Genomic DNA, 72,089 nt, shown 5'->3' with positions numbered 1-72,089 from the left:
AGAGCTCTAGTAGCTTAAGCAAAGAGTGAACAAACAATGTGAAAAATGTTGCGAAATCCAAATCTTGACTCCAGAGATCAAAGAAAATACAAAACTCTAGACAAAACTTCAAGAAATTTTAAAGACACAACACAAGAAAATTAAAATTAGAAAATAATAGGACTACCAAAGAGATTTAAAGGAGACAACACGGAGACTCTAAGAGAAAGACTGATTGCAAGTAGATACCAATAAACAACAAATAAAATTGCAACAAAAACTTGTGTTGAACTCCCCTTTTTTTTGGATCCTTTTTTTTAATATATATTTGTTTCCTTTTGACTTTGATCCACAATTTTTTTTGTTTTTTTTTTTTGCAGTTTAACACAAAAACAAACTAAACAATTTATCATTCAAACCCTCATACTCATGTAAATCAAAGTAAGTGCACTTGCAAATCCCAAACAAAAAAAATCCACGAATCAAATGTAGAAATACACAATTTAAACAGAGAACAGAAAAGAAAAAAAATACGCAAAATAAAAAAAAATTCAACCAAATTGGAAACAATCTTAGGGGTTTTACTCCATACAAATAAACAAACAAAATTTAAAATAAAACACAAAACAAGCAGACATTGAAAAATTGTAGTTTTTTTTTTCATATGACAGAAAAATAACATAGAAGAGGAAATCCAAACCAGAACCTTGCTTTAGATACCAGATGATACGATCTTATCCATGAAAGAGTGATCGTTTCTGAATTTGAATCCTCAAGAGGCACAACACGAATAAATAAGAGAAGAACGCATAATAAGACAGAGATGGAGGATGCCACAATATAGCATATTGACAAGTCAAGTGAAGATTCACCACAAATATGTTAATCTTTGATAAGAACCAGAGGCCTAAGCCAAGAACAAAAAAATCTTCTCTTTAATGAAATTAAATTCAATATATGACTAAAAAGTGTCTACATTGTTTTTGGTACCTCTATATATAGACATATAAGTTTAAGAAAACCTGAGAACCCTAAAAGAAGGCCCAAACCCAAAACATAAAAACATAAATTAATTTATAAAAGAAAGCCCAAAGCCCAAAAACATATAACATAACTAATTTCTAAGAGGAAACCCAAAGTCTAAAAACATAAACTATTTTTTCTAAAAACTATCTTTCAAATGTGCTTCAAGATCTTCATATTCTTTGAATTTCATACTGATTGTAGCATCAGGAGCCTTGAATAGTTTTGATCTTTCCAATCTCTTGCTCCTTGCCCTTGTCATAAGTCCTTTAAATTGTAAAGGTTCATCTTCAAGTTCTTCTTCTGTGGAATATTGGGATAGTCCTCTATCATTCCCTCATTTTTGAAGAGAATTTGTCCTCAAATTTGTACCACTTGAAGTTTAGGATATAGTCTTCTATCATACCCTTCTTATTAACATGAATTTGTTCTCAGATTCGTTTCACTTGAAGATTCTTTATCACTTTCTAAATATACCATGTGTGTGACTATTAATCTAATTATTTATATTATTTTCTTTCCATGAAGTGCTAAGCCTCTAGGGTGATTTTGCTTTCCTAATAGAGTTTTGAGGTTAGATGTAATAATTTTTTTTGTTTTTTTATTATTGTTGTGATTCATTTTTATTTATGTATTCTATCTTTTAATCAAGTAAAAATAATAATTTTTATATTGCAGCAAGTTAGCAAGGTGTTAACTATATGTAACATAACTATCATACACATAAAAGGGTTTACAACATTAAATCTACATAACATAAAATTCAACTAAACTCGTTCAAATTACTCTTTCGGACTAAACATCTAAAAGAAATCTCTACAACAATTTTGGCTTGAAGACGTAGACGTAGATTAAAGACTACCAATAACAACACTTTGTAAAATATTAATACTTTATAGTTCATTTTAAGTGTTGACTTTAAAGTGGTGGGCTAAACAATAAAAACATTGCCTATAGTAATATATAGTCATAAGAACATTGCTTAAAAATTTTGTTTAGATAAATAATTTTTTTTCAACTGAAAAGTTTTAAGAGTGAAAAGGTAGTACTTTTCATTTAAAATGACAATATAAAATGGATCATTTAGAAACAAACAAATAAATAAAAAATCGTTGCGCTCTATCTCAGTCCCATGTACACCCTCACCTTTTCTTTTCTTTGCATTCAAAAGAAGAAACAAACAAATTTCTTTGTGGAGAGACTTCTCCATCATGTACTATATTCACGTTTCAATTATGAAGATATAGATAGATTTCTTTATGGAAGGACTTCTTTCTTCCTTTTTTTTTTGTTTTTATTATTTGTTTTTGTTTTTGTTATTGTTTTATTTTATTTTATCTTTTTTACTCTTTCTTCAAAATGAAATTCCACAATTTTCATCAAAAATATTTTTGATAAACTTAATTAAAATTAAAGAAAAGAAGAAAAATAATTAATCACCTATTCTTCAAGCATTTTTTTAAAATCAAAATTTATCTTCCTCGAATGAAATTTGGTGTTCACAACAACCCTGAAGATATTGGGCCTTGGGGCCTTTGATTGGGGTTATTTGGGCCTAGTTTTACGATTCCTCTATTATGCATGTGAATTTCATCATTCGTGCTAAAAACATAATCATTGCAGAGAAATTTCACTACAAATTATGGAGATGGAATGTCAAATCCAGTATGTCTCAACCTGCGAGATAACACTAAATGGAAATACACTAGACTAAGCATGATGGTGAGATTTTGTTTCAAGAGGGATGGAAGGAATTTGCAACACGCTATTCTCTTGGTCACTTGTTGTTTGAATATGTGGGAGTTTCTCGTTTTGATGTCCACATATTTGATGAAATTGCTCTTGAAATAGACTATCATTCTCACTTCACTCGTGACAACCTTGATGATTTTGGAACTTAAAGGCCTTTTATTCTACCAAGGATTTTTTTTGTTTGAAGTTTACTTAGATTTGTCTAGGATAGAAAAAAGGTTATATATTATTCTTCACTTGTTTTTCTCTTTAAATACGCTAGCACCATAATTTTTATTAAATAAAAACTATATAATCATGTTACACTTTACGTATTTTGAGAATAAACCCAAATTTTAAAAAATTCTCACCCAAAAGCTACCCTGAAAATTATTTACAACATAAATTTTTTCTCCGGCACATTCCTCAACTTCAATGTTGAAATCCTTTGCATTTGTTTGCGTCTGTCCGGTCGGAAATAGGTTTTCCGCAGCCAAAGATCTTTCGACTTCAACTTCAAAGCCTTCGGACAAGCTATAAAACAAATGGGAGAGTAACAAATCAAAGGATGTTCCCCATATCTATCCTTAACAAAGCTTCCAATGGTGAAGAAGAAACCGTGGCAAACGTACTCTTCATGCTTCTTTCAATATCAGTTGTCTATACTATGTATCTATCTCGATTGCAGGTTTAAGAATAAACAAATATCATCATATATACAATCATATTTCAAATAATATATTGCAATATTATATATAATACAAAAAAAAAAAAAACCTTGTTGAGAAAATAATATATATATATATGGTTAGAAAAAGAATATATTTGGAGCATACGCTAAAGAAATAGGTAGGACATTAATAATATTTTTGCGTTGGTATACCAACTAACTAACTAAATAAGCCTATAAAACAAACTGATCCCCGGTTTCTAATTTTAGCGAGTGGGTGGATGCCTGGTCTCCATTCCATCAGGTCCTAAGCTTCTGAGCCATAGAAATGAGTCAAATTGATAAAAGAAAAATGTGCTTCCCGAGACCCCAAATATATCTTCCTCAAAATTGGTTTGTTTTGGGAATATTTGTTTGCTGAAGATGAGTCGGAGGGCGTGAAAAAAGATATTAATTTTTGGCATTCATGAGTTTGAGCTTAGGAAGAGAAATCTTACAATAGAATAGAATAGAAGAGAAGAGAATCGGAGGGTAATGGAAGGATTGGATGGTTTGATAGAGAGGCTTTTGGAAGTAAGGAAGAACAGGGGGAAACGGATTCAACTGGTGGAGTCAGAAATTCGGAACCTTTGCAGCACCGCTAAAGATCTGTTCCTAAGCCAGCCGAACCTTCTGGAATTGGAGGCTCCCATAAACGTGTGTGGTGAGTTAATAATAATTCATTCATGCATTCATGTTCATATCATTCACAAACTCATTGATTGTTTCTTCAGGGGACATACACGGGCAGTATCCAGACCTGTTGCGACTGTTCGAGTACGGTGGTTTTCCGCCGGATTCCAATTATCTATTCCTGGGAGACTACGTGGACAGAGGAAAGCAGAGCGTGGAGACCATATGTCTGCTCCTGGCCTACAAGATCAAATTCCCAGAGAACTTCTTCCTTCTCCGAGGAAACCACGAGTGTGCCTCCATTAACAGAATCTACGGCTTCTACGACGAGTGCAAGCGCAGATTCAGCGTTCGTCTCTGGAAGATATTCACAGACTGCTTCAACTGTCTCCCCGTCGCCGCAGTCATCGACGACAAGATCCTCTGCATGCACGGCGGCCTTTCCCCGGACATGGACAGCCTCGACCAAATCAAAGCCATAGAAAGGCCTGTGGACGTCCCCGACCAGGGTCTCTTGTGTGACCTCCTCTGGGCCGATCCTGACTCCGACATCCGAGGCTGGGGCGAGAACGACAGGGGCGTCTCTTACACCTTCGGCCCCGACAAGGTTGCCGAGTTCTTGAAAAAACACGATCTCGACCTCATTTGCAGGGCCCACCAGGTGGTCGAAGACGGCTACCAATTCTTCGCCGACAGGCAGCTCGTCACCATCTTCTCAGCCCCCAACTATTGCGGCGAGTTCAACAACGCCGGCGCCCTCATGTGCGTCGACGAAACTTTACTCTGTTCCTTTCAGATCATCAAACCCTTGGGCTTGCGAGGAAAATTCACATGACAACACAACTTCATTATCCCACCACACTTTCTCTACCCATTCATCGCTTCAAACAACCCACACACCAATTTTTTATTTTTCACCCTTCAAAACACTGTATATATCCCTCTATCTAGGCACCACATCACCCATCTCTCCCTTATATATCGCGCTTTCGTTCTCTTATCCACGCAACTTTATTAGGATTAGTGCTTTTACGTTGAAGTAATCCTCTTCGAGTAATCTGTACCAGTAGTGGTAGATAGTAGTATCGTTTCATTTTCTTATTTATGGACTTCTATATATCCTTTTCTGAAACTTGTATAGAAGATTTTCTATTAACAGTGCACTTTCCACTGCTTTAGGTGCACTCTACTTCTTGTATATCATCTGCATGACTCCCATTACTAAGCTATTTTCTTTCAAACTTATTTTCTTTATTTGTATTTGGGGGCTTTTGGATAAATGAACGATCAAATAATACCATTGCAGTGCTTTTATATACTGTCAATCCCAATCCTTTCTTTTCACTTCAACCCGATACCTTTATCATAATAATATATGTCAATAGATATTAAATCCGAAAAGGAGAATGAGTTTTTCACTTGACAAAATTTTCTATAAATATAATTAAAATAGATTAATTTTTTTTTTTTAATTAAAATAAAATAATAAAGAAGTACTTTTTTTTTACTTAAATAAGTAATTTATCAAACTTTTGTTAAGAAAAACTTGTTAAAATATCGGAAAAAATTACAAACAAAATTTCTTTAAGAGTTTTGTCACAATGATGGAGAAGCTTATCAAGATGCAACTCAAAATTCATAAAAGAACATCTCTCTCCCAAATAACCCTTTTCCTCTTTATCATATAAATTTGTTGTATGGAGTACCTAATATTTAAGAATTTAATTACAAATTAAGTAAAGATAACACAAGCTGCATATGTTGATTCTGTTTCTAACTGAATTACCTGCGTGGCTTTTGAAAGGAATGTAGGGATTTTTCACGTTTTGGAGAGAAGAGGAAGGATAAATGGTACAGTTTTACATGAGAGAAGACACTAGAATAACTCTTTACCTGATCAGAAAATTCTATCCTTTACCCGAACTTTACTGTTCTTAATATGGCAAAAAAATGGAAATTCTGCTATCTTCAGGTTAGCAGCTCTATGAAAACAATAAAATAAAAACTTAAATTAAAACAGTAATCAATAACATGCACACAACCTTTGTTTTAAATAACAAAACCTTCTGGTTATCTAACAAGTCAAATTTGCAGATGTTATATCCAATAATAATATCAGGCCCAGTTCCTCGATGAAATTCTGTGAGAAAAAGAACACTTTCAATCAAAATATAAGGGTGTAATAGAGTAAGGGTTATAATTCATTCAACAGTTAGTTACATGATATCAAATTCGCTCATGATATACAAGTTTAAGAAACAAAGGATATGTAATAACATTGATCATTGACGCAAGGTAACTGAATATGCAAGAAAGTAAAATCCAAACATGATGTTGGGCTATACAAAATATATTCAGCACATGTTTGTCAAAAGCATCCAAAGTGTTCACATCTTTATATACAAATATATATAATCTAGCCATCACAAAGGAGCCGAACGTATCAAATGCGAAAATTCAATTATAGCAGAAATAGGCACTTCGTCCAACAAGCTTACAAAAAATAAATAAAGAAGCGAGTGTACAAGTTTGTAAAACTTTACAAAGTATCTCTTCAAAGCTAAAAACTAATCTAATTGTCCTCCAAATCATGATCTCATTTCCTATGCTTCATGGAGCATCAAAAGCTTCCAAGAAATTTGTTCTTCGGTGCTTTTGGCCCTTTACTTGTCATGCAGAAATTTTAATGCCTCATAATGCAATCTGGTTTTAGATTCTTTTTGATTACTTGTTTCATCTTTTGTTCTCTTAATCCTCCCTGAAGCTCCCTAGTAGTATTAATTTTAACTATAAAAGATAAATTCAAATGACTAGTTTAGATGACTGTATAGCTTGAAAATGGTTAGAGTATTAGTTGAAGTGATTGCAATACCAGCAGTTACTGGAAGCATCTTACGTAAGCTTTGAATATTTACAATAGCACGTGTTTAATCATTGTATATAATTTTTTTACTGTATGTCCCATCGGCCCATCGGCAACGCACAGTCCTCCGGTCCATCCTCCGGTCCATCAAACAAGACTGGGAGGGTTTGCCTGTAAAACAGGATTATCGGTCGAACGACCCCACAGATGAACTATAAAGTACCATCAGTCGATCGGCCACACAAATCAATCACGCTACCCTAAAAGGGACCCTCGGTCGATCGGTCCCACAGACGAACCACGCGTTACCATGTAAGGGACCATCGGTCGATCGGTCCCACAGACGATTCACGCGTTACCTCGTAAAGGACTATCGGTCGATCAGTCCCATAGACAAACCACGCGTGATTCGTAAAGGATCATCGGTTGATCGGTCCCCAGGTCGATCATGCATCAGCCCATGGAGATCCATCGGTCGATCAGTCTCATAGGTGATTCGCGTAGTGCCTTACGTATGGTCATCAGTCGATCGACCATATAGATTAATTATTCACTTAAGGTTATTAAACTCAGAAGATAACCAGCCTAGTCAAGCGGTCATCGGTCGATCGGCCAAACGAGGCCAGCTAGCTGGATTAATTAACATTAAACAAGTCAGTAATTTTCATTAAAGGATCATTGGGTCGTGATTAAGGAACCCTAATCACAGGCCCACACCGGAAACTATAATTAGGGCCCAAAGTAGGTTGTTGAGCATCTTTAATTCGCATTTATTACTGTAGTTATACCTATACACTGATCGGTCCATCAACTGACTTAAGCATCAGAGCCTTTTAGACAGGTACCTCGATCGTCTGTTCAACCGATCGAGCGAGGAGGAAGATTTCTTGGTGAGAAAGCTATCGCAGGTTGTGAAGAGAGGAGACTTAGAGAAGAAAGAAGTAAAATTGAAGTGGTTCTTAATAGGCGCTTGGTCCCTACATCCGAAACAAATTTCATTATTGTGATCTTATGTGATGAAAATTAAACACATATCGGTTGTTTTTGCCGATGTTATGGAAATTTTTGGATCTAGCCTTTTATTGTGAATAATTTTTTGTTTCGGTTAATCAATTAAGCATAGCGTTATTGTGAAAGACAAAATTTCTTGGTAAAAATATGTCTAGTTCTAGCAATTCATCTATAATTCCATTGTTTAAAGGTGATAACTAACTACACATTCGGCCAAGAACATGAAACTATTTGTATTGATGTTAACCATTCTTAGAATGTTGTATCTAAAGTCATTAATTGATAAACTAAATGGTTATGTTGACAGTGAGTGAAAAACAAGTATTTAGCAAAGAGCGAGTTTAGGAAGAGGATGTCGCCAATCTTGATCTTTGATAAAACTCTGTCGCTGATGGTGCCTTCTTCAAATATACTGTCACCAATGCATTAAAAGACCTCTTTTTCTTATATTATAAGATATTGAGAATTTTAAACAAGAATATATATAATTTGTGTTTAAGGATAAAAATATATTATTATGTAACTAAAATTTTAACTTTTTAAAAATAATTAAATTTATTAAACTTTTTTAATACTTCTATTTTGACAATTAATTTTATTTAGATGACTTTATATAATGATTGTTAATCAAATTTAATTATTATTTTTTTATGATTTTAAAGTTTTTAACTTCTCAATTTAAATAATTGTTAAGTTTAAATTTACTTTTTTACTATTTTTGCTGCATGTAATTTTTACAAAACACTACATAATGAAATATTATAATTTTTTAATTTGAAGTATATAAAAATTAAAAACCCATATTCTTGATTCTTTTTTTTCGTTTTCCTTATCAACGTTTAAATATATGTTTTTTTTTTCTTGACTAAACATATGTTTCGGTTCTCCTTCTTCATTTTCTCTTTTTTTTTTCCGGTGTTCCTCTTTCAAATCAAATACCTCCACTCAGTCCCTCAATCGTAATGGAATATTTTACTTTTATTGTTTCTCCTACAAACTTTTGCATAGTTTCATCTTCTCTGATCTATTGTTACGTGTTCCCTTGATGTTTCACCACCTGCATTCTTTATCATGTCCTGTCACCATTATTATACTACAAAAAAAATTGAAATTAGCGACGGAATTTTACCGACGGATATACTTCTGTCGGTAAATTTGAATTACCGACCGATTTTACCGATGGATTCTCAAATTTTAATTATCGACGGAAAAATTCGTTGGTAAAAAAAATTTCATTTACCGACAGAAAAATCTGTCGGTAAAATCCGTCAATAATTCAAATTTTTTTTACCGACAAAATTACCGACGGATTTTTCCGTCGGTAAAAGAAGCGGGAAATTTCCCGCCCAAATTTGAATTACCGACGGAAAAATCCGTCGATAAAAGAAGCGGGAAATTTCTTGCTCAAATTGAATTACCGACGGATTTTTCCGTCGATAAATTCATCGATACTTACATAACTCAAAATCTGTCGGTAAAATCCGTCGATAATTTATTTTTTTTATCGACGAAATTACCAACGGATTTATCCGTCGATAAAAGAAGCGGGAATTTTCCCGCCCAAATCTGACCTTATAAGAAGACGAGGAGAAGGAGAAAAGAAGAAAAAGAAGGAGAAGAAGAAGAAGAAGAAGAAGAAGAAGAAGAGAAGAAGGAGAAGAAGAAGAAAAAGAAGGAGAAAGAGAAGAAGAAGGAGAAGAAAAGAAGGAGAAGAAGAAGAAGAGAGGAAGAAGGAGAAGAAGAAGAGGAAGAAGGAGAAGATGAAGGAGAAGAAGGAGAAGAAGAAGAAGAAAGAGGAAGAAGAAGACGACGGCGGCAGCGGCGACGACGGCATCGGCGAGGCGGCGGCGACGGTGGCGGCTACGATGGTGGCAGTGGCGACGGCGATGGTGACGGCGACGACGACGGCGACGAGGACGGCGACCACCAAAAAAAAACGAAAAAAAAATTGAAAGAGGGAGGAGGAAGAAGATGAATAGTGTAACAAATTTATCGACGGATTTTTGATAATTACCGACGGATATTTCGGCCTGTAATTAACGACGGATTTGTCCGTCGGTAATTACCGACAGATTTACCAATGGATTTTTTTGTCGATAATTATCGCAAATTTATCGACGGATTTATCCGTCGGTAATTACCGACGGAACATGATTTCCGTCGGTAAAATTTTACAGACAAGCATTTTATTGACGAATTTTTGACCGTCGATGATCCGTCGGTAATGTTGATTTAGCGATGGATTTTGGCCATTACCGACGGATTTTGACCGTCGGTAATAATGGTTTTTCTTGTAGTGTTACTGTCATAGACACCACCATCGGAGAAGATCGTGAATAAGGTTGAAGAAGAAAACCATTATTGCGGAGGAAGTAGATGAAGAAAGTATAACAGAGACTGTTGCTAGCGACACCAACGATGTCTCCAATCGTGGGTGCAAGAGGCGATCAATAATGCCTCGTCGGATGCAAGAGATTGGCATCAGAGATGGAAAATAAAGAAGATGCTCTCCCTTAAACAATAAAAGATATCTAAAAAAAAGTTTTCAAAATTAAAGAAAAAAAACAAATCAAATCAACGTTCGAAGAACTTTCTTCTTTATTAAGAACATTGAATCCTATATTTTTCATCATGAATAGAAATACGGAGGACAAATGTAAATTTTTGTCAGATTCTAAAGGAAATTTTTTAAATAATTTCCTATAGCAATGTAATTTATTTTCCATAGTAAATTGAATTTGTTATGGTCAAAAGGTAAAGTACCCCTAAACCGAAGACAAAAGAAGGAAATACTTTAACCCTAGCTAATGACTTGCTTAGATCAAAAATATTTCGTCATTTGACTGTGGGAGTGACATTTTTATTTATAGTTTAAGTGGGTACAATTTTTGTAGATTTACCTAATCAAATATCCTCACATTATCTAATCAAAAGATAATCAGTAAATAATAACAATAATATTTCCTAATCTAGTTTATATTCACCAAATATGAATAAGATTTTCCATCAAGATTCCCTCCGTTCTCGAATATTCTTCCATTTATAGCGGTTCTTGACTTTTTACAGAGGCGTCGATCCTAAGAAGACATCCTCGCACATCTTGAATCACCATTTAGCATTCTACATGGGTGTCGGTCCTACAAAATTTGTTGCGAAATGTGTTTTATACAAAATATTTTGTAAAAAAATTAACAACAATTTCCTACAAATTTTTTTTCATAACAAAATTTATAAGTATTTCCTACGAAAAAAAATTTAAAACGAAATTGACAAGAAATATGAGTTTTTTTAGTAGTGAGAGGTGTGACATCATTGCACATCTTGAATCACCATCTAGCATTCTGCAGGGGTGTCGATCCTAGGGAGACATTCTCGGATAATAGTTTTTTGCCAACCTCAAAAACTAACAACCTCCTTGGTCAAGGAAGGTACATAAATATTTAGGAGTTAGGTCAATCCTTGTTAACCTTAAAAAAATTTAAAAACATTTTTTATTTCTTTTAAATAGTCTTTTTTTCTTATTTTCAGGAAAAATAAACATTTAAGAGTATCACATTTCTTCGAACAGATATTATAGGATGTTAATACCTTTCTTACACTCTCAAATCCTAAATCTGATTTTGTAGATCACACACTTATCTTTATACTTAATTTAAACGAGTAGTTGCTTTGGACTTTGAAAATGAAACAAATTCTTTAGCTATTTAATGCAAGTGCTTTGAATTTAGTTCATTATCTTTTTGTTTTATCTTTGAAGCTCACAATATTTTCTTTTGCATTCAAGAGCTTCATTGCATTAGCTCTATCCTTGGACTAACCCGAGTTAATCCTTATACTACATTAGTAAAGGGGTTAACACTATTTTGTTTGAGACAGTTTAAGCGACAAATTTATCCCCCAATGAAGAAGATGCATGCAGATGAAGAAAATAAGTGTGAGGAAGGAAATGGTTGTGGAGGAAAAAGACCGAGTGTGAGGACATTTATACAAAAAGTGATGAGATCGTCGTCACGGAGATTCGTCGAAATGACGATTCAATCGGTGGAAAACATTCGTGAAGCTCCAAATCATCGATCTATCGGTGAAGATTAATGAATCTCGCAGCGGAAGACTTAGAAACTCTCTCTTGTTGAAATGGATGAACCTCTCAAAATCTCACTACTTTGTAAACTCTAAGGAGGCGAATACCTCTAAGAGATGAACTAGACGAAAAATGGGCAATAATAACCACTATCATATATTCATTAAGCTTACATTATAGTGGTGGCTATGCCTCTTCACAAAGATAGAGGCAAGTACATAAAATATGAACCAAAAAAACATGGTTGTCTCGATGACCCTAACTAAGGAAGGGATACTCGTGAGGGAAGGAAACCTTAGCATAGGGTGGAAAATTTGGGCTGATACGTTTCAGGCCCAATCGTAGAAGCTAGTAGGTGTGTTGGAAGCACCAAAATGTTACTAACGTTAGAGGAGTCGGGCGACAGCAATTAGATGGCCCAAAATGGGATGCACGTTGGATGAAGTGTTGGAGACGTTGATGCTAAACGCGTAGGCTAAAGAAGAAGGGGGGCTTCTCGCTGCACCCACAAGGTTTCTCCTATACCCCCAAAAAAGACCTTTTTGACCCTATTTAAGTTTTATCTGCCTGGGTGGTTGAAAGCATTGAAATCTAAATTTATTGCATCACCGGTTGTGTTCTTTTTATCTTTGGAAACGTTGCACCCCCAAAACATTTCGTCGTTTTGTTGGCTCTGTTTTCTTCTCTCTGTTTCTTCCACAATATTTTCTGCTCTGTGAAATGTGGTACATGTGGTGGTCCCTATCTCTGTTTCAAGGTCCACCAGTGGTCCCTGCACGTGCTGCACCAAGCTGTCAAGCTATCATACGTGATTGAAGTTGTTTGTCACCTTTCTCACCAGTAGTAGTGCTCTTTCATGACCTCTCAGCTCTTCTCAGTCTTCTCTTCCAGGTATTCATTCCATTTTAATCATAGATTGTTGGAATGTTGTTTGTTTGTTTGTTTCCATTTATATATCTGCTATTTTAGTTTGTGACCATTGCGAATGTTGCATCCAATTCAGAAAAATGTGAAACGGATGTCCACATCCGCTTCGTTTATTTTTTTGGTTATTTTTGTGAAACAGATGTCGAGATCCGTTTCGTTAAATTGTGAAACAGATGTCGACTTCCGTTTCTATAATTTTTTTTGTTATTTTTGTGAAACGGATGTCGACATCCGTTTCTATAATTTTTTTGGTTATTTTTTTGAAATGGATATTGAGATCCATTTCGTTAAATTATGAAACGGATGTCGACATCCATTTTAATAATTTTGTTGATTATTTTGGTGAAATAGATGTCGAGATCCGTTTCATTAAATTGTGAAACGGATGTCGACATCCGTTTTTATAATTTTTTTGGTTATTTTTGTGAAACGAATGTTGAGATCCATTTCGTTAAATTGTGAAACGGATGTCAACGTCCAGCACCACGACCTGTCTTTGGTTCTTGATGACCCTGCACGCCATAACCCTGTTGTTTATAATCCTCTAGATCCTCAAAAACCCAAATGGATTTGGACATCCGCAATTAAAATTTGTGAAGCGGATGTCGACATCCACAAAGGGAATTTTTGGGGATGCAGCATTGCAGGGGTAGGGGGTACATAGGATTTTACTATTTTTTCTCTTTCTTCATTACCTTTTTTACTGTGGCCAAAGTTGGAAATATATAAAGTTTTGGGGGTATAGGAGAAAGGGTTGGGGGTGCAGGGAGAAGCCCCCAGTAGAAGATGTGTAGCCCCCAGTAGAAGATGTGTAGCCCCCAGAAGATGTGTTGCTTCTCATCCAAAGCAAAAATGTGGGTTTATGCGCAATAATAAGGCCCAATGATAGATGCGCTAAGCTGGTTGCAACGTTGTTGGCTTGCAACTAATTGCTTTGAGGGGGGGGGGGAGGGGGGCTTCTCCCTACACTTCCAAAGAGTTCTACTGCACCCCCAAAGATTAATTGTGCGGTCCATTTTACCCCTCTGACTTACCTCTGTCTTAAGTAGGTAAAAATAATTAAAATAGTTATTGCGTTAGGTGAACTGAGAGTTGAGAGTTGTATTTGGTTCTTATGCTGCACCCCTCCCCCTCGAAATCCGGATTTAGAAATTCGGTTCAACAATTAAACGGATTTAGAAATCTGGTTCAAAGATTAAATGGATTTCGACATCCGATTTTCCAGAAAACGGATTTGGACAGAAAGGATACACCGACTTTCGACATCCGGTTGTGTCCAAAAACGAATTTAGAAATCCGCTTCACAAATTAAACGGATTTCTACATCCGGTTTTCATGAAAACAGATTTTTTCAATTGTTAAATTTTTAAGTTGTTTATATTTTTAGTGATTCATTATATATTTATTTAATGTATATTTTTTTTCAAACTTTTAAAAATTAAATATTTTGTTAAATCTTTAATTCTTCATTTTAAATTTGTTTTTAATACAAATCAGCTTCCAGGATGATAAGCACGCATTTCATTTTACACAAATAAAAATCGAAATCCGATTTTTCTTTTGCTTTATTATTTTTTGAATTGTTTTTTAATTTTGAAATGCTTTTTAATTATTTCAAATATTTTGTTAACTGTACTGTGTCAGGTTTAGGTATAATATTTTATTTATTTAACGTATTTGTTTTATATTTTTATTTTTAATTTTATTAATTGGTTGAAAATTTAATTTCTTTTTAATTTAATGTTAAATAATTTTTTAATATAAAAATAACATAAAATTAAAAATAATAATAAATAAAATATATATATATATAACTTAAAAATAAACAAATAAAAACTCATTCATCAAATACATAAAACTTTAAAAAAGTGTAGAAAATAATTAATACAAAAAATTGCAAATTACAAAAATTATAAAACAATAAAGTAATAAAAAAAATAACAAATTAAAAAAAATACATAAAAACTCAAGTTCAGAATTAAAAAATAATAAATATTAATAAAATATATTCTAAAAACAATTAAACAGCAACTTAATAATATTAATCAAATTGAAATTAAATTTTATATATAAAATACACAAAAAAATTAAAGTAACAGAATTGGAATGTAGATATACAAATATCAACGTTAAATAAAAAAATTTGTTTACCAACCGGGCCTCCATCGCCGGTATATAACTTTATTTAATATAATTATATATAATATAAATAATCTACAATTAAATAATTAATATATAAATATAACAAAATTAAAATTAAATCTTATAAATAAAAAGATTAAAAGCTAACAAATAATAAATAAGTAAAAATAACTTTAAAATAATTAAATATAATTAATCTAAAAATTATGAAGACAAATATTTTAAATAAAAATTTATCATTATTAATTAAAAAATAACAAAGTAAAAATAACTATAAAATATATAATTAAAAAAATTATGAAAAATAAAATTAAAAATAAAGTAATAAAATGAATAAAAAAATAACAAATTAAAACAAAAATAATAAAAATAAATACATAAAAACTCAAATTAAGAATTAAAAATAATAAATATTAATAAAATATATTCTAAAAACAATTAAACAGTAACTTAATAATATTAATCAAATTGAAATTAAATTTTTTATGTAAAATAAATAAAAAAATTAAACTAACGGAATGTTAGTATACAAATATCAATTTTAAATAAAAAAAATAGTTTACCAACCTGACTTTCATTGCCAATATATAATTTTATTTAATATAGAATTTAAAATTAAATAATTAATATATAAATATAAAAACATTGAAATTAAATCTTATAAAAAAATCAAATAGATAAATAAAAACGTTAAAACAAAAATTAAAATTAAATCTTATAAATAAAAAGATTAAAAGCTAACAAATAATAAATAAGTAAAAATAACTTTAAAATAATTAAATATAATTAATCTAAACATTATGAAGACAAATATTTTAAATAAAAATTTATCATTATTAATTAAAAAATAACAAAGTAAAAATAACTATAAAATATATAATTAAAAATATTATGAAAAATAAAATTAAAAATAAAGTAATAAAATGAATAAAAAAATAACAAATTAAAACAAAAATAATAAAAATAATAAAAATAAATACATAAAAACTCAAATTAAGAATTAAAAATAAATAAATATTAATAAAATATATTCTAAAAACAATTAAACAGTAACTTAATAATATTAATCAAATTGAAATTAAATTTTTTATGTAAAATAAATAAAAAAATTAAACTAACGGAATGTTGGTATACAAATATCAATTTTAAATAAAAAAAATAGTTTACCAACCTGACTTTCATTGCCAATATATAATTTTATTTAATATAGAATTTAAAATTAAATAATTAATATATAAATATAAAAACATTGAAATTAAATCTTATAAAAAAATCAAATAGATAAATAAAAACGTTAAAACTAACAAATAATATATAAGTAAAAATAACTCGAAAATAATTAAATATAATTAATCTAGATATTATAAAGAAAATTATTTTAAATAAAAATTTATCATTATTAATTAAAAATTAACAAAGTAAAAATAACTATAAAATTTAAAATAATAAAATTTTATTTAATGTACTTATATAAAATATAAATAATCTAAAATTAAATAATTAATACATAAATTATAAAATAATTGAAATTAAATCTTATAAACAAATCAAATAAAAAAATAACAAAATTGAAATCATCAACCAGACTACCAATGTCGGTTATAAAAAAAGAAGCTAATTTTGAATTTCATAATTGAGCTTCGAATGCTAGTAGACAATTCAACCGGGCTTCGAATGTTGGTAGACAAAGAAAATGAGATTTGAATTCCGTTAAATCATTTTACCGGATTTCAAATGACGGTTCATAATTCCAAATCTGTTCACCGGATTTCTCAAAGCAGAGGAAGAGAATCTTTTTTATTTTTAACTTTTAGAACTTTGAAATTTTTGGAGATGCAGTAGAACTCTTTGGAAGTGTAGGGAGAAACCCCTTGCTTTGGTCGACATTGGGTCTCGGTCCAAACACCTTCAGTAAATTTAACGATAGATTGAGCTGCACGAGGCCCAAAGCCATAATAAGTTGCATGTATGTACGACTGTTAAAGGAATTTCTTTTTACACTTCCAAGATTTCTTCTTCATCTCCAAGATTTTTTTAAAACCCAAAATTAACTTTTGACCATTTGAGAAAAAAATACACATATCACAATCCCAAATTTACTTCCGAATGTCGACTTCATGTAAAGATGTTTCCAAAAGTCAACATCCAGTGAAAAATTTTGACTTCCTAATGTAAAAAAATATATATATACGGGAACTTTTGGAAATATATATATATATATATATATATATATATATATATATATATATATATATATATATATATATATCGTTTTTATTTTTTTAAATTTAAAGTTTATTTTTTTAATTATTTTTAATTTTTACTTTTATTAATTTTTAACAAATTATATTAAAGTAAATGTTGAATTTAAAAATATAAAAATATACACAATAAAAAAATAAAGAAAAATAATTAAAATAAAAAATTGAAATTTTACAAAGAATTAAGAAAATTCAAATAAAATAAAAAATAATATATATTAATATAATTAAAAAATAATTTAAAATAAAATAATAGAACTTTAAATTAAAAAAAAGAATATATATATATATATATATATATATATATATTAAATTTTGCTTTTTTAATTATTTTTTATTTTTATTTTTATTAAATTTGTAAGAAATTATATTAAAATAAATTTTAATTTAAAATTATAAAAAGTATATAATAAAAGAAATTATGAAAATACAATTTAAATTAAATAATTAAATTTTAAATAGAATTAAAAAAATCAAATAAAATAGAAAGTGAAAAATAAATAAAATTAAAATAATAAAACTTTAAATTAAAAAAATAAAAATTATACATTTTGAAATTCGAGTATATATATTTATTTATTGGTTATGAAAATACATGGATTAATTTTATGGAGAACAACAAATTGATTTAAAGGTTACTTTGTGTAATAGTCAATAAGTCATGAACATTTTGTATTTATTAAATTTAATAGTTTAGAATTATTGAATTTCACATATTACAAGCACATTTTTTCTATTATGTGGACTAACTATAGTTATTAAATATTGATAAAATTAAAATATTAAAAAAATTATAAAACGAAAAAAAAAATCATGCTATAAATGAATTGAATAAACCAAATTGAAGCTTCATTTTTACTTAAATAATTAAATTTTGTTTACGAAAGTTGAAGCCAAGCTTTAAAAACTCGTATGAACTCTTACTTGCAAAGACTCTACTCATGTTAAAAAAACTAAACTGGAATGCCTGTCTATTTTGGAGAAAATATCCATGTGACGACCACGTGAGTCATACACCACCACATCCTCAAAATCCAAACCACAAAAGAAAAAAAAGGGCGATGATATATATACAAACTCCATATTTTTTATTCTACACCAACAAAAAAATAAATAATATTATTGAAAGGTGCATATCTATAAGAAAAAAAGAAAAAAGAAGAATAGTATTCCCTCTAAATCCCGAAGCTTAATGTGAGTGGTTGAAAGATTGAAAGTTGAAAGCGTAGATATAAAAAAGTGTAGAAGTTCATAGTTACCTCATGAAGGAAGGCGGCAAAGTAAAACAGAGCGTTGGTGGCTTGTGACAAACATTAATAAAAGGTGGTGAATGTGTGAGGTGCAAATTAATCTGGCTTAGGCTCTCTCTCTGTCCTTTTCTGTGACCTTCAAGAAGTCAAACCCACCCCAGCGCCCCCACACTTGTTATATATCAACAAAAAATCACCTTCTTCAATAACAACATTTCGTTTTTCCATCGTCCTCTTCTGCTGGTCTACTCCTGGGCCACACTCCACATCTCTTTCTCAACCCCACTTCACTTTCTCCCTTCTCTGCATCCCTCACCCTAATCAGGTTCCCTATCTCACATTTTTATGTCTTTCATTTGCTTAATTATTCTTCAATTGCATCAAATCAACTCTAATATATGTTACTTATTGTACTTGTTTATGTTACATGCTAAATTCAAATTATCTTGGGAGATATCTCTGTTTATCTTGTTATTGCCAAAAGTGGATTTATTTTTCAATCACATAATTTATTTCTTAGTTTTTTTTTTTCACCTTTTCTATAATTTTACTTGATATATTTTAGTTTCTTAAGTTTGAATCAAGTGTGTTTGATGTCTTGTATACTTAAATTTTTTAGACTTGTAATTTAAAAAAAAAATGATTTAGTCTTTTATTAATGAAACAAATTATTTTACAAAGTAATGTAAATAATTATGGTCAGAGATTTTGAGCACATAATGATCACATATAATCCTGATCTCAATGCAAATTGTTTTATAAACAAAGTGGTAAGCTATGATTCTTATCTTATAGGTCATTTACATAGTAAATATAGTTTTCTATTTTATTATGATCGATCATACACAAATATCACATTTTTTATTCTACATATTTATTCAACACCAATAAAAGAGTATTTTTATTTTAAAATATAAAATAAATTGAGATAAATCAAGTAGAAAGTTAAAATATTAGTATTTTAAAAGGTATATCTTTATAATTTTCCTTTTATTATTAAGCATCTTATTACATGTTTGACAATATATAGAGGATAGGTAAAGTACAGCTAGATTTTATTTTTTGCAACTTGTATGATTATTAAAATCAATTTTAACTTCAAAAGAAAAATAATAAACTTATTCCATTGAAATATATTTAAGTATTAGAAAATCATCTCCTTGTTTTAATTTATATTTATGTTACGAAATATTTACATGAAAACAGTAACAAAAAGAAGAGAAAGGATCAAGGTTGTTTGAAAATTGGAAGTAGATAAAAGAAATGGTGACAATTTGAAAATTAAAATAGAAAGAGAAAATAAAATGAAGAAGCAAAAACATATAGATCGAAATATGATAATATTGATTTTTTTTAACAAAATACATATATCTTATGATACTTAATTAGTCGACATGCCAAATGATGCAGGTGGAGGGCCCTGGAGAAACTTCGTTGTGGGGTTTTGTCTTAACATGAAGTAAGGTCAATTAGGGTTTCTCTCGATTAAAGTCATCTTCTTTATAAGCTAATAAGAATGGAGAAAGATCACAACTATTCGGTACAGACATACATATATTTATAGATCTTCCGTGGCTCTTTTATGTTTTTGTCTCCATTAAAGCTTTTCATGTCAGATCTTTTCACCCTCTCTTATCATCACAATATGTTGTTTTGCTCCAATTTTGCTGAATCTCCATCACTGCAGGCACCGATATCCATGCCTCCAAGCTTCAACACACTTGACTACTCTCTAGATCACGACCAACACCACCTTTATCCACCAAATCAGCATCAACACCAGCTCATGAAGTTCCAAGCTTCTGGTGATGAAAACAACAGTGGATCAATGGTGGATTACATGCCTCAAACACCACCACCACCACCACCACACGGTTTTTACGGTGGTTCCAGCACCGGCACAATATCCTATGATAAATTGAGTTTTGCAGACGTGATGCAGTTTGCGGATTTTGGACCTAAGTTGGCTTTGAATCAAACAAAAAGCTGTGACGAATCTGGGTTAGATCCGGTTTACTTTCTCAAGTTTCCAGTGTTAAACGACAAGATGGAGGAAGAGCAGAACCTGATGGTGAATGAGGACCCTGATGGTGAAGCGGAAAATCACGATGAGAGGTTCAACTTGGTGGATATGGAGGAGAAGTCGAGGGTTGGTGAAGAGGGAATGATGATGAGAGAAGATGAAGAGACTCGGCTTTCTGATGACAACAATTCCGTGCAGATTCGGTTTCTGGGTCAGGAAGAGACTCAGAAGAGTGCAGGAGTGCAGGAAAACAAGAACAAGAGGAAGAGACCAAGAACTGTGAAGACAAGTGAAGAAGTTGAGAGCCAACGCATGACCCACATAGCAGTAGAAAGGAATCGTAGGAAGCAAATGAATGAGCATCTTCGTGTGCTTAGATCACTCATGCCCGGTTCATATGTTCAAAGGGTACTAAACGATCAATTGAAATCATAATCCATTCCATTAAAATCATGCACTCTTGAAACTAAAAAAGTTTTTTGTTGTGTAGGGTGATCAAGCTTCTATAATTGGGGGAGCCATAGAGTTTGTGAGGGAATTGGAGCAACTTCTTCAGTGTTTGGAGTCACAAAAGAGGAGGAGGCTACTGGGAGAAGCTCAAGCAAGACAAGTTGGGGAACCCTCGATTGGACAGCAACAACCTCCTTTTTTTCCACCTTTGACAATTCCGAACGAACAGATGAAGCTGGTGGAGTTGGAGAGTGGACTTCGTGAAGAAACAGCAGAGAGCAAGTCATGTTTGGCTGATGTTGAAGTGAAGCTTCTAGGATTTGATGCCATGATCAAAATCCTATCAAGGAGGAGGCCAGGACAGTTGATCAAAACCATTGCTGCACTTGAAGATCTGCAACTAATAATCCTTCACACCAACATCACCACCATTGAACAAACAGTTCTTTATTCATTCAATGTCAAGGTACACATGGATCCCCTTATGTTTACTTTAAGATCTATGAATTAGTTTAAGATCCTTGTGTTAACTTGATTCGACTAATGTCTGTCTGTGTATGTAGGTGGCTAGTGATTCAAGGTTCACCGCAGAAGATATAGCCAGTTCGGTGCAGCAGATATTCAATTTTATCCATGCAAACACTACCATGTGATAACAATTATATGTCGTTATTATAGATGTTGTGTGCTAGTGTAGGTGCTGTGTTTGTACAAGAATAACTACTGATTCCTATACTTACATTCATTTTACACCACACCTTTTCATCATATGTTGTTTCGATTTATTATATATTGTCTTTATCGGAAGGATGACTGAACAAGATGATTTATATGAGCGGTAACAATAACATGGCTTTTCTATCATTTTCTCTCTCTCTCTCTCTCTCAAAAGTAACACAATGTACAGAGATGTTTTAACCTTTTTTTTTTTTTCATTTCTTCTCTAATTTCTTTAAACCAGTTTCACTCGTCACTACCTTTTTTTCCTCTTTTTTTTTTTTATTTCCACTATTTTTTTCCATTTCAAAAAGATACGAAATAATACCCTTTTTTCAAGATTAATGCGGCAAATGATACTTTGGAGCTGTAATAAATTTTATATATATATATATATATATATATATATATATATATATATATATATATATATATTATAATTACTCTTCTTACATATTTTAAAATTACAACAATTTAAATCTCATAACTTCTATATGCAGGACAATAAAATAATAATAATAAATATATAAACTACCCATTCACTTTACTGTCACTATGTATGTAATATAGTTATGTATCTTTATTTTTTTTTTCACAAATCTTAATCTATATTATTTTTGTTCAAATAATAAATTACACTTATTTATACACATTTTATTTAAGTAAATTATAAAAATCAATATAAATATAAGATTTTTATATGATATATTAAAAATTTCAATAGACAATCTTTTATATATATATATATATATATATATATATATATATATATATATATATATATATATATATATATATATATATATATATATACTGAGAAGTAAAACATAAAAAGGCGAAAAAGTATGAGTTAGGATGTGAGAGTGAGTCTCTCCTGTTTACAGTGAGCCACAAATCATATAATTCCATTAAACTCCCTCCGGTTTATGTTATTTATTTATTTATTTATTATGATACAATAAAGGTGTTCATCTATTTTAACAAATTTTATTTTATAAAAATAATATAAAGTTATATAATTTGAGAAACAATTCGTCCATCTAATAAAAAATTATAATAAAAACAAATGATAAATAGTTATTGGTGATGACTAATATTAACACGTTGTCAGCCAAATTTCAATTCGTTTAACATGCAAATTAAATACGTCAGATTCAAGTTAATCCATATTAAAGAAAAATTGTATTTTTTTCTAGTCCAATAAATTGAAACTACACTAAATTAAATTGGATCATATATTTGAACTCATCTTAACACAACTAATCGATCTTAATGAAAAAGTTAATTAATTTAATAATATTAATAAACTTGCGTTGCAGAAGTGTAAGTGACCCCATCCATTGCATACTTAAACTTTTAATATCACATAGAGCTTAATGTTCTTTTAGTTTACTAAAATTAATGAATTTTTATTTTGTTTATTAAGCAAACTTTCTTTTTCATTTTTATAAATCTTTAATCATTAATTTTAGTCCTTAAAAGTATGTGAAGTTTAGTTCTTGATAAAATATATATTTTTCCTTTTTTTTTCATTTTTTTTTTCAAATTTCAAGTCATCTTTAGTTCCCAATACTTATTTTAATATAGATAAGTCATACATCTTTTGCAGATATTGCGTTTTTTTTTATATCATATTTAATATTATATCACAACACTAATATATTTTATTATATAACTATTGCTATATAATAGTAAGGGACAAATTATTGACTTTAAATTTTAGACGCACTTCAAAACTTTATAGAATCAAAATCGAAATTCACCTTCCTCATAAAAGTTAAAAACAAATTTAAGTAACATACAAAATCAACGAGAAAAGATATGCTTTTATGTTTTTAATGTAGGGTTGACGTACGTGTGATATTTTTAAAGAATTACAATATTTAATTAACAAAAATTTTACCATACTCTTTACTGTGCATTTAGTTATCTCCCTCCCTCACATTTACTCTTACTGTTTCTATTTTTTTTTTAATTTTTTTTCTCTTTTAATATACAATAATATTTCTTAGAAGCTTAGTTTAAGTTAACTGCATTGTTGTTTTCATGGTATGACAGAAATTGATGTATGGACAAGAGAAATGTCTTGGATAGCATTGTTAGGTGAATTAGATTAGATAGATATTGTAATATGCATAGAGAGATTATGAGATGTGGTTTAGGATTGGTGGTGGCAATTGGTTGACTTATCTAATTTGCATGAAGTCAGACACAGTAGGAAGTGAAGAGTAGTGGCAGAAAGTGTTGGAGACAAAATCTTCAATCTAGTGTTTCTTTATGAGATTCAGAACATAGCTTGCAAGTACATGACTCTGAGGAGCAAAGTCAACGTGTCCCGTAACTTCCCTTTTCTTCATCTTTTGACCTGTCAGAAGAAGTAAGACCATGTTGGAAGTATTAGGCTGGATTCAGATATTGCCACCCTTGTAGGGTCTCCCTACTGTTAAATCTGAATCTGTGCATGTTTTGTGGCTTATGACATATGAGAGGGTTACTATAAATTTCAGAGGTAGGTTATAACTTATATAAGGTAAGGTGCTGCTAAATTAATTTTTTCGATTAAATATATTTTTACTAGTTCAACTTTAACGCAAAATTGAAACTTGTCTATATTGAAAATTTTGATATATTTTGATCTTCAAACTTTAAAAATAAGATATAATCATTTTAACTAATTGTATTAAATTTTTTTGACATATCAAATACGTTTTATGGTAGTATTTGTATTATTTATACCATTTAACACATCTATGTTTCAATGATGGTTAGAAACACATATAACACGTCAAAAGAATTAGACGTAATTGAATTGAGAGAATTATATTCATTCTCTTTTAAAGTTTAAGTACCAAAATATTTCGAATAGAATGAATTTCAATTTTGTGTCAAAATTCAATAACTAAAAGCATGGTTAACTCTAAATTTTAATCTATCTAGATTTACAATTTTAATCAAAATATTCATATTAGTAGCACCAGTGGCGGATCTTCAACCAATATTTTGGGGTGTCAAAATTTTGGTTATCATCCAAAAATGTCAAGTTGGTCCTCTGGTATTTTTTAGTCTCAATTTGATCCCGATTTTTAAAAATGGATGCAATTTGGTTCTTTTCGTCAAATTTCTTGAAATGGAGCTATGATTTTTTATCAAAATTGATACTATGGTTATATCAATTATACCAATAAATAAAAAGCAAACCATCCTTATTCACAACTTCAATTTTGATGAAGAAGCAATGATTCGATTCAAGAAATTTAACAAGAAATGACCAAATTACATTATTTTTCAAAAAATGAGACTAAATTAATACTAAAATACACCAAAAAATCAACTTGATATTTTTGAATAAAAATAGAAACGAAAAGAGTAATTCCAATTTTTTTTATATAAACTAGTAAAAACGTTATATTTACTTTTTTTATGATAACAAAAAATAAAAATATTATTATTATTATAATTATAAAATTAAATATAAATAATTTTTATAGTTTTATAATAATTAATTTTCATTTCTAATGATTAAGTTTTAAAAAAATCAAATAAAAAATGGTTAAATTAAACAAATGATCACTTAAATAATAATATTAATAAAATAATTATTTTTATTTTAAAAAATATTTAAAAGATAAAATTGAAAAATAATTATGAAAAAAAAAATTATATATAAATATAAATGTATAAATATTTTTTAGAATATCAAATATATAAAATATATTAAAAGTATAAAAATTTTAAAAAATATATATTTAAAATTATATAAATTTTAAGAAAAATGGGTGGCCATGGCCCTATGTCACTGTTATGGTCTGTCGCTGAGTAACACGTATCAATCTAAAATGCCATTTTTCAAAGAAATATTTTGTAGAATATTTATAGATATAATTCAATGGAATGTTTATTCTATAATAAAAAATACTTAACTATAAGTTATATATAGATATAATTCATATGGAATGTTTATTCTATAATAAAAAAATAATAATGTCAACATTAATCATGATTCAACTGTTGTTTTCACTACCATATAGGTTTTTCGAGGACTAGAAAAGGTTTTTGAAAACAATTTCCAAATCATTATTAATGTAGATATCGTTGTACCGAATTAGTACAATGATCGGTAAAATTCACCGTTAGAAGTAAATTAACGATAGTTTTGACTTCAACTGTCATTGTAATTTAACGACAACTATCTTATAAAAATTTAAAAAAACAAAATTCATGGTTGCACAATTAATAACAATTATGGATTAGACGTCGTTGTTTGTTGGAATATGACCACAGTTAAAGGTAAAAATTGTCATCTATCGTTTGTTTACTTTTTTTCTTTTCTTTTATAAAACGACATTTTAAGTATCATGACACACCACATAGTTTTACTTAGACAGATAGGTACAAGCGGTAACAGGTTTTTCATATTGTAAATAAATTAAAGAATGCAAATGTATAAATGTTTATAAAACATACTTATGCAAAAAAAAAAAAAAAAAAAAAAAAAAAAAAAAAAAAACTCACAAAAATTGGGATTTAAGTTTGTCCAATAGTAGAAAATTTAAACAATGTTAAAAAAAACAAAAGTTCTATCCAACCTAATAGCAGAAAGGCTTCAATCTTGGTTAGTCCCCGTTTTTTCTCAAATATTTTAGTTAGGTCATCAGATTTTTTTTTAATTTCAATTTAATTCTAATTTTTAAAAATACTTATAATTTAGTTATTTTTGTTAGTACACTACTAACAACGTTAATCAATATGTTATGTGTCAACTCCATTTTTTCTTTTTATTTTATTTTATTATTCATTTATTTTGTTGTTTTTTTAAATTGTCATGTATTAAACCAGGGATCCTGCCATGTGGTAGAGATTATGTTACTATTGGAGTAAGTGGATCTTTTTACAAAAATAGATCATTTTGATTAATCTATTACATATTAAGAAAAGAAAATACTATCAAAATTATTACATTATCAATTTTCTTATATTGTATTTGTAATATTTTTATTTTTATTATTTGTAATTATTAATAATATTATTATTATAAATATTATTAGTAGTAATAGTAGTAAAATTATATGCAATATTAGTATTATTACAATAATAATAAATAACATTATTATTTGTAATATTTTTATAAGTATTATTAACTGTAATTATTAATAATATTATTATTATAAATGTTATTTGTAGTGATAGTAGTAAAATTATTATATTATTATTGTTATAATAATAATAATAATAAGTGATATTATTATTTATAATATTTTATAAGTATTATTATTTGTAATTATTAATAATATTATTATAAATATTATTTGTAGTGATTGTAGTAAAATTATAAGCAATATTAGTATTATTACAATAATAATAATTAATAATATATAATAGTTATTATTTATAATTATTAATTAAATTATTAATTAAATATTATTTGTAGTGATAGTAGTAAATTATTAATAATTATTATATTATTATTATTATAATTACTATCATATCTAATTTAAAAACTTGACATTTTAAAAGGTTTTATTAATATTATTTTTATTATTCATCATTTTTAAATTTATTATTATTATTATTACAAATATAATTTTTATTATTATTATCATTAATATTAAAAACAATAATTATTTTATTTTTGTATTATTATTAATTATAACTATAATTATTATTATCAACTCTAACTATAATTATAATTATAATTATTATTAATTTTAATTATTTATTATCATTATTATTATCAAATATAATTATTATGATCATTATTACTATCAATTAAAAGTATTATTATTATTATTATTAACTATAATTATTTTTATTATTATATTACTATTATTATTACTAACGAGAATTATAATTATTATAATAATAATAATAATTATTATTATTATTATTATTATAATAGTTATTATTATTATTTTTCAATTACTTGTCATTTTTTATTTTTTTTATTTATCTTTACATTTGAACAATTATTTTAATTCAAAAAATAGTTACTAAAATTAGTAAAATAATAAAACTTAAAAATAATTTTTTATTGTAACTAATTATTTAAATTTAAAATATAATAATAAAGAGGATAAAATTGAAAAAACAAAAAAGAACACCAAAGATGTTTATCTCTTTATATATGTAGTTGTATTATTATTATTATTATTATTATTATTATTGTTATTATTATTATTATTATTATTATTATTATTATTATTATTATCATGGTCATATTATTATAGAGGTATTATTATTATCATTATTATTTTTATTATTATTATAGTTAAATACACATTTTACTTTTGTTTACTAAGAGATCATATCTCAATTACTTGCACTTTTTATTTGTTTTGTTGTTCATTTTATCTTTATATATGTGTAATTATTTGAATGAAAAAAATATTTACTAAATTAAAATTAGTAAAATGATAAAACTTACAAATAATTTTTATTATGAAGAATTATTTAAATTTAAAAAATAATAATTAAGAGGATAAAATTGTAAAAACAAAAGAGGACACAAAAAATGTTTATCTCTTTGTATATGTAGTTGTTGTATTATTATTATTATTATTATTATTATTACTATTATTATTTTTATTACTATTATTATTATTATTTTTTTATCACTACACGATATTATATTATTATTATTATTATTCTTATTATTATTATTATTATAGTTAGACACACATTTTACTTTTATTTATTATGGAATTATATCTCAACCACTTACATTTTTTATTTGTTTTGTTGTTCATTTTATCTCTATATATGTGTAATAATTTGAATTAAAAAATAGTTATTAAAATTAGTAATATGATAAAACTGACAAATATTTTTTTTATTATGAAGAATTATTTTAATTTAACAAATAATAATTAAGAAGATAAAATTATAAAAAAAAAGACACAAAAAATGTTTATCTCTTTATATATATATATATATATATATATATTGTATTGTTATTATTGTTACTATTATTATTATTTTATCACTACGAGATATTATTATAATGGTATTATTATTATTATTATTATATTTATACACATATCTTATTTATATTCGTTACAAGATCATATTTCAATTACTTGTCATTTTTATTTGTTTTGTTATTGATGTATATCTTTATATATAGTATATATTATTATCGTTAACATTAGCCTTAGTATTAGCATTGATATTAATATTTTTGGCATAAATATTATTATTATTATTATCATTAGTTTGTTATTATTGGTAAAATTATTATTTTTATTATTATTATTACTATTCATATTCCTGTTATTAATATAATTTTTGTAATTATAAAAAATGTTATTAATACTAAATACTTTTGCTAAATAAAATTTTAATCTCTTAAAAACTTATAATTTATATTTTTATTATTAGTACTCTTGATGGTTAAATAAATATAATAATAATTATATTAATATTCTAAAAAGATTTGAAATAAACAAAAAAGCTATGTGTACACGCACATGTCAAAGACTATTATAATTATTTCGTAAAATCAATTAATTGCACCATATTGTAATATTAATTTTATTTATTATATTTAAAATTGAAATTATTATCATATCACTTAAATTTACTATTTCATTACTTGAATAATAACATACTTTTCATGATTTTTCATTACATAATATTTTCACTACTTTATTATTTTAATATACAAAATAAAAAATAATACAACTCGTACGTATGCACGGGTCTCTGTACTAGTTTTATAAAAAGGCTTAAATAATGACTTGATCTTAGTTTTCGTTCGGTTTTTTCAATTTGATCCTACTTTTTATTTTGTTTTCAATTTGGTCATAATATTCGTCAATTTTATTCAATTTGGTATTTTTCACTAACACCGTTAAAATAGTTAACGAATTGTGAATAGTAACTACCACATGTCATTTTTATGATCTTTTTATTTTTTTATTTTTTTTATTTTTTATTTTTTAAATATTATTTTTTATTTCAAAAAAATTCCACGTGTCAAACTCATATAATGCCATGTGTCATTTTGTGATTTTTTAATTTTTTTAAATTATTTTATTTAAAAAAAATTCCACGTGTCAAGCCAATATCATGCCACGTGTCAGGGTATATTTTTTATATTCAATTTGGTCCTAATATTCGTAAATTTTTTTTCAATTTGGTCCTAATTTTTTTTAATTTAATTTAGAGTTAGAGTTGGTTTAAAATTAAAACGAAAAATTTTAAAGTAGGCAATAACACCATTAATTTAAAATTTTAAGAGGTTAAAAATACTTAAATTAATGGTGTTATTTCCTACTTTTAATTTTTTTAAGAGGCGATTTTAAACCAACTCTAACTCGAAATTAGAAATATTTAATAAAAATATGAATTTTAATAAAAATATCCATATAACATTTATATACAAATTAAATTTTGTTTCAAGTTTGAGAGGAACAAAAAATGTTAAATTTAAAAAAAAAATATTAGGACCAAATTGAAAAAAATAATGAATATTAGGACCAAATTGAATATAAAAAACTAACCTTGATATGTGACATAATATTAGCTTGAAACGTGATTTTTTTAGAATTAAAACAATTAAAAATTAAAAATTAAAAAGAATTAAAAAAATCACAAAATGACACATGACATGATATGAGCTTGACACGTGGAGATTTTTTTTAAATAAAAAAATTAAAAATTAAAAGAATTACAAGATGACACGTGGCAGTTACTCTTCACAATCTGTTAATTATTTTAACAGTGTTAGCAAAAAGGACCAAATTGAGAAAAAAAAAAGTAGGACCAAATTGAAAAAACCGAACGAAAACTAGGACCAAATGATTATTTAAGCCTTATAAAAATGGGTCAATTTACTAATTAATTACATTGAGACAGTTTACTAATGATTTGACTTCTCTCTATTCTTGTATAACTTTTATATAATTTCTCAAGTTTTATATACTTTTTTTTAAAATTATTTTTAATAATTTAATTAAAAATATTTTATATAAAATTTTATTAAAATTTGGATATTTAAAACTTAATATTTTAAATTTTAAATTTTATTATTACAATAATAAAATTTTATTTAAAATATTTTTAATCCAATTATTAAAAATTTATTTTCACAAAAAGTATATAAAACCTTAGAAATTATATAAAAGTTAAAAAAATAAAGAGAAATCAAATTATTAGTAAACTGCCCATGCGATGTGATTAATTAGTAGACTAATCCATTTTTGTAATAAATGGGTTAAAGCAACTCATTTTTTGGAAAAGACCAGATAAACGTCATGTCAAAAGTCTCAATTTAATCCTTGTATTTTTTTTTTGTTTCAATTAAGTCATATTTTTTTTTTAAACGGGAGCAATTTCATCCATCTCTAAATTGATACCACATTTAACTTTTATATAAATGTTACATTGATATTTTTATTAAAATAGATATTTTTAACAAAACTAAATTTATTTAAAATTATATTTCACATCCAACTTTATTTAAATTTTTTTTCAAATATTTATATATCAATAATTTCTATATAAATGTTAGAGTATTTCTTAGGCTTCATATTTTTTTTTTAATTCGTAAGCAAAAAATGAATTCACTATATTTCTCCTTTCTTCTAAAATGTCATGTTTTTGTAATAGGGTTTATGTTGAAGATTATTTTTTTTTTGTGATTTTTCTGCATTTTCGATAACCTATGATTACAGTAAATATTCGCTTAAGTCCGCACCCATTTAAGTCTACATCCTGTCTAAATTCGCATTTAGAGAGGAAAAATTCTTAGATCAATTATTTGGTAACTTTTATCTAAAAAAAATCATGTAAAAGTCGTTTGACTTTATATTCTATTACATTTTTGTTATATATATATATATATATATATATATATGTATATATACATATATGTATATATACATATATATATATATATATATATATATATATATATATATATATATATATATATACACACACACACAAAGAGAGTAAGTATATTAATAAAATAAAATAATCGGTTCTCCTTCTTATATATATCTTTTATATCTATTATATATGTACTATACTAGGCGGATAAGGACAACTTTGCTATCCACCGAGCCCTAACTGCCAACATATAATAGCACAAAATAGAGATATTGGCTAAATACACAAAAACACAATGCATACATAGCGACTATAGCCGCATACTTCAAATAACGCATGAGTATGGGCCGCCCACTTCAAACTTAGATAATAGGCAAACTTCTGACATCAACTCACAAACTTGGTCTTTGGGCTTGGACCAGGCCCATACAACCCAAACGGTGGCCCAACACAGTAAAGAAAGGCCCAACCCATAAAACAAGGTCAACAATAATTAATATATAACTCTATAAATACATGTGGACTCCAACAATTAAAGGCACGCAATTCATTAATCCACTAATATGTGATTTGACTTGAGAAAGCTTTTGTTGACTTGACCTTCAAAGCCTTTTTCGCGGGTAGCCCTCAAAATGTCTAATCTACCTACACTTTGATGACGTATCCTAGCCGAAGACTAGAGGAGTATCCATTTAGAAGGTCCGACAATTGGGTAAGATTCAATTTATGCTCCCTAATATTTTGTTATTGTATCCGCAGGAACAATATATTTTATATCTCTCATATTTTTATAATCTCTACAAATTTTCAACACTTATAATATTCTACATACTAATTATTTGACCTCTAATATTTCATATTGTAATATGACTCTTAAAATTTTATAATAAGTCTGCATTTCAATTAAATCCGCACCAAACTCTTAAGATCAAAATGCGGACTTAGGTGGATGTTTACTACACATGCATAATCTATTTTTCATATTTTTAATTTTATTTTCATGTTATAGATATCATTATCCTTGTTACTTTGAGATACAATATTATCCATGTAATTTTTTTATTTCTCAATCTCAGTATAGTTGTGTTTGAATAACGTTGTCAATTATTTACATGTGTCGGCTAACCAAACAATGATTGAGATTTTAGAATTGTATCAAGAGAAATGGACGTCAGCTACAATAAATACAATAAACTTATTTTTTATTTTTTAATTATTTTAATTAATATATTAAGATTAACATATATGTAACAATTTATCATTTTTATAAACGTCAATTTTTTACCATTGATTGTATATTTGGAGCGTTTTACAAACATCTTTACAATTTCACCATTATGTCAATATGAACGTGTCTCACCTACAATATGTAATAAACTTATTTATAATTATATATATATATATATATATATTATGTTAACATATGTAATATTTGATTAATTTCTAACGTCATATATTTTTTATTCCTTAATCTTCATATGCCTCAGTGTTTCGTTAGCTTTGTCAATTTCCTTAATTTCCATATTCTCCATGTGTTGGATAACAAAACAATTGTTTAGATTTTATAATGATATCAACATAAATGGATGGCAGCTACAATAAATGTAATAAAATTACTTAATTTTTTTGAATTATTTCACTAATATATTAAAATTAACATATTTAACATTTCATTACTTTTATACACGTTATTTTTTTAAAGCATTAATTATATATTTCTAGCATTAGAAACACTTTTAAAATATTTGACCGTTATCTCAACATAAATGTGTGTCATCTTATTTTTAAATTTATAGATCTTAAAGTTAAGTAACATTTCATTAATTTTTAAATTTTATATTTTTTAACAATGTTCTATATATTTGGAGCATTTTACAGACATCTTTGACCATCGTCACCAACAATAAATATAATAAATTATTTCTAACTTGATGCATGTGTGACCTATAATGCTTGTATTGTATGTCTTACCGCTGGACTATCGGTCGGGTGGATAAAGGATGAGCGGCCGCAGGCCGCCCACTATAGACGAACCTTCCCCTGGACTGCTGATGTGACCATTTCTCCAGAATGTTTTAAGGGGGCTCACGACCAAATGATCCATGCATTCATTTTCAGTTGAACTTTGTCTCCACCTCTGTGAAGACATCCTAATCTATGAGGACAATCGACAGGACGCACGACCCTTCGGTCGGGCGGCCACACCAAAACCTAGATCAATAAGTCAAACGTAAATTAAGATAATACAAGTCAGTAATCAATTTTAAAAAACAATTGAGTCATGATTAAGAAACCCTACTCACAGGCCATACCAAAAACTATAAATAGAGGCCCAAGGTAAGTGGGTGAGAACCTTTAACTCACATTTATTACAACATTTATTGCTACCCGCCGATTGACCTTGAACTGATTTAAGCATCGAAGCCTTGTAGACATGTATCCTATTCGCCTGATCAGCCGAACCGAAGGAGAAAAAAGAAAAAGACAATGAACATGAGAAAGAATTGACTAACCAAGAAGAACATCAAACACGAGGACTAAAGGATAATTTGAGTGTTGGACGTAGGTGCTTTGCCCCAACATCCCAAACAATGCTAATTGTCAATTTGTTAGTTCGTAACACTAAATTCCTACCCATGAATTGAAAATGACATAAAATTTTATTTAAACAGTTTTTTGTAAGACCGATTCTGTAAATAAAGTTTCTGGAAAATTGTATTGTTGACCTTATTTTTGGATCGATCAGATTTATAATTTGATCTTCATTTTGTTTATATATTTCATATTTCATTTAATTTTATATTTAAAATTGTTAATTTTAATTGTTAATATTTAATTTTTATTATCTTACTATTTAAATTGCTTTTTTAATTTGTAATTGTTAATGCTTCAGTCAACCCCTTATTTTCTTTTTGTTAATTTTGTTTTCTTAATTCTTAAAATTTTACTTAAACACTTATTTTGTAAGACCACTTTTGTAAATAAAGTTTCTAGAAAATTGTTGATTGCTTTTGTCTTAACTGCTTGCTTTGCATTACTTGTTTTGAAGGAAGGAGTTCGGCTAACAATTTTTCCTTGAGAAGTCATCCAGAAACAGAAATCGGTGAGAGAGGGACAACATAAAGATTTCTGATCAGTTTTCAGAGGTTAAAATAATTATGCAACGATTACTATTATTTTTTCAGTTGTTATTTTTCTAACTGATCTTTGAAAATAGTAATTGAAAAATTATATCTTTTTAGGTTTTTTTCAATATTATTGATATTAATGTTGATTTGGTAAAAGAAAAATATATTAATGAAAATCATTCCATTGTCCTTGATAATTTTAGTTTATTCGGTTGTTATTTTTCTAATTGATCTTTGAAAATAATAATTAAAAAGTTATATTTTTTAGGCGATATTGTTGATTTGGTAAAAAAAAATTATTAATGGAAACAATTCCATTGTCTGTAATAATTATAATTGATTCACAAATAAAAATTTTTATTTATTAAATCAAAATTCAATACTAATTGATTTGAAAGTTATAGATAGAATTGCTAATATAATTTTTCATTATTTGTCTCCTTCACGCGTTTTCTTTATTAATTACGAAGAAATCAATGATGTTTATTTTAGGTTTAATTATGCCTTTGGTCCCCATTTTGGAGTCAAAATCTCAAAATGGTACCCAAATGTTTAAAAGTCTCAAAATGGTCCCCTTTTTTGTTGAAACGTCTCACGTTTGCCCTTGCCGTTAAGTCAACGTTGACGCCGTTAGAGGGAGTGCCACGTGTCAGTTCCTCGATTTTTTGAATTTTTTTATTAATTTTTTTTTGATTTTTATTTTTTTTTTTTGAATTTTTTTAAAAAAATTAAAAAAATTGCCACGTGTCAAGCTGTCATCGTGCCACGTGGCAGTGACAGTGACACGTGTCAGTATGACGCCACGTGTCATTTTCTTAGTCTCAATTTGGTCCCTTTATTTTAATTTGTCTCAATTTAGTCCCAATTTTTGTAAAAATGGAGCAATTTTGTCCCTCTCCAAATTGAAATCAAATTTAATTTCTGTATAAGTGTACACAAATATTTCCATCAAAATTGATATTTCAAGTAAATATTTTTAACCAAATTAAGTTCATTTAATTAATATTTTACATTGAACTTTATTTAAAATGGTTTAAAAGTTGTTAATAGAAAATAATGTTAATAGAAAAAAAAATCATAAATTACCTAGTTCATGTTACAATAAAACACATATAAATTTAAAATTTGAAAACAATTTTAAGTAAAGTTGAATGTGAAACATAATTTTAATTAAACTTAGCTATGTTAAAAATATATAATAAAAATATCAATTTGAATAAAAATATCAAATTTAATAAAAATATTGGTATAACATTTATATAAAATTAAATTTTGTTTCAATTTGAAGGGGGACAAAATTGCTCCTTTTTACAAAAAATTGGGACTAAATTGAGACAAATTAAAATAAAGGGACCAAATTAAGACTAACAAAATGACACGTGGCGTAATATTGACATGTGTCACTGTCACTGCCACGTGGCACAATGATAGCTTGACACGTGGCAATTTTTTTGATTTTTTTAAAAAAATTCAAAAAAAAAATTAAAAATAAAAAAAAAATCAAAAAAAAATTCAAAAAATTGAGGAACTGACACGTGGCACTCCCTCTAACGGCGTCAACCTTGACTTAACGGGAAGGGCAAACGTGAGACGTTTCAACAAAAAAGGGGACCATTTTGAGACTTTTAAAAATTTAGGTACCATTTTGAGATTTTGACTCCAAAATGGGGACCAAAGGCATAATTAAACCTTTATTTTATGTTGAAGATGATATATAAATAAATCATAATTAATTTATTGTATTAAAAATAATTAAATCAAAGAATGACTATGATAAAAAAATAAATAATTAATAAAAATAAATTTTAGAAGAACAATATTTATAACAAAATAAATATTTAAAAAAAAAAAGATTGGAGGAATCATATCTGTAACATTTATTATTGTCACAACCTAAATTGTGATGAGACGGCGGACAAAGAAAATGGTTCGAAAATAAAAATTTGAAGTTGCTACTATAATTTATTATGGAAAACCACAAAATAAAACATAGTCCGCGAGAATCAGATTTTAGATTCGGAAGTCGGTTATGCATAGAGGATGTATTAGCACTACAAACTCACGTACAGATAGTGGCAGATATGTATTAGCACTACAAACTCACGTACAGACGGTGGCAGATCTTGACTAAGATTTTTGGGGGAGCCAAAATAATATACTTAAAATTTATATATTTAACATTTTTGTCACTCATTCACTTAAAATTAATATATAATTTAATATTGTTATAACTATAACAGAAGATACACATATCTAAATTATTATCATTCATTTTTTATATTCTTGAACTTATCAATTAATTGAATCATAACTAAATTTTTCAGCTATTTTTTGTTCTATGTAAATAATCATATTATATGTAAAATATTCATTTCCCATTTTACTAATGTGCACATATCAATTCAAAAGTCATCACAAACTTTCATTTCATCATTGTTATGCTTATGCGATGAGCAACCTTATTGTCTTGTTCTCATCTTCCCTTCTTTTTTATCAATTTTTAAAACTGAATTTATTCTTTTATTTTTTTTTATCAATATACCTATCTATAAAACAAGTTTAAGACCAAGTTTTTTTTTATTATAATATAATCAAAAATTGAGAGACATAATTACTAAAAAAAAGTATGATAATCGAGTTACAATTAAAAATCCTCTATAAAAATCACATAATACATTACTTGCTCTTCTATATTCATAAAAAATGAATATACAAAAGGGTAATGAGATAAAAGAAAAAGGCTAAATATTAAATAGTTATTGCACTACCAAGTGAGACAAGATAATTTTTTTTTCTTTAAGAATGAGAGAAAATATGAAAAAAGTGAGGGTAGAAATAATGATTTTCTGTTTAACTTTTTTTTTTATTCAATAACAAAAGAAATCAGACAAGGATGAGAGATGTGTCCAACACGTAAAAAAATTCAAAAAACAATGTGAAGAGAAAATAAAAATTATCTTAACAATTTTATTTTATTATATTCAATTTTATATTGTACTATTTATTAACATTAAATGTTTTAATTTATAAAAGAAAGAAAAAAAATTACCTAATTTAATTTTTATTAATTTTTTATATATTATTATCTAATTTAAAGTGATAATTATAATTTAAAAAATTTAAAAATATATAATTTAAAATTTTTAAATATATATAATTTCAAAAAAGTTAAAAAAAATTGGGGGCCGTGGCCCTCGCTTGCTCCATCGTGGCTCCGCCACTGCGTATAGAGACATGACCTTTCATTAAATATGCAAAAAGAGATGTGTTTATTTTAAAATATTCATTTTTCCCAAAAATAAAAAGTTATTGAACAAATGTATTTTTTTTAGTGAAAAAGATCCGACAAGAGTTAACTTTGGTCTATGTATTCTCATTAAAAATCAGGGCTAGTAGTTCTTTGTTAAAAGGGTTGAAATATTAGTTTGAGTTTGTTCAATTTTGAAATTTGTCTTTTACATGTTTACATTTTTGAAGATGAGTGTCATGCGACGCATGCAGTAGACACCCAAAACCTTTTTAAATCTTTTTTACATTTTGAAAATAAAGTATCATGCAATGCGAACGGTGGGGTAGACGCCAAAAGCTTTTTTATACTTTTGTATTTAAAAAAAAAAGTGTGATGCAACGCAAACAGTCAAGTAGACACCAAGAGCCTTTATATATATATATATATATATATATATATATATATATATATATATATATATATATATATATATATATATTTTGTAAAAGAGTGTCAAACAAAGAAAACTATTTTTAAAATTTATTTATTTTTATTTTCATATTTTTTAAAACTATTTTAATTTTTATTTCAATTTAAAATAATTTTATTATTTTAGAAAAAAGTGAGGTATAAAAAGTTGATGGAGTAAAAAGGAAATCGAAAATAAAATACCACAAAATGAAAATGGGTGAAATGTAGAGTTTAATTCAGAGAAAATGGAAAACTTGGAAATAAAAGTATAAAAGTCATAAGTGAGTACGTGCATGCAATAAAAAAAAAATTAACACATGAAACCACTGGTGCATATAGAAAAATGCATAGTGCAAAAAGTAAAAACCTATAAACGAAATTAAAGAAGTGTGAGGCGTGTACTTAGTAAAGACACAGGTAGTAAAATGAAATTAAATGGATGGGTAGGACTTGGGAGTGCATGAAGAATGATTAAATAAGTAGCCCAAATTATCAGAGTAGCACAACAACAATAATAATAATATCACATGCACTTAAATAATAATAAAAATGTAGATAAATAAAGTTTAAACAGCAATAGCTCACGAATGCATTATTCCAAATCATATATGAATGCCATACCAATACATCCAATAATTATTTAAAAAAGACGTGGGACGAAAACTTTAAACGTTACTATATTTTCACTACAATTCAAACCCAAGCTCACAAAAGCATTTCAATCAAATTTTAAAAGGTTACATGCATCAGATCTTATCATACGGACAAGTCCTCTGCACAATTTTTATCCCCAGACCAGAAAAAGAGAATATTGGAATAACCCAGAAACCAAACCAACCTCACTCATGAACTAGGCCATTGTAAATGCGTGCCCCTACTCAGTATTGCCATAAATTTGGGGAACTGAACGGAGAACGTATTCAATCACAAAGCACTACTCAGGTTTGGAATGACTTCATGCTCAAAATTGTAAATTGAAAGCCAAAAACCAGGGAACCCAAATATCAAACGTCCAACATTAATGATGTTTTTGGATATAATATTTTAATAAAGCAATTAATTTTTTTAAAAATTTGGATTTTTTTTAATGAAATATTTTGTTTAGATAAAGAAATTAAAAAGTATTTAAAATGCAAATATTTTTTTAAAGTATTTCAATTAGTTAAAATAGTAGAAATTTAAATACCCTCAATATAAGTAAAATTTGAAATTTAAAATTCTTCTCAATCAATCTTACACTCAATCTTACACTCTCGACTCTATGGTAAAGTTGTCGATTCAATCCGGTCTACAAGGCTTTAACATGTTATTTTTTGATGTATTCAATGTGAATATATTTCTCATACAAAAACCCAATTATTTATATTTATATTATTTACGATTTATCATTTCAAGATAAATATAATTGTAAACAACAATTTAAAATATGAATTCGTATTAATACCTGATAATTTTATTAGATAAATCTAACAAATATTTAATCTTTTTTATTTTTATAAAGTCTATTGTTTATATTTTTTTTATAGTTTAGCATTTATGATTTTAGATTTGCTATTTTCATTTTTTTTGTATTGTCTAATTTTGTATTCTTCCAAAATTTACTCTACATTTTTGTATTGTATAACATTTTGTATCATATAACTTTTATATTATTACAGAGATTATTTAACCGTTTATATATCATTCACCGTTTTCTTTTATCATAGAATCTATTATTTATATTTTTATACATTCTTTTCATTTACGATTAAATTTGAATTTTTAATTTTTTTAACTCAATCATAATATATTATTTAAAATAATTATGTATAATATATTTTATTATATATAATTTAAATACATTTTTTCTAAACAATCAAAATACTATTCATTTAATTTTATAAAATAAAGTATTTATATTAAATTATAACTATATTTTTTATGAATTCAAATGAACAAAATAAATATGTTACATACAACAGTCAAATTGTTATAAACTATTAGTGTTGTTTAGTCTAGCAAAACAATTTTTTGGAAGGCAAAGAAAGCAGGAATAACATTTCTCCACAACTTAAATATATCAACTAATCGTATAACAATATCAGGTATGACCACCTCATAAAGTATCAATTGTAGAATACCAAACCACAATTTCTTTGTAATCCCCTAGACATTGGGTCTTAGTCATGACCGGCTCAAGAGTAAAACAAGTAAAACACTTATTTTAAGTCTTCAGTAAAAGAAATTTTTAATTTTTTTACTACTAATATTTTTTTGTTAAATTAATAATAAAATTATCTTTAAAAAAAAAGGTCTCAAATTTTTTTTAGTACTAACATGTCTCTATTAAATTAATTATAAAATTATGTTTAAGAAAAAAAAGGCCCCAAAAAAATATTTTATTACTAATATAGCTCTATTAAATTAATTATAAGTTTATGTTTGAAATAAAATATAATTAAATTATTAGTCTGATAATTTTTATTGGTATTAAAAATGATAATTAATGAGTTAAAACTTTTTTAGTAAATTATAATTTTGTTTATGAAGAAGAGAATGATTAGATATCTTTATTCTCTTACAATCATTATGTATTTTATTTTCCTCTTTTATCTATTTGTGACTTCTCTTGTCTCTCCTTACTTTCTTCCCTTCTAAGAGTCACTTTTTTGGGGTTTACCCTATTACATCCCTTGAATCTCATGTTATTCGAGTGTATCAATTTTTTCATCCTCATTTCTGGTTAGTATATTTTTTCTTTCTATTTGTGTTGCTATTACTTTTATTTTGTTTTGGATTTGTATTAGAATTATAGATGTGTTTCTTTTGTCCAATTTTGTTTTTCGGTACTTTTCAATTTATGGGTTTCGAGAGTTTTTTTTCATATATCTTGCCCACTTACTATTGAGTTGAGAAGAACAATATGTTTTTTGAATTATTTTTATTAATGATTAATCTTAAAATAAACTCTATAGATTTGTGAAGAAGTTGAGACTTGAGAAGGAGAAAGAGACTTGAGACTTCAAGATACTACAAGTCTACTATCAAGTTTACTCTCTTAACAACCAAAACCAGGTTTTATTGTTTTAATTCATTTGTTTTATATACTTGTCTTTAGTAGTGTTTTATATATTATAATTTTTTATTTCATATATATATATATATATATATATATATATATATATATATATTAACTAGAAAATTTAAATCAAGCTATTCAAAAATCAAAAAGAAGAGAAGAATTGAAGCATTAGATGCATCACAAAAAGTAGCTATGAATAAATTTATAAAAATAGAAAAGAAAAATGAATAAGAAGATACAAGTGGGTGCACTTTGAATGAATAAGATAATAACAATATAGATATAGGTGAAAGCAACAATAGAGAAAGAGAAGTAGTTAGTGATGAGGATAATTTTGATTCTCAAACCCATGAAATGAAGAGGAGATTGAGAGACTAGATACTGATTCTACTCTTGACAAAAAATATATATGATCCAAGCTAATGGAAGAATATTGATACAAATTTGAGAGATTTATTGGTAGAAAAAGGTCCTATTAAAATCACTGATATAGATTTTCCTAAGGATATACATTCTAGGCACTTTTCTTCATCAAATTATATTCAAACATTGCCTAATGGAGATAAATACGAAAGAAGATGGCTAATTTATTCTAGAGATTTAGATAAAGTCTTTTGTTTTTGGTGTAAATTGTTTAATGTTGTTTTTCGTACAAGTAAACTAGCTAACGAAGGTAGTAATGATTGGAGAAATCTTAGTAATAAGTTGAAGAGACATGAAATATCAAATGAGCATATTACTAAAATGAATGAAAGATTTGGAAATGAGATGGGAAAAAAAATTAAACAATAAACAAATATGTTCAAGAACAAATGAATAAAGATAGAGAACATTGGAGAAATGTGTTGTTAAGAATTATTGCAATTGTTAAAACTCTTGGTAAAAATAACTTCGCCTTTCGTGGCAACAATGAAAAGATTTATCAAGAAGCTAATGGAAAATTTTTAAGTCTGATTGAAATGATTGCATAATTTGACCCAATTATGCAAGAACATATTCGTCGAATTAAATATAATGAAATTCACAACCATTACTGTAAGACCCGAGAAATTTAAATAATTAAATAAATAATTATTTAATAATGCGGGTAGTGGGAGCCTTTATGGCATTTAATGCTAACTTTCATGACGGAAAAGTAATAACTTAAGTGGTTGAGAGTACTTGATTGTGTTGAGAGGACTTGGGTTTGAGTTCTATCTATACCAAATTGTGTGATTATTTTGATGGTATGATTTTTATTATATGCATGTAAAATCTATGTTTTGCCTTAATTGTGATGTGGTTCATGGCTTGCTGGTTACTAATTGAGTGTGCTGCGTGCGTGAGGTTCATTAAAACTTGTTCCAAAGTGCCAAAAGCTAGTAGCATTGCGCTACTGGTATGGTACATGGTGACACGGGACAAGCCGCCAGACAGTAGGGACCCAAAATAGTGGCTGCCACTGGACACACGTGGCGCCTAACATAAGGGATGGTTCTGCTAGGCGGAATTGGGCTGACAGTAGCATTGGAAGGCGCATTGCGCCTGGTGGTGGGGGGGATGCTGCTAGGCGGTCTAGAGCTCAAGTTCGCCCAACGATGCAGTGGAGGCACCAGGCGGTTCCAGGTGCAGATGTGGTCTGCGTGGAGGATTCTACACAGATTTGGATGGAGGTCTTTATGTGATACTTTGCTAGGGGCCTAGTTACGAGTGCAACTTATATTGGGGTAACACGTTGCCACTCGAGGTTGTAGCCTGGTGGTTTTGGAAGTCTAGTGGAGTGTGCGAGATCGTGACTCGTATGAATGGGTTCCGGAAGTTGCCCTCCTCGGTGTTATCTGACGAGTTTGGTAGTCTTGGAAAAAATACGGATTACGGTTTGTATTGGAAAACTCCACTTGGTGTTGCAGATTGTGGTCGTGACACGTTTATTCTTGCGTGTGGACTATTAGGTGGTGGCCTGGAGGGGCGAGTAGACACTTGTGGCAGCAAGGATCAATCAGTGTAACCATCAAGGGGTGTAGAATCAAGAGGCGTCCAACAGAGGATTTGAAAGTCGAGGTTTAAGGATTGAGGTTCTAACAAGGTCATGGGTTTGAAATTATATTTGTTAATATATATTGTATTTTTTTATTTGAACTCACCCTATATGTGTGTTTGGCGATGATTATGTAACTCGTTACATGGGAGCAGATGTTGATGCAGGTGAGCCCGTAGAAACTTAGAGCCGGAGTGGGGCCGCATGAGAGTTTTTACATAGAGATGTTTCATGAGTTTTATGGATTTATTTTGTAACTAGTGTTATGAACAATTTTATTATTTGTAATAGGTGAACGCCTTTATGAAATTTTTTTATTTGGCACGTTTGAAATAAAGTTTTAATTTTTCCCGCATTTTTGGGAAAAATATTTCATTAATAAATGCAGATTATTATTACTTTTATTTTAAATTTTAAATAAATAATTGTTGGCTAAGACGTTACAATTACCTTGGGCATAATATGAAAAATGAGTTGATAAATTTGTTAACAAGTGAAATTGATTAGTTCAAATTTTTGCCCTCATTTAATATTTAATCTGGGGATTTAATTGAATTTTAGTGCTTTAAAGATTAATTTAATCAGGATTCATTATTATTGGATTTATTGAATTCATAAGATAAAGATGGCGTAAAAATTGATTTTAGTTGCATAAAATATTATTGGATATTCTAACGTTTATTGATGCAACTGAAGTTTAATTTGAGTCATTAACAGTGTGGATTTGAAATATTCAAAGTTACAAAATAAGTCAAAAATCAGAAAATCCTGGAAAGGAATAACACCCCCAATTTTTATTTTACACATTCCTCCTACAAGTGGACCACCTAAAAAACCTGTTCTGCACCCCTAGTTTTTACTAAGTTGCACCCTTCCTACCACTTAAACTCCACTCAACCAGATCATGCCATGTGCCAATCCTCCACTAATTAATCTGTCCAACCACATGATGACATGTGTCATAATCCTCCACTCACTAAATTGACTAATCAGAGCTTGCCACGTCATCATCTCCTTCCCAAAAAGAAATCTTAATCTTTCTCCTCTCCCACCACCATCACACGGTCAACCTCTGGCCACCATGGACCTTGCCATATCTCAACGCGAGCAACCACCATGGAAGCGCGACCACGACGCAAACAACTGCAGTACCGAAACCTGCACTTGCGTCAAAAGCCACCTCACCTGCACCGCGCGATCCAGCATCACCGTCAGCCAGAACTACAACCTCGCAGTTGTTCGAATCTCGCAACTCCACCACCGTACGTGATCTTCCACGCCATTCCTACACCTCGACGTCGCGCCACCACAGATCTACATCTTCCGTGCAACGAACCAGATTCGCTTCGTACCACCGCGAAGACGAAGGTACCAGCGACAGTTCGCATCACTAGAAGAAACGCTATGAACCTGCACCATCTTCATCTCCACGGTGCAAGCAGCTTACTCGTAACAGCACCTCCATTGGCGAAAAAGAAAGACGCAACTACCACGTTTTGCATCCGTACCATGAAACTATTCTTGCGTCCATCGGAGAACGCAACAGACGTCAACGCATCATTCCACCACAGCAGCACAACCACCATTGTGGCAGCCACAATCCATCATGGATGCACAAACCATGGAGGCAGAAACCCTAATTCTGGAGAGAGAAAGTGCATTTCCACGTGTCAACCTTTGATAGGGCAATCAGCTGGTCAAACAGGACAAATGGTCAAAGCAGTAGTCAACTTTGATCAAATTCTGGTCAATACTGCAAAAATGGTCAAAGAAGAGGGGAAAAATTGAAAATTGGACAAAAATTAAGTTGCTAATTAATTAAATAAAGATAAAATATTTCAGCAACAAAACATATAAAGCTCAAGTCCAATCGACGCCTATATAAATAGACCTAAGGGAGCAGAAGAAGGACACTTAGCAACTCTCTAGTTTTTGCAGCTATCATCCATCTACCACCTCTCTCGTTCTTGTTTTTACTTTCATTCATCTATGTCTTTTATCTCCAAATCACGTGAAAAGTAATGGTTTTACATCATAGCTAAATAGTTATATGTTTTAATCTACATGCACGTTAATCACATGAGTTAAGGGTTTTTAACTTTAATTGAGAATTTACTTTTATTAAATTTAGAAACTTTTATGTAATTAAAAGAGTTTTTGCTAATAATTGAGAATCTACTTTGATTAGAGGTAAAAACTTTAATTAGAATTAATCAAGAATTTACTTTGGTTAATTAGTTTCTTACTTGATTTTAGAGATAAAAGAATAGACATGATTAGGCATAATAGTATTTAATTGAGAATGTACTATGATTGAATCTACTATGATTAATCTACAAAGTTCTTACTTTTGATTGAGAATTTACTTTTTTAGTTAATAGTAAGAACGCCAACAAATTAGTTAAGAATTTACTTTAATTAATTTGAAGAGGAAAACAATAGCTAATTGAACAATAATTTGAAGATGACCGATGAAGAGTCTATATTGAAAGCAGTGGAATTGGCCTGTTTTATTATAATTGTTTCTAAGTCTTTTATTAATTTGCTATTTTATTCTTAAATTCTTCTCTAAATTTTTGCATATTATCATATAGTTTAGTTGCATTAGGATAGATTTTTTATAAGAGTCAAATATTAAAAATCAATTATGTACTCGTTGGGATACGACTCAGGGTTAGCTTAACCCTATCTAGTTGGTTCACTACTAACTTGGCAATACTGAAGTTGCTAGAGTTAAGTAGTGTTAATTTGATCGCTTAACGACAACGTTATCAAATTTGGCATCGTTGTCGGGGAGTGCGGTTAGTATTTTCTTTATTTTGATTCTTATTCATTCATTTCACTTTTTTATTTTACTTTATTTTTTTTACGCATATACGTTTAATAAAGTTTGAGTTTTTTTTTGTAGTCTTTAGTTGTTTTCAATATTTCTAGCAAAATTTTTGTTTTTGTTTTGATTAAGAATTTCTCTTTAGAAATATTTTGAGATTAGTTGGGAAAACTCTGGCTGGTATTTAAGTTGTCCACTGTGACGCACCTCTCTTTCCTGGGAGTGAACCCAACAACATCTTAAATTCTTTCTTTCTTGAAATCTTTTTACAAAACACTAATAAGAAAAAAAATAAAAAAGAAAGGAACATCTTCAGACTGCATAGTGCATGACCTGAGCCAACCCGGGTAAAATCTATCAATTTGATCTGGAACTTGAATGAAACTTGCGCAAAACACGTAGAAGACTTGAATTCGGGTGTTCTATTGAGAGAACACCTTCTACATCTGAAGCTACTGCAGAAACAATACCTTCATCCCCTCCATTCACAAATATATCTTTAGATCCTTCATCAGATCCAGATCCAAACATAATGGAGGAGAGAACCATCAGACAGTTGGCCACATCCAACAATCCCATCATCATCAACAACATCCAATACCCAGAAGGGTAGTGTGAGCTCAAGAGTGACCTACTAAAGGGCTTGCCACAATTTCATGGGTTATCAGGAGAGAATCCACACAAACACTTGAGGCAATTCCATATGATCTGTGAAAACTTTAAATCTCCCACGATCGCACTAGAAACCCTCAAAATGAGAGTTTTTCCTTTTACCCTTCAAGGAGCGACACAAGATTGATGGTACTACCTTTCATTGAGAATCACTAATTAGGAAACTATGGAAAGAATTTTTCTTGAGAAATATTTCTCTGCATCTCGAGAAGGAGAAACCCTTAGTGAATATTGGGAAAGATTCAACAAACTCTGTGCATCTTGTCCTCATTCAATACTTTTATGAAGGAATGAGTTTGTCAGACAGACAATAGGTAGATGTTGCAAGCGATGGATCTTTTCTGGATCAATTGCCACAAGCCGCTAGAGAGTTGATTGAACGAAAGGCAACTGATAGTCAACAGTATGAAACAAGAGCAAATTCAGTAACGTCGTTAAGGGGAGACCACGAAGTTGAGACTTATGCAGCAAATGAAAAAAAGATGGATGAAAGAATAGCTGGGTTAGAAAAGAAGCTTGATGAGATTGCAAGCTTGTTCAAAAAATCAACTCCAAAAATAACAAAGGTGTGTGAAATTTGTACTTCAACAAGCCATTATACTGATGAATGCCCTAGCTTAACAGGAACTATTGTGGAGGAACCATCTCAAGCTTCTGCTACCAACATGTTTGGAGGAAATAAAACATCTCAGAAGAATTATGACTTGTCCTCCAATAGGTATGATCCAAGTTGGAAAAATCATCCAAATATGAAATGGGGTAATCAACAACACGAGCAACCTTATGTTCCTCCTCAAATGAGACAACAACCTCAATCAGATGTTGCATCGCTGGTAGAAAAATTTATGAATATTATGGTTGAGCAGAATGATGAAGTAAAAAAGATTATTACTGACTTGAATCAAAGGGCGGAGAATTTAAAATCTAAAGTTAATCAAGGATCAAGTCAACTACCTGCACAAACTGTGGTCAACCCACGTAATGTAAGTGCTATTACTTTAAGATCGGGTAAACAGGTACGAGGACTTGAGGAAGCCCAAGAGAATGAAGATTAGGAAAACGAATTTGCATCCATTGATAAAAGTGAAGGATCAGGCGAACCAATACCATGTACATTTGAGACGCCTACACCCACTAATGACTCCAGGTTAGTATCCTCTAATTCTTCTTCTTCTAATTCTTCTTCATCTTATTCTCCCCTTCCTCCCTATCCAAATCATTTGAAACTGAAAACAAAGAAGTTAGAGGAGTTGGACCAAAAAATCTTGAATACTTTTAAGAAGGTAGAGATAAACATCCCTTTGTTGGATGTTGTGAGGCAAATTCTGAAATACACCAAGTTTCTTAAAGAACTTGGCACCAATAGAAGGCGTGTTAGGGATAATGAGGTTGTGAACTTGGAAAGAAATGTATCAAGCTTGATTAAGAGATCTATCGAAATACAACAAAAATGCAAGGATCCAGGTATGTTTTCTGTCCCCTGTGTTATAGGAAGTACTAAGTTTGACAATGCCATGTTAGATTTAGGAGCTTCTATAAATGTGATGCCTTTGTCATTTTTTACTTCTCTTCATCTTGGACCTCTTAAGACTATAGGTGTGGTCATTCAACTGGCCAACCGTAGCACAGTTAACCCTGCAGGTGTGTTAGAAGATGTGCTTGTCCGAGTGGACAAGTTAATTTTTCCTGCAGATTTCTACATCTTGGACATGAAGGACGATGAAGGAATGAGTTCAACTACAATAATCTTGGGAAGATCGTTCATGATGACAACACGTACCAAGATAGATGTGCATGCATGATCAATGACTATGAAGATAGGAGACGAGAAGGTGCAGTTCAATGTGTTGGAAGCCATGAAGCACCCGACTGAAGACCATTCTTTGTTTTGTATTGATTTACTAAATGATGTAGTGAACAATTTTGCTTTTGGTTTTTTAGACATTTTTTCTGGTTTTTCTTCTTCTTTGGATTTTTCTTTCTCAAATATATCGTACATAATTTTAGACGACAAAGAAAACTTTAAAACAAGTGATATTGAGGATGCGATTTCACTAGATGATACCTATGTGGCGTTCGAGTGTGATGTTGAGGTGGCTGAAATTACCTTATGCAATAAAATGTTGCCGTCTATGGAACAACCACCTACTTTGGAGTTGAAACCCTTGCCATATCATTTGAAATATGCTTATCTTGAGAGGGATGGGAAACTCCATGTTATTATATCTGCCTTGCTTACTGATGAGCAGGAACAACAACTATTGTAGGTTATCAAAGATCACAAGAGAGCAATAGGTTGGATGTTGGCAGATATTCCTGGTATTAGTCCTTCTTTCTGCATGCACATAATACTCTTGGAGGAGGATGCTAAGCCAGTAAGGCAGCCTCAAAGGAGATTGAATCCTCAACTGATGGAGGTTGTAAAGAAGGAAGTCACTAAGTTGCTACAAGAAGGTATTATATGTCCTATTTCTGACAACACTTGGGTGAAAACCTCTGAGGCTATGCAGATATGAAAATACCTAGAGAATCCATCAAGAAAACAGTAATGAGACTTACCTGTCAATCTGTCTAACATCTCGTCCATGAATGGTAAGGAAAAATGGTCTTTCTTGGTGGCCTGATTTAGTCTTCTATAATCAATGCAGACCCTCCAGCTATTCTGAATACGAGTAGGAATCAACTCGTTCTTGACCACGGTGATCCCAGATTTCTTAGGGACCACATGTACAGGACTCACACAAGTGTTGTCAGAAATAGGATATATAATACCTGCTTGTAGTAACTTAGTGACTTCCTTCTTCACAACCTCCATCAACCGAGGATTCAATCTCCTCTAAGGCTGCCTTGTTGGCTTAACATCCTCCTTTAAGAGTATTATGTGTGTGCAGAAGGAATGACTAATGCCAGGAATATCTACCAACGTCCAACCTATTGCTCTCTTGTGATCTTTGATAACCTACAACAATTGTTGTTCCTGCTCATTAGTAAGCAAGGCAGATATAATAATAGGGAGTTTTCCATCCCTCTCAAGATAAGCATATTTCAAATGAGATGGCAAGGGTTTCAACTCCAAAGTAGGTGGTTGTTCCACAGACGACAACATTTTATTACCTAAGGTAATTTCAGCCACCTTAGCATCACACTCGAACGCCACATAGGTATCATCTAGTGAAACTGCGTTCTTATATCACCTGTTTTAAAGTTTTCTTTGTCGTCAAAAATTGTGTACGACATATTTGAGAAAGAAAAATCCAAAGAAGAAAAAAACCCAGAGAAAATGTCTAAAAAACCAAAAGCAAAATTATTCATTACATCACTTAGTAAATCAATACAAAACAAAGAATGGTCTTCAGTCGGGTGCTTCATGGCTTCTAACACATTGAACTGCACCTTCTCGTCTTCTATCTCCATAGTCATTGATTTTGCATGCACATCTATCTTGGTACGTGTTGTCATCATGAACGGTCTTCCCAAGGATATGATAAGGGATATAATATGAAAGGAAAACATTAGGGTGTGAAGAAATTTTTTTTTGATATTAATCCTAGATCATTTTATACTCCATGTGGTTATCATAGTTTAAACTTAGTAATTTGTGATAGGGCTAACTCTTGTCCAAAAGCTACATCTTTTTTTGGTGTGTTACAACATAAATATACTTTATTTTCTTCTTCTACAAAAAAGGTGGAAAATTTTACAAGCCCATATACATAACTTAACTCTTAAATCATTTTCACAAACACGTTGGGAAAGTCGTATTGAAAGTGTGAAAGCTATAAGATTTCAAACTTCACAAATACGAGATGTTTTATTTGAATTAGCTGAAGTTAGTAATGATCCTAAAATAAAATAGTGAAGCTAATTTTTTAACAACTTATGAACTAGAAAACTTTGAGTTTTTGTTATGTATGAATATTTGGTATGACATTTTATTTGCAGTTAGCTCTTTAAGTAAGAATTTACAATCAAAAGTTATGTGCATTGATGAAGCTATTGAACAAGTAAAAGATCTTCTTTCATTTTTTGAATAGTATAAAGAAAATGGATTTGAAAATGCATTGATTTCTTCCAAGGAAATTGCTTTTGAAATGAATATAGAACCTAAGTTTCGTGAAAAACGTATGAAACGCAAAAAAAAAAAAAGTGATGAAAATGTTGATAATGAAATTGTAAAATCTCTTCAAGAATCATTTAGAATTGATTACTTTTTATATATTGTAGATAGAACAATTACCACACTTCAGAGTAGATTTGAACAATTTAAAATATATGAAGATATTTTTGGTTTTTTATTTAGTGTTAAAATTAAAGTCACTATATTATACATTTTTGAAAGAAAAATGTTTAAACCTTTCAAAATCTTTAAAACATGATATTTTGTTGGATATTGGTGAATTTGATTTATTTTCAGAATTAAATATCTTAAGGGAAATTATACATGTAGAAAATGATAAATCGATTAATATTTTTAATTATATAAAAAGAATAGATTCTTTTCCAAATGTATATATAACTTATAGAATAATGTTAACAATTCCAGTGTCAGTTGCTTCAGTCGAAAAAAAGTTTCTCAAAGTTAATGATAATAAAAAATTAAGATCAATAATATTCTAAAAAAGATTAAACATAAATCATATTAAATGAAATTAATTATGACAATTTAATGAATAATTTAACATAAAAAAACTCAAAAAATAAATTATAAATAAAATATTTCATTTTTTAAGTTTGTTTCTTAAACCTTCCGATCTTTTCGATCTCTTGAACCCCTGGTCACTTCATGTCCGACCAACAATGAATAATGACTTCCATTAAGATAACAAAAAAGCAAAAAATAGTCACATCAAGCCACAAACTTTTATTTATTTTTACTTCATTTATAAGATAAGAAGCATCATAATTACTTGACCAAAAACAAAATTTGGGATTTAAGGAAAGAGCATGGAAGAGCGCATTCTACAGTTCAACACTCACCATACCATACCAGGCTTTTCAAGCATCAGGCATTCTCATTATTTAAAAAAAAAAAAAAAAAAAAAACTGTAAACTTCACGTTTTAAGTGAACAAACAATAATAAAAAAAAATGGTGATGGAAATGGGATGATGAGAAAACTTTACCAAGGGACTGTTCCACAGCAAAACCAGTCCAGAAACAAAAATCAAAAACAGAACCACAGCCAGAGAAAAAAATACTAAAAATGTGACCCCTTTACACACCATCTTTCTACTTAAAACATCACATCCCCTCATATTATATACAGTAAACATTCATTTTTAATATTCCTAGATTAAAAATATAATATCAAAATAGTCCAGCAACATTTTCTCATACAACCACAAAGCTCTTCGGTGCAATGCAATGCATTCAAATCAACGTCAACATCTACAACATTTGGTCTCATTGAACAACAATCATATAATCATCAAAAAAATAGAAACCACAACTACAAACACAAATACAAGTTAGAACTAACAAACAAAACATCATATTATCATATTCAAAAATCAATAAAACAAGTTTTATTTTTCATACAACCACAAAGCTATTCGGTGCGATGCATTCAAATCAACATCTACAACATTTGCTCTGATGGAACAACAATCATATAATCATCAAAGAAATGGAAACCGCAACTACACAGTTGCAAGGGTAAACTAACAAACAAACATCATATTATGATTACAACAACTCATCCAATATCACACAATCCATGATATTGTTTATTGTCTCTCCCAAGAACAATAAACTCGCGCATAGTCTTAGCATAAAAGAATCAATCATCAACATTAACAAAGGCTCATATGAAACTTACCATCCCAACCAGTTCACCCTTGAATCCAAACAAACTCTTCCTACTCCTTGGAGTATCCGGACTGATTCTACATGCATTAAATTTGCAATAACACATCCAATTCATAATATTTACTTTTAACCATCCACAATTTATAACTAAAAATTTGTAAAACTAACTTCAATCTCTACATATGAAATAAAGGTAAGATAAAGAGTCAAAGTTTTTTTTTTGAAAAAAAGAAATATTAAACCTTCATCTATTTATATAAATCCTTTTAAACAGACTTGCAATGCTACATATTACAGTAATATAGGTTGAAGTCCGTTAGTTAAAACTAATATATACAGATTATCATATAGATGAAGAAAAGAGAATACGGTAACCACGTTCAACTAACATGTATGTAATAACATGTAACAAGTTAAAATGGACATTTTGGTTCATGGAAGTGTAGAATTATAGTAATTTAGTCCTTGATAAAGAAATGCAAATTTTGATTTCGACAATATATATGTATAAAGTATAGATTGATCCCTGAACTTTTACTTTCAAGTATCAAATTAATCTTTAAAAAATCACTTGTTTCTGCAAATAGTAAATCAAACACGAATTATATACTAAATTAATTTGTTCTCAGCAATAAACGCCATTCAAGATATTAATAAAAGGAAACTTTTCTACTATATTTATTTTGTATAAAACAGCATATTGATTAAAATTTAATAAAAATAAAGTTGTTTTATAAAAAAGAATAGTTGTTTTAATTATATGTTTAAAATATCAAAAAAATTATATTCAGTAACTTTTTAAAATACCTTATAAAAATGTAATTTATAGTTTGGAAAAAAGAATATTTTAATAGAAAATTTAAATACATAAATAAAATATTAAATTTATTAATTTATTTAAGCATAGTTTTAATTCAAGTATATACATAAATAATATATAAATAAAATAAAAAGTACTATTATTATTTTATTAATAACATCAAGAATGATAAATTCTTTATACCTAAATATTTATCTTTGCTTAGTTTTTCTTAAAAATAATCCATTTTAAAACTTTAATATTTAATTTTTTTTACTTTTTTTATTTAAGTTTTAACAAATATGCTATTTTCAAATAAAATAAGAGAAATAAGTGTTACATTATTTTTTTAAAATAAGTGAAGTATAATTTATTAAAGCAAGAAGAATGTCATTAAACATTAACGTAAATGCATTCTTTTCTATTAAAAATATAAATTTGGCATAAATGTTTATAAGAATTTTGTAAATGCAATCATTATACATTATTTCTATATTATTACTGAAAATACATGTAACTATTGTTATTGCTGGCTTTTAAAAAATAATAATAATAATTCAAATTAAATGTGAATAGATTGTATTAAATTGGTATGTTAACCTAGGTGAAATACCAAAAAATAGTGAACTTAGGATGAGTTCATAAAAAAATTACACAAAAAAATAAATTGAATGAACTTGTCATTTTATATTTTGGGGTTATTAATGAATGATGAAATTCATTGAATAAACCACTATGAAGACGGAAGAAAATTAAGAAAGAAACTGACATTGGAAAAACTTAAAAACTCCACCTGTCCAATTCTGAGCTTGCTTTGCACAAATCTTTCTGTGCCTTTTTTCGTCGATAAAAAATTGGACAATCCCGACTGCAACAAATTAGTACCCGAGAAATCAGTAACAGCAGTCCAACAATGAGAAACCAAACCAAAAACGAAATTATAAGTTATTGTACAAAAAGCACAAAATAAAAATAGACCAAAAACAAGAGTAAGAAATTTAAGAGCCCGAACCATCCAAGAAATTTCACTAAATGGACAAACCTTGTGCAGAGAACATCTTCATAAGGTGAACCTTGGCACTCCTGACACTGAGTCCACAACCTCCCAAAAAGCTTCTCCAGCTCAGACACTACAACCACAACACCACTTGTTTTTGTGAATTTTGTCCAATAAAAAAATAACTGTAACCATTCTGTACAACAAAACCAAAACCATTTCAAAGATGCCCCACCTTGAGACACTGTTTTACAGTATAGCTCAGCCTTCCTTTCTGTGCAATCTGAACAGACCGTATGATGATCCTTGCTGAATCAAATGCAAAACAAAAATTATTAGACCAAAAAATATACTGCCAATGTAGCATGTGTATAAATGTTCTTTGTAGTTCCAGTGTCTTTTCTTTGCAAAAATCTAATAAAACAAAACAAAAAATTATAATATATGAAATTAAAATCAACCAGAAACAGTCTTAGAACTTTAAGACAACACTACAAAAGGAGGGGTGATACATACCCTAATACAGTTTTACAGCCAATGCATTTAAGCATTTTAGGAAAAGGTAATTTCGATTGGCCACGGTTTGATGGAGTACTAGAAGAAATAAAAATCGATTCTGTATGACTTCCATGGAGAAGTTCGCTCCTAGCATTCTTCAAGATTGGCTCAAAAATTCTCAGAATCGGCTGCATACAATGAAGCTAATAAGAACACAAATTTGGAGAAATCGAAAACATGCAAGGAAATGATAAACCAACCTTGCTAATTTGATTGTCAACATAATATTGATAATCTATTGGTATGTCGTTCTCTAGAACATAAATAGGGTCTTCTGATTTCTCATATGCCTGATTTTCTTATACGTGTTAGTCTAGAGATAATCTGAACCAATGTTTAAAAAACTAAAAAAATAGAGGGTAACATGTGGTAGTACCTTCGCACCTCTTGCACCTTTGATAATTACATATGGTACTCTGTCTCCAACATTAGGAGCAGTGGCAGCATCTCGCTGTCAATTACAAAACCAAACCAAATCAAATCAAATACATGTATGTCCCACAGAACTGATACATGACTAGCTCAATAAGCCTAAAAACAGTCCTCAATCGAGTACAGTTCCACATGCAGTGCAAACGATCATGTACTATAACAGTGGCTTCTTTTTCCTTTGCCAACCCACAATACAAGAATCCAATTTTTTCTTAAAAAAAACCAAAAATGGAAGATGACAGAACCAACCTTGCGCATCTTTTCAGCAAGTTCAACGTGAGCTGCCTTTACTTTATAGTCATCTCCTGACTTCGTTAAACCCTGATAAAGTAAGCATGTTAGCCCCAAGTTTAAAGGAATTATTTTGGTAATGCATTCGTATCAAATTTCTGAATGATCCCACTTTTGTAATAACCAGCTGTGATAAATCCATCCGATTCTTGTAAAGATCTGAAATTGCATTCTTGACATACTGGACAGCCCCTGGAATGTCTCTGTCAATCAGTATTTTGTGAAGACAATCATTCACCAGGTTTTTGACCAGCAAACAGTTGTCTCTTCGAACTGTTTCAATTCCTGTTCAATACAAATTCAGTTTAAGAGACACTTCAGCAAACCAAGACGAAGGTAAAGAGTAATGTTTACCTTTAGTGTCCATTTTGTCGAAGTCGTTTGGTTTTGTCCACAACAAACCAGCATATCTCTTCTTGCTAATTAAGAGATATGGATAATAAACCTTCTCAAATTCTAGTTTGATGGGCTTCACGATCACAACAAAAACAACTAAGTAAGGACAAATCAATGTAGCAAATAAAATAATAAGTTTTATAGAATTAAGATTAGAGATACAAAAGCTGAAGCTTAAATAACATGAAGATTAAAGCCTCTAGACTAGCTGCAAATGTTATGAACATGTAATTAACGTGAATATAAATTCAGAAATAACATTATATATGTTAAATCTAAACTATTTGAAAAAACATATAACTTTTTGATTCAAATTTGAAGGATCAGGAGAATGATTGGAATAATCAAATTGATAATATGTAGCTTTGTAGTACATGAGGAGATCATTTTTTATTGGAATCTCGTGCAAATAAAAAACAAAGTTGTTTTAGAACCAATTGTACTTCATTGTTTGGAGAAAATATAAAAGAAACATTTTTCCATATCACGAAAATAAGTGATCCATAAAAATCAATTGGCTTTCAAGAAAAACACAAAAAAAAAAAAACAGTTTTCAAGTTTAGGATCCATCAATTTCACAGGCTATCATAAGAATAAAATAAATTGCAAAATAAAATGTTACCTTTGTGAAAGTTCCACTTATAAATTCGGCAGCTTCTCTCCCCAAGTTCATAGCCTGGTCTACGTCAGAAACACCAAATCTTACCATGACTGAATCCGTGTCTCCATATATTACCTAGTAGAAAGAATTACACTACATTGCAACTCATTTGCGATTGATATGGTGGTAAAAGGGTTATGACTATCCAAAATTTAACAAAACAAATGCATTACTGGAAGTGTAAAATTTATTAGCAAGGATGGAAAGTTTATATTGTTGGTGCAATGTTAAATTCCCCATACTAAAATGCAGTGATAAGGACCAATAAAAACACCCAAGATAGCTTCAACTTCTAACCCATGAACCCATAGAGTATGACATGTATCAAACAACAAAACTTCTAAATATTACCTCAGCATTGTGTTCATAGCCATTAAGTGTAGTAAATTTATCTTCCACAAGTTTTTTCGTGTGCTCAATCATTTGTCGACCTTTACAGACATCCAATAAAACATAATAAGAACTCAATGGAGATGCTATTTAAATTCAACAAAAAGATAATCTAAAAAAACACCAAACAAAGTATGAGATGAAAGCAATACCATAGCTTGTTACACTCGATGATATCTCTAAACATGGTAACTGACCAATGGTAGCCCCAGTAAACCCATACACGGAATTTGCACTAACCTGATCAAAAGGAAATAGAAATTGAGTTTAAAATGTTACCAATACCAAGAAATGAACAAATATGAGTAGGCACTATGCAGTAGAGAGAAATGAACAAATATCAAAAGAAGGACAAGGCAAAAAGACGCAAAACATTAAGAGCAGCTTACTTTCAGGGCCAGCTGCCTACCATCTAGCACTGCCCTCTCCAGAGGATCCTTTGCCTCCTGAAATAGATATTTGACAGAATTTATTTAGTGGATTTGAATATATCAAAACACTACGGCGGACACCAAAACAATCTACACCAAAAGTCAACTTTCACATGTACACAGAAAGGATACCTTTAAGTCTGCTTTTGCCCTTTTACGGGCTGTTAGTAGCTCTTCAAGAATTTCAGGAAGTATTCCCTAAATTTATTTTCATTACATCAGTGCCTCAACTTCATATAAGCATTAACCTCTAAAATGAAATCAGCATAGTGCCTTAAAGAAAAAAGGAAAAATAGTAATTTGCTTTCAATCAACATACCTTCTGCAGATTTGATTTAACAAATGTTTCACCGGATGGAGTTCTGTTCACAAACTCTGGAGGGATGTTGAGCTTACGAGCATCTTCAGGAGTCACCTTAAAAAACATTTAACATGAAGAAAGATAAAAAAAAAAAAAAAAACAAAAAAAAAACTACCAATTGTTACCCTATATCAGTTTTTTTTTGTTTTTTCTAAAGAAACAAAACTCATGCTTAACTAAATCAAAACAGTGAAATACTTACCAGAGTGCAATAACATAAATTATAGGCCATCATAATAGATGGATACAGGGATGCAAAATCTAACGTAGCGATTGGTTTTTCATAATATCCGGCCCTTGCCTCCAACACCTGCAAGTTGTAAAGTTGAACTATATGCATCAAAAGGCAACAGCTTGGGTATATGATTAGGTATTTTGTATACTACTTTAGGTAGGATCTTGAGTTTGTAGAACATTATTGAGTTACTAGACTCAAATTTGACAACCTTGATGCAATGCAATCTTGGAGTAAAAAGTTAATGATGCTATGAGCCTTTGTATTTCCAATTCATGAGTCAATTCAGTATATAATCTAATTTGTAGTGACAAATATAAATAAAATTCTCAGAAGATACAAGGTATTGAATAGTTGTATGAATGGATAGCTAATACAATGTATTTCATTTCATATTAGAAGATGCATATACACAAACATGCATGTATAGACATTGAAAGTGGAAAGAATCTGAGAATAAAGGCCCATTAACTGTTAAAATAATAAATATGAAAAATAAAGGAATGAACTTACAGTGGCACCTTCAAATGTTCCTTGTTCAGACCCAACCAGTTTGACATTAGGAATGACAAGATTCTTCTGTCTCGCCTTCCTAAGAAGTTGAGAAAGTACCTGGAAAGGAAGAAAAGAAACAAGTAATTACTGATACAAATTTAACAAGTCATCATTTTAAGTGATTCTAAGCTTTGTTCATTAAAAAGGAAATATGAGGCTTACCTTAATGCTTTGGCCTCTGGAAAGTAGAAAAGAAATTGGAACCCCTGTTACTCGAGCCATCTCCACATAGTTGTAAATGAACATCAATTTATCCAAAAGCCGCTGAGGGAGATATGCATCCTGCACATTAGCGAGTAGAGTAGGAGTTTTAAATGGTCAATTTCTTTCACTTTTAAAATCCCCATAATGGATTAACCATATCTGATACAACACTTTAGTATGTAACAAACCACAAGCAATTCAAAAAAAAACCACAAACAACAACTTTTCAAAGCTAAATTATTAAGCATAGTAAGATAAAAAAAAATTATTGAAATTTTTCTGAGTATATTACTGCCGTTGTAATATGACATGTCAAATAACATCTGTCATCAGTTGGTTAGAATTAGTTACAGACAGCTCAAATGAGAGCTTGACAAATAAAATTAAGTGGTGAAAATCCTTATTTTCTACACGTCACATCAAAAGGACAGATGAAACAGAGCCTTCTTTACAAACAGAAGTATTCCATAAAGTTAACAAACAATGCAAACTAAAACTGTTGCAGGGTCAGTCAGATCATAATTTTCCTTATCAACTGAGAGTTACAAATTATCGCCAACTTTTATGTTTATATCTTTAAAGTTTACTGAACAGTGAAAACTAGATAGGAAACAAAAGAAAAACTAGAAATATTTAAATAAATAAAAAGTGACAATATAGAATCCTAGGACAAAAAATCAGAAAACGAACCTTCAAACAATACACAGCAAGGCGCCTCCTAGTTTCTGCGGTTCCATAATGGAGATCAGATATAATAGAATGATGGACATCCTCTTTCTGCACTATATGAACATGCAGTTACAAAGCTATAGATTGACAAGCACTATAACATTCACAATGAAAGACGAGATTCCAGCAAAAGAAGCTGTTTAGATAATGGCAGGCATACAAAATGTAGAAAAAAAAAAGCAGACACATGCAAACATACAAACAGAAAATAAAAGAACCAATTAAAATGTATATCTGTAAAATTACAACTCCATTGCAATCCAATTGCAATGTCCAATTCTCATATCAAATCATGAGTTTATGTATGTAAATATGCAACTGCATCTATGGTTATAAATATACAGGAATTGTATTTATGTATAAATATAAAGATGTCTTAATTGTACTTTCCAAATTCCAACCATGATCTAAACATCTCCCACTTTCCAGATGTATTTGAAACAAGAAATAAAGGAATAAAAACGATAAAAGGGTGACCCAGTGAACAAGGCTCCCACTTAATGGGACCGAAAGAGGATAGATGTACACAACCTACGCCAAGAAGAGAGGCATTCCAGTTTTGAACTTATCATCTCCAAGTCACAAGGCAATAGCCTTATCATTGTACCAATACACAATAAAGAGGGGAAATAATTGTTGAAATGACTTCAAAAGAATGACTTTACCTGCTCAGAAAGGAAGTGTGCTGAGACAGAATTTAGTGAATAAGAACTTAATTTGTAGTCTCTTTGCATAACCTGCAAATGAAAACACAACAAATAAACCTGTTAAGCAATAAACTCAGAGTGTCCATCACGAGTCAAGTAAAGGAAAACAATATTGACATAACCTGGAATAAGTCAAACTGAACTCTCCCTTCTATTGTAACGTCTTTACTTTCCCTAGTCCCCAACTGCCTACAAAACCATCAAGTTGAATAAGGTAGATAGTCAAATGACTTATTAGAATGAGAAAATAAAAGGACAACAAAACTAATTCCAAAACTCATTGAAAATGTTAAGAACGTAAAAGACAAGATATGCTTTAGAAATCAAGTTTCTATATTCATTAAAGTTTATGAAACTAACAAAAACTAAGAACCCACCAGAATATGACTACTATCAAATAATGACAGGAAACATGTAGATGACAGAAAAATATATCAAACTATATCTCTTTACCTCGATGAGAAAGTTGAATCCTTTACCCGAACTCTACCGCTCCTAATACGGCCAAGAATTGGAAATTCTTCTATCTTCAGCTTTGCGGCTCTCTGAAAAACAATAAAATAACAAATTAAATTAAAACAGTAACCACAACATGCACACAAGATTTGTTTTAAATAAAATCTTCTGGTTATCTACTCTAAAATTTAAAAGTCCAGTCAACACCTCAATAAGATATGGCAGGTCAAATTTGCAGATGTTATATCCAATAACAATATCAGGGTCCACTTCCCGAATGAAATCCTGCAAGGAAAAAAACACCTCCATCAAAAAAATATAAGGATGTAATAGAGAAAAAGTTATAATTCATTCAACAGTTGGATAATATCAAATTGACTCATTGACGAATGATATTTAATAACATTGACCATTGATGATGTTATAAGAACTACAAAACATCATCCTATGAAAAAAAAACATGCAAGGTACCAGTTATTTAATTAGCATATCCCAACAACAGTTTATTTAGGGAGACGGAATAAAAATTGTGGGAGTTTGCTGAAATATTTTTTCTTGATAAGTATAAAATGGATAAGCACACAATGAAATTACCCTCCAGGCTAGTAGGACTTCTGTTTCCGTATCAAATGACATCACATCAACACCAGCAATAGGAGAACATGATTTAAGGGTCATCACATTGCGAATAAGCGGATGGTCTTCTCCTTGTAAAGTAACCAAATTGGCAATCTGAAAAAACAAAAATTGAGAATTTTAGATCGAAAACAATAACACAGTGCACTAATTTGCAGGTGCAAAAAGAGAAGGCAAGGGACCTGGATAACAGGATCATGACTAGGCACGGGAAAATGACCTTTACGACCAGCACACTCAATGTCAAAACTCAATATGCGAAATGGCGCCATCTTTGAATATTCCCCTTCTGGAGCATGACTAATCAAATCAGAATGCCTATAATATTGTCAAGGAGAGAACAGAACAATCCAAGGATTTTGGTATTCCTATAATCCTTTATCCTATTAACCCATACACTAACACATGAAAGAGGATACAGACAATCAAACTCCAACTGGCAATAAGACATGCTTTCCACTATCTTCTTATATTTTCCCACTGGAATTTCAATCCAATTTCCACCAACAATTTTGCAATCAATCATAAACCGTAGGGAAAAAGGTACACTGCTTTCATAAGTCAAGAATGTTTTCATTCCTAGACCATCAAGTTGAATACCCCTGTCAAGAATACCTGTGAAATATTGGTAAGAAATATCTATTCACATAATTAATGTGGACAAAGACAACTATAAAACTAAGATTTATCCCCAAAGTGTGTGTGAGTCAAACATACAACAACAAGTTAAGAAATAAGTCAATAAAAACCAAAAATACAGCATAAACATAAATATAAATGATAAAATCATCAATATAATCGAAAATATATACTACAATTCTACCACGACAACTGGCAACCATGGTTGGGAGTGCAACTACAATTTTTAGAAAGGACTGAGAATCTGATTGCTGATAGTACATAATACTTCTCTTCTGCACCATCTCAATGCAGCGAATGAATTTTTCTGCATTACTATTTCTATTGGCTTCTCTCATCCTTTCCTGAAAGATGACAAAAACAAGTTTGCAAATTAAATAAAGTAATCCTAATCCCTTTCTAGATTAAAAACCAGAAAAAATAAAATAAAATTCACATACTGAATCAGATACCTCAAGGATTTGCTGTAAATGAGAGATATCATCGGAACCCATTCCAGGAGGACAATGGATGTAGAAATATGGTTCAAATCCATGAACATTGCAGCAAACACTGTGACCTGACAAACAAAATATAAAGTAATTCCTGCATGACGTGTAAATATATGATTGTTAATGTGTAATCCAATTTTTTTTTAATTAGAGACTAATTATTGTAATAGTCAAAACTAGGGATGTTAACGGGGCGGGTAGGGTACGGGTAGTAGCCCCCCTACCCTATCCGCTGAATAAATATTCGTCCCGTATCCGTATCCATATCTGTCGGGTATTTGTTATGCGGGTACCCGTCTATTTTTTTCATATCCACGAGTATCCACGGGTACCCGCGGGTATTTACAAAAATATTTTAAAAAATAAATATTTAACCATAATTAGTGCTTGGATTAAGAAGTCTCTTTTCTCCGATTGATTCTTGAAAAACAAACAAATAAAAAATCACGACCAATTTATATTGTAGTTTACTTTTGAATAAAATATTAAAGAAATTACTAACTTCATCAATGTACACCTCTTGCAACATTTTATAAAGTTTCATGTTGTCCAATTTTAATCTAGAAGAGCCTGAAAACATAAGAAGTTCATTAAAAATTTCTAACAATCACTTAATTAAAATATCTAAGTAAAAGTGTTAATTTCATTATCTTCCATGTTAGTCCATAACTAGTCTTGGAGACACATCAATGCCTCCATAGTATCTGAAAGTAATTTACTCGGTTGTGGGGTAAGAATCTTACCACCATTATTGAATGAAGACTCATAATGGTTTTTACTAATATATATATATATATATATATATATATATATATATATATATATATATATATATATATATATATATATATATAAGGGTATACATTTTTAATATCTGTTTCTTATCCGTTGCGGGTTTTATCCACAGATACCCGCGGGTACGGATTTTTTTGACATCCCTAGTCAAAACCTTGTAGCTAACGTTAGTGATCAATTTAAAAATCAATTCATTATTAAAACTATTTTAATTGTCAATTTAGTTACTATATAGTGACTAATTATTTTTTATCATTAAAATTGACCACTGTTCAAAGATTTTATTGTAATGTATTACTACTTTATAAATTAGATACTTCATTGATAAGTATCGTTAAAATATCCTAAAGTATGGGACACGATACGTGTCGGATACAGATACATGACCCAAATTAAAATATCGGTGCATCGTAGCGCTGACTCATGATCATAACTACCATTTATCAATTTTATTTTGGCTTAATTATGAATTAAGTTCTCTATAAATTTAAGACCTTACTAAATCTGTATGGTACATTGAATAAATGTTATTTTATTATTTTAAAATTTTATAAATTAAAAATATATAATTTTTATTGGAATATTTCGTAAAGATGAAAAAGTGACATAAAAGGATATTACGTTTTATGTTTTTTTTTTGAATGACGTACTTTGACTTGTTTGCTCATCTTCATATTAGAATATTTTTTTTTTTTGAGTAACAGGTATAATCTAATAGAAATAATTATTTATTATTTATAATTTATTATGACTGACATGTTTTTAGTTGGCATATACGATTTGTGTAATTTTTTTGTTTCAATTATGAAATTTTTTTATCTGTTTTAGGTACTTCTAAAATTAAAAAAAAAATCACCACTTTTAATATTTAATATTTATAATATTAATTTACGACTCATGTGTTAATAAAAATGTTAACTAATCATTTCAAAAGATAAATACTAATGTTGTAATACAATGTTTGTTAAAAAGATTTTAAAGAACAGAAAATTAAATATTCATTTAAATTTTTTAGTGATTAAAATCAAAATTTATATGAAGTATAAGTATTAAAAATAGTAATTTCAAATACCATAATAACAAACAAAATCAAAACCTACTAATTTTACGGGTATATATATACACACGTACGAAAATATTTCAGCCTTTATTAAATTACTTACAATTAAATTAAATATAAATATATATAAATTTCATACGATGCTATGATAAATAAATCCGTTGGTGTAAATTTAAAAAAAATGATAAATTTTAAAATTATATAAAATTTTAAAATAATAAAATTATATATGACAATGCTTCAATAATATCAGGTTATTTTACTGGTATAATGTTTTACTAAAATTACTGAAATAGACAGATTTAAAAAAAAAATACTTAAATAGATAAAGTCTTAATCATTCAAAAATTTATCTTTCTATATTAAATTTTTTTTAATAATATGATTATTGAATGTTTTCTTAAGTTTTATACAATCATATATTTTTTATTTTAAGATTTTTTTCATAATATGATTAATAAATTAAATATAATATTTTGAGTTCTTTTATTTTATTTTTTAAATAAATTATGGTTTTTTATTTTTATTTAAAAATAATTTTGATTATGAAATTTTTAAATAATTTTATTTTTAAAATTATATATTATATATATAATTTTTTTATTAAACTATATATATGAATATTAATTTAATAAATTATAACAATATTTTATATTTTAAGATATTTTTATAAACCTACATATATTGTTTTAAAATATTTACACGATTTACTCATTAAAACAATGGTATATATATTTTTTTAGTTTTAATATATTAATCAAAACAATGATATATATAAAATAAAAAATTTAAACTATAAAATAAGAAATATATATAAAATAAAAAAGAAAAATATATATTTAAATATGACTTCCATTTTTCAAAATAAAAAATATATAAAATTATATGGATAATTATATTTTAATTCTCATTTTTTTCTTTTTGAACCCTGATGTGACTTAATTTAAATCACTGATTCTTTTAAAAAAGAAATAATAGTACATTAATCAATGATCCACACTAAGTAACATCAAGAACTAAAAATTGAAAGCCAAAAAAATAAAGTCATGTATAATTATTCAAATTAAAATTACATATAAATAAAAAAGTGAAGTCATAGTTATGATCTACGAATTTTTTATAAAATTAAAAGTCGTACATACTAACTACGATTTTATCATCTTTACTAGTTTAAAATCGTAATTTCATATAACTTTAAACTTTAAGCATTGATGTATTTTTTTAAAATCTGTTTATTTCAGTAATTTTAGAAAATTACAGCACTTTTATAAAAAAAAACCAACCTCAAAAATGAAGGAACCGGATAATAACTACTTCAGACACACTATTACATTAACTAAATTAACAAAAATGTTAATGAAAAAAATAATTAAAATTTTTAAAAATATTAACCAAATTTTGTGGCATGAAGAGAGCTAAAAGACGATCATACCTTCCTTCGTAACTCCAAAAATTCTGATAATGGCAGCAGGTCCAGACAAGTTGGGTAGCAACTGCATGTGACTCTCCCCGATCACATAATCAATCTCCAGCTGCTGAAAAACTATAAATAAAAGCAGAAACCCATAACACAAATCAATAAAATTTCACCAATGATAAAACTAAACCCCAACAACAAAGAAGAGAAAATACTCACCAACACTGCAAGATTGTGCTACGTAATCAGCGGAGAGAGAAGGACGCGTCCACTTAGATAACTGCATGGCAAGGACATGCTTCACGTCCTCGTTCATGAACTCCTCTTCATTACTGGTTAAGGGTTGTTTAGCCGGCGGCAATTCCGCCGGTGGCAAAGCCAAACGCTTTCGTGAACGCTTTCGTGAGGCGTTATTGCTCATTGGATTCGAAAGAGAAAGGGGTGGGAGAGTCGGGAGTGGAAGGCTAACACGTCCCAAGCATGAATAGAATCCGAAAAAATATATTGATAAGAGAAAAGATTACAAAATTGTAATTGAAATTTCAGAGTGAAATGTCTTACGCCCACTAATTGCTATTAAAAGACTCATTACAAAATATTCAGAATCAATTGTTTATAAAATAATCATAACAGAATATTCAGAATTAAACTTGTTGATAATCAGAATTAATTTTGATTGCTAATCAGATAATAAATATATATATATATATATATATATATATATATATTAGCTCGATTTTTTTAGTATAACATATCAATATCAATAATAATACATGTGTACTCGCCAAATTTAACATGATAAATTGGTTATGATTTTAAAAAATTGAGAATTAAACAGATTTATCATGATATAGTTATAATTCATTACATTTTAACAATTAATTCTCAATATTCCAATCTTTTTCAATCACATTCATACAATACGTTCAAAAATTATAATAATTAAGAAATATATATTTAATATGATTTATTATTTATTGGCTTAAATACCTTTTTGGTCCTCATTTTCGTAGTGTTTGTTGCGGATGGTCCTCATCTTCACATAATGTTTAAAATGTTCCTCATTTTTACCGAATGTTTAGAATGATCCTCATTTTCGCAATTCGTGTTTTATTTGGTCTTTTTTTGTAACGTCGTTTAAATCATTAACAGAACATTGTACATATAGCACGGTTTGTATTAGGGTGTGTTATGTGTACCGTACATGTGGCTAATTAACATAATTTTTCAATTTAGGGGAAATTTTGCAATTAGGGAAATTTCTTTATCTTCGTCTTTCTTGAGTTCAGATTTGCAGAGGAAACAGCTAATACTTGCAATTTCATCATTGGATTGCAATTGCACTCTTCATTTCAATTTTCCAGTTAACCATCATCAACAAGGTAAGAAACTTAGCATATGCTGTTGTGGAAGTTGAAAATAAAGAAACTTGGACATGGTTCTTGGAATTGCTTATTGGTGATCTTGGAGGTATTGACGTGTGTAGGACAATGACCTTTATGTCTGACCAACAAAATGTATGTTTAATATATGTTCAATTTATTAATTTTTGTTTAATGTTGTAAGTACTAATAATCTTATCATTGCGCCTGCCATTCAGGACTTATTACCCACTGCTGAGCACAGGTTTTGCATGAGGCATCTGTATGCAAATTTCAGAAAAAGATTCTCTGGCCAAAAATTAAAGATACTCATGTGGAAGGCTACTAGGAGCACACACCCAACAGTTTGGGAAAAAGTATTAAAGAGTTAAATATTGGTGCTTACAGATACCTTATTGCTATACCAGGTATCTCTACTGTACAAATACCTGATTTCTGTACAAATACCTGATATCAATACTGACGCTATTATTTATGCAGGTTCTGGTCCAAGTCTAGATTTAGTGGTCGAGCCATATGCGACACAATTGTCAACAATATGAGTGAAGCTTTTAATAGTGTCATAGTGGATGCAAGAGGCAAACCCATAATCACCATGCTCAAGGAAATTAGAGTTTATTTAATGGAAAGGTGGGTCACCAAGAGAAAAAAAGGTTACAACTTTTGAAGGAAACATTTGCCCAAAGGTCCTTGACAGACTACATAAGGAAAAGGAGTTAACCAAATATTGGATCCCAAGGTTAGGTTTTTGTCTTTTTTTAACACAATCAACTTATTCGTGTACTGATATGTGTAATGATATTTGCAGATGGTCAGGAGAAAAGATATTTGAAGTGAGGCACATATCCATGGTTGGAGATTAGTACACAGTGAATGTGGATGCTCAACATTGCAGCTGTAGGAAATGGCTTCTGACTGCTATCCCTTGCTGCCATGTTATTGCAACAATGAATTTCATCAATGTCAATGCTGAGGACTTCATACCAATCTGTTTCAGGAGATCCACCTATGAAGAAATATATCAATCCATCGTCTTTCCAGTCAATGATGAAATCTTATGGGAAAGAACTCCCTACCTTGACATCCATCCACCACATAAGAGGATCTTACCAGGAAGACCCAAGAAAAAAAGAAGGTTGGAAGAGTGGGAGTTGAGAAAGGATAACACACAAATCAACAAAGGAGGTCATAGAAAAAAATGTAGCATATGCCGTCAGATTGGACATAACAGGAACAATTGTCCAGATAAGCCTGTAGATGAGTAGACTGCAACACCTGCTGAGACTGCACCAGATGCCCAAACTGCTGAGAATGCACTAATTGCTGAAACTCAAACAACTCAACCACCAAGGAATGAAGCAGAGAGTCAAGCAACACCATTACCAACACCAGAAGAACCATCTTAGCAGTTTAGGATGAAATTATAAATTAGGAGGAGGCCATGATAGCAGCTACAAACGTCTTAGTTATTTTTTAGAATGTCTGATGTAGAATTCATTATTGATGTACTGCATTTTGACTTTCCTTAAACTTCGTTCAGTTTCACTTTTGCCAAACATTGATGTAGTGCATTTTGATGAGGATGAATTAATGTTATGAATTTAACTTCTTCCAGACTTATATCAATTTAATTTTTCCCAAACTTAAATCAATTTCACTTACTTCAATGCTCAGATTAAGATGTCATTTTGAACATGTTGGGACTAATATCAAGATAATCAAACTAATTCATTTCTTCATTTAACAATAGTACAAAACAGATTGGACTTTAAAAGATTACACACAATAACAGTACGAATAACACAATAACAACTCAAGTGAACCCTATTACTAATTGCAGCCTCTTCTCAGCAACCTTCAATGACTTCTCCAAATCATTAATCTGCCTCATTTGTGTCATGATGATGACATCCTTTTCATTAACACCAGCATTTGAAAAAGTTGCAGCCCACATTATTGGAACCACCACTCTGTAAATCAATAAACCAAAAATTAAAACCCATTTATTATTAACACAAAAATAAAAATAGATTGTACCCAAAATTTTCTACCAATATTCTTTGGAGTTCTTGCCATCCTCAAAGCAGTCATCTCTCCGCAACTACAAATCGGGGTTAATTCGTTTCTCGGTGAACCACCAATAGTGCACGAAGTGATACAACACGGTTGCCTCCAACGATTACAACCAGAGGTAAAGGAAGAAGATTGGGACCGTACATACCTATATAATGGGATTGCAGGAAGAAGAAGATTGCAGCAATACCAATTGGGAATGGAGAAACAAGATTGCCAAAACTCACCAACTACCCAAACATTCCCTACCAAAACTCTAGCTCACTTATTTATCCCCAAATATCTAATTAAGCCACTTGTACAGTACACGTAATACACCCTAATACAAATCGTTTCACATGTACAATGCTCCGTTAATGATTTAAACGGCGTTACAGAAAAGGACCAAATAAAACACGAATTGCGAAGACCATTCTAAACATTCGGTAAAAATGAGGACCATTTTAAACATTCTGTGAAAATGAGGACCATTCGCAACAAACACTACGAAAATGAGGACCAAAAAGGTATTTAAGCCTTATTTATTTTATTAAAAAGATTTTTTAAAATATAAAATCTGATAAATAAATTATTCAATAAAATTTTTATATTGGAAATTGTTAGATATTATGATATATTTTTAGATATTGTTATATATTGGATCTCATCTTCAATCTTCCAATTTTTTCAATCTTCCAATTTTTTGCAATCACATGTAAAAATTATAATATTAAGAAATATATGTTTAATATGATTTGTTCTTAGGGGACCAAATTGTATTCCACAAGTCTACTAGACGACTCTGGTGTCGGACGGTCGAGATGAATCTTTTTTCTCCGGTGAGGCTCCGAGGACGGCGCAGGGGTGCCTGCAAAAGACACTCTGAGGCCTAAGTCAGTGCTAGGGATGTCAAAGGATTCATAAAATATTTAATGCGTAATCAATGCATAGAACAGTGTGCTATTTATACCTTTTTACCTGTGGGTCCTACATGAAATGGGCTTTCTGGCCCAATATTTCCTTTATAGTTGTTTCTGGATCCAATTGTAAGCAAAGAGATTACCAGAAAGTCTTCGAGGGTTGGCGGTGCTCGGATCTTGGTCATGAGAATCTTCGTGGGTGGATGCTTATTTGTGTTGACCATCTAATCGGTGATTGGGCTCAGGCTGCTCGTCCTTGGACTATAGTGCTTTGGTGCAAAGTATGCAACTTTTAGGGAACTGTCGGCGACCATATACTTCAGAGAAGGGGATGTAGCTCAGAGTATGCGGCCTACAGGGTCGCTGATGGTCGCGTCTTGTAGGGGAGGACGTCTAGGTTTGGTGTAGGGTATGCGATCTAGAGAATTACAGGTGGTCGCATACTATAATGGAGGGTATCCGGTACGGGGTATGCAGTCTAGAGAATTACAGGTGCCCGCATACTACAATGGAGGGTATCCAGTACGGTGTATGCGGCCTAGAGGGTCATTGGTGGTCGTACACTTAGGTGTGGTTGGGACATCAGCCTCTAGTCTTGAGGAATGAAGTGACGTATAGACTTTGCATAAGTGCCTTGCTGTTGTGTTTTGTTTTTTGCAATTTTCATTTGTGGCCTTTGGCCGTGTACCTTATGGACATACCAGCCTCCCAGTCTTGAAAAATGAAGTGACGTATAGACTTAACTTTGTCACTGGTCGTGTTACGGTCAGGGTGAGCAGGGTCGTGATGTGTTGCTCGAAGTTGGGCTGCTATCCTTGGGTGGTTTGAGCGGTGTCATTGCGTTTGTGGCGTCTGACTGGGTTGTTGTCTTTGTGAGTAGTGCCGCTTTTTTTTTTTTGCGTTGAAACTGGGTCGCTATCTTTGTGAGTAGTGCCGCTATGTTTTTTGCGTCGAAACTGGGCCGCTATCTTTATGAGTGGTGCCACTATGTTTGTTCTGACATTTGGTCAGGGGTTAGGTGTGTTGAAAGGACGTGACTGTTGGTTGTCCTGTTTGGTGGTTGGGCTTTTGGCTTTGGAGAGATTTAAGTGAAGGTGAGGAGGTTCAAGCGTGGTCTTTAAATATGGGCGTGGCTCATTTGCTCTTTATTTGTAGTTTTTTCCTGGAGTTCTTGCTTTGTTCTGTGCTTACTGTGGTCGTTGTTTTCTGCTTTTTTGCTTTTTGTCGTTGTCCGACTTGTGAGGTATGTCGACTACTTCTTCTAGTGGCTCTAATTCGGGCGATTCAGGGGCGGATTTTGTGGGTCTTAGGTTAGAATTTTTTAGTTCATCTGAATCTTTGCACATTAAGACGGAGTGGGAGGTACGTGAGGATCCGGCTATTGAGCACGTTGAATCACTTTGGCCGAGGAAGGATGGATATGAGTGGGTGTCTGAAGGAGTTAGGACGTGTTCTTCAAAGTATCGATGGTCTAGGCTCCTTCGGTATTGGCTGATAAATATATATTTGTTTGAAAGGGGGGCCGACCCGAGTACGGTTGCAATTGAGTGGGTGAGTGTTGTGGAGGCTGTGTGCCATGTTCGTTAGGGGTTGGAGGGTGACTTCTTTTACATGTATGCTTGAATGTTCACGAAGCTGCATGTACTTTTGTT

General features: G+C 29.7%; 3 protein-coding genes across 4 annotated transcripts; 2 read left to right on the top strand and 1 right to left on the bottom strand.

Moving 5' to 3' along the window:
* The first annotated feature begins 3,708 nt into the window (after positions 1–3,708).
* Positions 3,709–5,279, top strand: LOC114174295 (serine/threonine-protein phosphatase PP1-like). The gene is made up of 2 exons (XM_028059112.1): positions 3,709–4,106; positions 4,177–5,279. Exons 1-2 carry the CDS (start codon positions 3,938–3,940, stop codon positions 4,908–4,910), a joined length of 903 nt encoding a protein of 300 aa, XP_027914913.1. The 5' UTR covers positions 3,709–3,937; the 3' UTR covers positions 4,911–5,279.
* A 13,546-nt stretch (positions 5,280–18,825) lies between these two features.
* On the top strand, positions 18,826–21,947 carry LOC114173256 (transcription factor FAMA). Its single transcript, XM_028057529.1, has 5 exons — positions 18,826–18,935; positions 20,021–20,150; positions 20,298–21,041; positions 21,124–21,549; positions 21,647–21,947. The coding sequence occupies exons 2-5, from the start codon at positions 20,127–20,129 to the stop codon at positions 21,734–21,736; spliced, it is 1,284 nt and encodes a 427-aa protein (XP_027913330.1). The 5' UTR covers positions 18,826–18,935; positions 20,021–20,126; the 3' UTR covers positions 21,737–21,947.
* Positions 21,948–44,171: 22,224 nt separating this feature from the next.
* On the bottom strand, positions 44,172–62,857 carry LOC114173115 (DNA polymerase delta catalytic subunit-like). 2 transcript variants are annotated; one of them, XM_028057339.1, is made up of 30 exons: positions 62,773–62,857; positions 62,505–62,664; positions 62,101–62,296; positions 61,864–61,999; positions 61,640–61,777; positions 61,253–61,330; positions 61,043–61,134; positions 60,712–60,778; positions 60,548–60,619; positions 59,844–59,930; positions 59,112–59,231; positions 58,908–59,006; positions 58,362–58,469; positions 58,118–58,213; positions 57,931–57,996; positions 57,757–57,813; positions 57,520–57,607; positions 57,329–57,408; positions 56,939–57,052; positions 56,275–56,389; positions 56,033–56,205; positions 55,879–55,950; positions 55,574–55,648; positions 55,398–55,487; positions 55,156–55,325; positions 54,875–54,948; positions 54,685–54,772; positions 54,436–54,510; positions 52,854–52,920; positions 44,172–45,287 (listed from the first exon to the last, which is right to left on the bottom strand). In XM_028057339.1, the coding sequence occupies exons 1-30, from the start codon at positions 62,812–62,814 to the stop codon at positions 45,282–45,284; spliced, it is 2,901 nt and encodes a 966-aa protein (XP_027913140.1). In that variant the 5' UTR covers positions 62,815–62,857; the 3' UTR covers positions 44,172–45,281. The 2 variants fall into 2 exon arrangements, with proteins under 2 accessions (XP_027913140.1, XP_027913141.1); XM_028057340.1 differs by lacking the exons at positions 44,172–45,287; positions 55,398–55,487 and having other exon boundaries at positions 52,135–52,920.
* Between the last annotated feature and the right edge of the window lie 9,232 nt (positions 62,858–72,089).

The sequence above is a fragment of the Vigna unguiculata genome, chromosome 2 (assembly GCF_004118075.2).
Source record: "Vigna unguiculata cultivar IT97K-499-35 chromosome 2, ASM411807v1, whole genome shotgun sequence".
Lineage (NCBI taxonomy): Eukaryota > Viridiplantae > Streptophyta > Magnoliopsida > Fabales > Fabaceae > Vigna > Vigna unguiculata.
The sequence above is the reverse complement of the archived record's forward strand: the minus strand, read 5'-3'. Positions and strand labels throughout refer to the sequence as shown.

What these genes read in the sequence shown, in the direction of transcription:
- LOC114174295 (XM_028059112.1), top strand. Translation starts at nt 3,938, where the DNA reads ATGGAAGGATTGGATGGTTTGATAGAGAGGCTTTTGGAAGTAAGGAAG. An exon ending in GGCTCCCATAAACGTGTGTG is followed by an intron (nt 4,107 to 4,176) that starts GTGAGTTAATAA and finishes TTGTTTCTTCAG; the next exon opens with GGGACATACACGGGCAGTAT.
- LOC114173256 (XM_028057529.1), top strand. Translation starts at nt 20,127, where the DNA reads ATGGAGAAAGATCACAACTATTCG. An exon ending in CCGGTTCATATGTTCAAAGG is followed by an intron (nt 21,042 to 21,123) that starts GTACTAAACGAT and finishes TTTGTTGTGTAG; the next exon opens with GGTGATCAAGCTTCTATAAT. An exon ending in TTTATTCATTCAATGTCAAG is followed by an intron (nt 21,550 to 21,646) that starts GTACACATGGAT and finishes CTGTGTATGTAG; the next exon opens with GTGGCTAGTGATTCAAGGTT.
- LOC114173115 (XM_028057339.1), bottom strand. Translation starts at nt 62,814, where the DNA reads ATGGGTTCCGATGATATCTCTCATTTACAGCAAATCCTTGAG. An exon ending in ACCTGCCATATCTTATTGAG is followed by an intron (nt 61,135 to 61,252) that starts GTGTTGACTGGA and finishes ATTGTTTTTCAG; the next exon opens with AGAGCCGCAAAGCTGAAGAT. An exon ending in GTAGGCAGCTGGCCCTGAAA is followed by an intron (nt 57,608 to 57,756) that starts GTAAGCTGCTCT and finishes CCTTTTGATCAG; the next exon opens with GTTAGTGCAAATTCCGTGTA.